This window comes from Dermacentor albipictus, chromosome 1, assembly GCF_038994185.2.
Source record: "Dermacentor albipictus isolate Rhodes 1998 colony chromosome 1, USDA_Dalb.pri_finalv2, whole genome shotgun sequence".
In the NCBI taxonomy this organism is placed as follows: Eukaryota; Metazoa; Arthropoda; class Arachnida; order Ixodida; family Ixodidae; genus Dermacentor; species Dermacentor albipictus.
The window spans coordinates 476,617,151-476,689,239 of record NC_091821.1 but is presented as its reverse complement, the minus strand read 5'-3'; the positions used below and the strand labels follow the sequence as shown (position 1 = coordinate 476,689,239).

At 47.1% G+C, this 72,089-nt stretch overlaps 1 protein-coding gene and 1 non-coding gene across 2 annotated transcripts; one reads left to right on the top strand and one right to left on the bottom strand.

The window, feature by feature from the left end:
• Window positions 1-15,574: 15,574 nt before the first annotated feature.
• Window positions 15,575-37,945, bottom strand: LOC139054849 (uncharacterized). Its single transcript, XM_070532508.1, has 6 exons — window positions 37,659-37,945; window positions 29,276-29,337; window positions 28,201-28,357; window positions 24,749-24,862; window positions 23,263-23,622; window positions 15,575-15,858 (listed from the first exon to the last, which is right to left on the bottom strand). The coding sequence occupies exons 1-6, from the start codon at window positions 37,900-37,902 to the stop codon at window positions 15,662-15,664; spliced, it is 1,134 nt and encodes a 377-aa protein (XP_070388609.1). The 5' UTR covers window positions 37,903-37,945; the 3' UTR covers window positions 15,575-15,661.
• Window positions 28,928-29,000, top strand: TRNAL-CAA (transfer RNA leucine (anticodon CAA)). Its single transcript has one exon. It is a non-coding gene; the product is annotated as a tRNA-Leu (tRNA).
• Window positions 37,946-72,089: the final 34,144 nt, after the last annotated feature.

The window sequence follows — 72,089 nt, the reverse complement described above, 5'->3', positions numbered from 1 at the left end:
TATTCAAGGAAATTGTTGCCGAAAATGAAAGGTTATTTCACCCCAGTCATATAAGAATGACGTAAGAGAAATGCCGTGCTTTAAGAAAACCAAATGCGTTCAGGCAATAGTAACGTAATAGCGCAAATATTTAACTGCAGACGCATGCTCTATTTACCAGCGCAAAAAAATTCACATGAAATGAATACATTTTCTTAATATTGCTGCGGAACAGTATTAGCGATGACGTAGAGGGGAGCAGTGTCATGATGACGACGACGATTAGAGGCTAGCGCGGGCTGTTGACTCTTGGCCTAGTGCGGCGTATTTCCTTGTAAATATACTTGTATATAGCTTTTCGTCTGCGTCTTCATGCGTGACAATATCATGCGTCATCAGCAATGTGTGTGTGTGCTTTCTTTTGTTCGTATGAGCCCACTGCAATTGAAGAGTACCATTTCTCGCTGTTGCAAGATTGCTGTGTAATGACTTGCAGAGGATGCAGCTTCCCATCTTCTCACGTGTGTTCTTGTTCGTGTTATTGAGTCTTCAGTACGGTTGGTGGCTCTTTGTTTGCTTATTACTTATAACACGATGCTTACCTACCATGGCTATAAAGAACGGAACACATGGTGCCATGATGGTTTAATAGCGTAAACCGACCCCAGAGGATAAGCCAATAACGAGGTGGTAATGTAAAAAACAAGGGAGAAAATAAATAATAGCAGATGAGAAGGAAACCGATAATAAATTAAATAAAATAGTGTGTAATAAGACAGTCAGCCTTGCATGAAGAGGTGCAGTAAGATGACCTAGTTTTAAAGGTACCTGAAGTAATGCGTCCACGTGAGGAATAAGTAAGGGAAATGTTGACTAAGTTTATTCTTCTTCTTCTTATTATTATTATTATTATTATTATTATTATTATTATTATTATCATCATCATTGCAGTGAATTTGCCTTCTAGCTGTTCGAATTTCCCAATTTGAGAATTTACCGAAGAAGAAACAAATCAATCATGGTAAATGCAAACTTATGATCAAGTATGCTTCTTGTGACCTAGAAGTAACTGTAAATGGCTCGGAAAACGCACCTGTGGCTTTATGACAATGAATGAATTTATGAATTCTGGGGTTTTACGTGCGAAAACCAAGATTTTGTTATGAGGCACGCTGAAATGGGGGACTCCGTTATGGCGTGTCAAACAAGGCAGATAAATAAATAATTGTAGATGAGAAAGAAACCGATAATACATGAAATAAAATAGTGTCTAATAAGGTAGCCAGCCTTGTGAATAGACTCAGCAGCATGAACGTAATACTAAATGTACCTAAAGTAAAGGACAGTAACGTAGCATTTTGGGCGTGGTTGGTATGACGCAGTGAAATTTATAGCTCATGAAAAGACAATGACACAGCAAGATAGGGTACATGCAGGCGCTAATTTGTAACAGTGTTCATTGCGAGTCAAATAACGGCAAATATAGGCGACATTATTTTGCATAAATCATCAAAAATACGCAGTTTGCGTGGCGCGCCTAACTTTGTGCATACAAGATAGCCCTTTAAAAGGCAGGGCAATAGGAGGTGTTGAAACGGAGTTATCCCCTAATATTCAATCACTTCGACTTCGACATTTTCGCGACTTAACTGACCTCTGCTCCTTCCAACAATGGATCAGTCTTGAAATACTGGAGTGCACGTGGTAAGTTCATCGTCACTCGCACTGACAACGCAATTACTACGATTTCTCCACTGCACACCGAGGACCCCGCCTCGCTTTTCCTTTTCCTTGACGTTATGGTGGTGTTCCTTCAAACGTTCGTTGAGGCACCTTCCACTTTGTCCCACGTAACTCTGACCATGTACACGACTGCCTCAGCAGATTTAACGAGCTTGTTTTGATGCTTGTTTTTGCTTTTCAGGGGCTTTTCAGGTAGGACAGGCCTGTTTGTCTGCACAGACCTCGCAATTTTGTCGCAACGGAAAACGCTACTTTGACATTTGCACGTTGTCGTATCTTTCTTTATTCGGTGCTAGGAGCTGTGGATATACAGTATTCATTTAATTAATTATTATAAATAGTCTCAATTGCCAAAGCTTTAAACAAAGGAGTGAGGTTACAATTGAAAAGGGCAATTGAGAATTTAGAAAAGATTATTCCTAGTAGTAGTATAATGAAAGAGCTTTCATTTATTATTGAGCCTTTTTCGGTGCGAGGTGGCTGTGAGATCTACGCGAGTAAGTATAGGCCACATCGCTGCGACATCTCTGTGAAGAGGGCTATACCTCGCGGCTACATTCGTATATCGCCGGCGCGCAAGAAGGAAGCGCGGAAATATGCACGCTTGCAGTATCGGAGCGACGCGCATGCGTGCTGGCGTCGGTCTCGACACCAGGGGTTCACCGCTAGAAGGGGAGGAGGGTCGCTTTGTCACGTGCTCGCAGATCCCGCAAACGTTTGCTGTTGACTGTACGCGTGTCTTCTCAAGTTCTCACAAATGATACTATCACAAAACGTGAACATATTCAACATAGCTAACGCGAGCTTCTGCATTTTAAGTGCATTTCGTTATTCCTTACTTTAGAGCTTCAGTTATCGTATGGTGGTGCTCTGCACTTATCAGCTACGAAAAGCGTCTTCCTAAAACGGTTAATGTTCTAATTACAACGCGGAGGCTATTTTTACAGGTAGCTCTACACAGAAAATGACTATTTAGCTGATATTTTACTACATCTTTCCTCAGCCAGAGATGTGAGAAAGAGGGAAAGGGCCACAATAGAAGTTGCGTAAAAATATAATATAGAAACAAGCAGCCAAATCTGAAATGGTGTGTTCAGTAAAATTTGCACTGCAATAAAAGTGTTAATTTATTTTTCAACCTAATGCGTCATAACACGAAAGTTAAACGTGTATTGAAAGGTGCAGTGGCCGTTTTGTTTCACATTCACAAATTCAAGTTCGTAAATACAGTCTTTCGTTAATTACCGTTTCGGTCAAAGGGCAAAATAGTTAGAGCGATAACAAGCAAGCGAGGCACGTGATTGCCGCACAGCGTAAACAGAGCGCCGTAGACGAATCCGACGCGATGGTGAGCGTGTATTCGACGAAACTGCAGTGTCAGAGCTTCGGTGGCATCGCGGACGCGCGCCCATGTCAAAGGTGAGCAGACGCCCGTTCTACGAGCGCTCTCATCGAATGGCATCTCCACCCGCCGTGGTTGCTCAGTGGCTATGGTGTTGGGCTGCTGAGCACGAGGTCGCGGGATCGAATCCCGTCACGGCGGCCGCATTTCGATGGGGGCGAAATGCGAAAACACCCGTGTGCTTAGATTTAGGTGCACGTGAAAGAACCCCAGGTGGTCAAAATTTCCGGAGTCCTCCACTACTGCGTGCCTCATAATCAGAAAGTGGTTTTGGCTCGTAAAACCCCAAATATTGTTATTATTAATGGCATATCTGGATTGACGGCAAGAAACGCCAAGAAGGACTCGTTTCACTGGCCAGTGACACCGATGACATTCTTAAGAGAGGGCTATCACGAGAGGCACAAGCTTTTTCAGCCATCGTGAAAGCAGCATGCGCCATGATGACAACATAATTGCCATATGGAAGTGCCGACGGCAACACAATGACCACGATCGGCCTCAATGACCTCCCCAAGTGCAAGAAGGTGACTCCAAGTGTGTACAACCGCATGTGGCATCCGAAGGGTACAAGCCATTCCAGAAGTGCCAGCCGAAAGCGATGACGCCCTTCGAATGCTAGGTCCCACAGCGGGATAACAAAAATCTACTACGAAGCGTTGCATTTAGTGCTTCCATAGTGACACATTCATACGGTTATCTCGCTTCCCTTCCCCGCCGTCAGAAGCATGACTCGAGCCATCATATAAATAAAATAGTCCCCCTGATAAGTATAATATCTAATATAATGTAATATTATATGATATAATCCTGTTTCTGCATGTACAAACTTGATCCTGACTCATCTGCTTTCATAATCGTCACTTGTTCCATTAAAGTGCCATACCGATTCATCGACCACTCTTTCTGAATTTTCCTTCGCGAGTTTCTACAAGATGGCGCTGACACCCAGGCTTGCACTTACAGACCTTCAGAATAGCCAACTGTGGTGGGAAGGACCTAACTGTGTTCTACGTATGGCAAATAGTTGGTCAACGAAATCTGACATTCAATGTTCTGAACCCGCAGACGAACACGTTGCTCCTGAGTTAGGTACAAGCGTTCCACTACTGGTGAGCGTGATAAGAGAACCAGTTTTCAGTTACGAAAGATCTAGTTCTTGGTTACGGATCGCAAGAGTGACAGCATCGGCAAAACGGTGCGTGGACATATCAGTCGCCAATGTCCCATAGAGAAGGAACCCTTACACCTACTTCAAGAAGAGAACGTCTGGTTCAAGCCAATACAGACAGATACATATGCCAAAGAGAGATCCCTACTTGAAGGTGGACAAGACCTCGACAGGACGTCGTGAATAAGGTACCTGCATTCCTTCATCGACGAAAAGGACGTAATGAAGAAGTAGAGTTTACCTTCAGAACCACAATGTCACGTACAGCGGAAAAACGCCCATGCTAGTACTGAGAAAAAATTCTCCTAGTTTTACGGCAAATGTGCTGGTAATCTGCGGCCGAATACTTCTTCATAAAATAAAGAAAGCTCAGTTCCATTGAACAAACAGCGTAAAATAGAGACCGTAATAGAAGATACCAGTGCTTTTGTATCTAGAAAAAGGAAGGCTGTGTACTGAATCTACACTATACGGTCCAACCGTTAAAGTACAGGTGCTTCCCGTATTCAGAAAACGGAGGACGCTGTATCCTGAATCTGTACTATACGGTCTAACCGATAAAATACAGGTAGTTCCCATATTATATCTCCTACAGCGCATTCATTATTTGGAGAATGTACTGTCGGGGACAAAACTGCCCATGGCGCGTGAGCGTCGACGAATTTTATTGGTGAGCCATCTGCCAGGGTCAGCCGCACTAACATGTTCGTTGGGAGTGTGCATACGTGATCCAAGGTACCTGATGGCCTTGAACGCTGATTATAGCGTGTCTGAACCCGGGTGATAGCGCAGAGATGCAATTTCATCGACGCTCACGCGTCCTGGACACGTTTTCCCCTAATTGTACATATCCTTTAATCCAAGTGACATGAAGGCAGCTCATAGCAGAAGCTGCAGGTCGCCATTGAGAAAATTGTCTGACCAATATATAGACATAGCTGAAAAGATGTTTTATTTATTTTCATGTATTGATTTTTTTTTATTTGTAAAGATAAATGACTTTGCATTTTTCCATATGAATAAATTGCGTAACATATACAAACAGGTACAAAAGTTCAGTCGTCAGGTTATTTGGTTCACAGAAACCACTTTCTTTTCTTTAACCACTCGTCTTCCACTCTTTTCTAGCGAAAGTTGTTCTTGACCCCACATGCCCTGCAAGGATGAACGTGTTGCTGTTAGGAGAAATAAATAGTACTGGTGGCTTTCCCTCCTAAAGAAATCAGAAAAATAATAATCGCAGTACACAACAAAGCGCTAAATGATATGTTTGATAAACATGAAGATGGATTAAGGTTTTTGGAACAACGGATGATGCGGTAGCCGACATATCAACAAAGGTACTTGCAATCAGTGCAACAACTGTTGCCTTAGCAGAGTTATTTTGTGTGTGCATAGCTAACTGACCCTTACCCTCATCGGGGGAGAAGCTGGAGCATATAGTAGGTCAAGAGAAACCGAAATGTTGAAATGAAGGCGGGAAAGGTGCGCTTAACGATGATTATGATGGAGCGAGTAGGGGCACTGCTGTAAGTTCTTTTTAAGAGTAGGTGTGACCAACACAAAAAAAGTTGTACACATGTAGGAAAGCATCAACACAGTAGAGCTAGTCTTCCCAGAAATCAAAATAGGAATTAAGATAAACTCCTTGGACATTTGGAAAACAAGCACTGAAGATTCAAGTAAAATAAACTTCATATCAAAATGCGTCTGGTTAACCGCAATGTAAATGGCAAATGAAGGCGCATTATGAATACACCTTGTTGAAAGCCGATGAAGAAGAATATATTGACCAGATAATAAACAAGTAAGGACACTGGAAATTAAAGAAATAACATTGGAAGTAAAGAAATTAAATTGGGTATAACCATAAAAGAGTAACATACTCGAACTGCCTGCGCAAAAATTGGGACGGGTAATATGATAACCTGATGCAACATTGTGAAAAGTTGAGCGCTGTTTATATTCATGCCACTGTTCATTACTTCCAGTTTCTGTCTTCCTGTTGAGTCTGTCTTACTTGAACAAGGTAATGGGTAAATTTTCAAACAAGTCTAACTTCAGGTGCTGTTCAAAGTTTCAATGGTATTTTGAAGGAAGAAAATGTTACGTACAGTTCTACTCGGTGGGCATTAATTTTAGCAGTAATATCCACACGTCTATGCTTAAAACTTATCGGCCTCAGGCTCACTTCCTGGCAAACCATTAGCAGTTCTTTTTTTTCAACACAGATGTCACATTATACAGGTTGGCAGGAGCGCTAGAGAACTACATTACACTTGTTGCCACAATCAAGAGGGAAGTTTGGGTAACAATGAGTGAAAGAAACAAACTAGCCCTCTATAATACTAATTCCGTAATCCGGAAAAGTGGCTAAAATACTTGTACAATCCCACCCCCCCCCCCACCGTACACACAATAATTGCACACCACATTGACGCTCATGGTGTCAATCATGGTATTATAATACTAGGCATCAAGTGAGGAGAATAAGGGGATGAGAGGGCTTGATTATTTTTTTGAGAGCATTAAATGCGCTTTCCAGCAATTATGCATTCGAACTCCTAAAAGAGCAGTCGGTTTGTGAGATGGTTACCGATGTATAAGAAAACTCGTGACATTCTATGCTTCAGAACGTTGCCGATGAGGTGTTATGCAGACAAATGCACTCTTTCATGAAAAATGACATCCTGTAGTCAAACCTTGTGCAGACATGCCAACCTGACAATTCAAGAAACACCTCAGGAGAAAGCAAGAAGTGTTCAATTCATTGAAACACAGTAAAAGTGACTCGATTATTCATTATGTTTACTGTTCATTAAAGATTAACATACAATTCTCTACAGGTGCTGCAAACAGGTACTTTGGTTTTAGTCGTAGCAACAATGATCTGTCGTGCAGAAAAGTGGAAGTGCTTGTTAAATTTACGCAGGAGTCTACCTTGAAAATTACACCCCACCTCACGTTAGAATCTGCTGTAGGATTCATACTCCAGAGTAGACGAAGCTAGCGTACCCTAACGATTGATGTGACCGACGCCTGTGCACTAGCAGTTACATGTAATATGGCAGTTGCAATCATATTTCCACTAGCTGTAGTCACTGCTAGCTGTTTCCAGTTTATCGGTAGACAGCTGTAATACATTTAAAGCAAATTAAAGCTCTATTGAATTTATCTCATATGACAGAATTGGAATGTAATATCCTGCAAATGAGTGAAGCTTTATGTTCCGTCCTACGCAATGAAACACCTTTGAACAACCTGATTCGACAACTGCGCCGTGAGGAAGCCTGAAGAGTGTGTTCTGTGAAATATATTGCGCTGGTATCGCGTGACGCCTTGGAGAGTGTATTTAGTATCAGTTGTGACGCTCTTTATTTTAAGCGACCACCCAACTACAAAGAGCCCGAGCCCAGCATAACGCTCAACGGGACGACCATCCCGAAAGTCGACACCACGCGAATATTGGACTCCACATCCACAAAGACGGATCGGGAGCTGCAAGCCTACCGAGACTAGAACGCACCGTTTCGCAAGTCACGCACCTTGTCAAGAGGATCTCAAGCCAAAAAAGCGGGCTCAAGGAGCAAGACACTCTAAGAATAATACAAGCACTGCTCACCAGCCGCATCACATACGGCACGCCGTACCTAGCTTTAAAGAACGGTGAAATAGAAAAGCTCAACATCATGATAAGGAAGGCAATCAAAGTCGCCCTCGGACTACCCGCCATGGCCCCTACATCACGTCTCCTTAAGATGGGCGTCCACAACACGTGGCAAGAGCTCGCCGAAGCGCACAAGAGCAGCCAGCTGGGAAGACTCAAGCTCACGCCAACAGGGTGATCAGTACTGTGACAGCTAAACTACAGCGGTACGTATGTCACAGACACGGACAAGAAAGAGAGAATACCACCGGACGTTCGAGAGTGTATTTGCATCCCACCTGTCCCGCGCAACATGCATCCCATATATCACAAGAGTAGAAGACAGGCTAGAGCCAACGCCATCAAACGAAGTTTCAAGCATGACCCAAATGCCCGCTACACCGACGCGGCCAAGTATCCTCATCGAAATGCGTACGCTCTCAGCATCGTAGACTCCCAAGGCTCCGAGCTAGCATCGGCAAAGGCACGCAACCCGGAAACGGCTGAAGAAGCGGCAATCGCTCTCGCCACCACTGCATGCACAGACTCAGCGGTTATATTCACCGACTCTCAGGCCGCCTGCAGAAACTTCTTGTGGGGCCGCATCTCGGCCGATGCACTCAAGATACTAAAAAGACGAAGCACTCTGCTCCCGTACACCTGCGTAACGTGGCACCCGGACACTAGGGACCAGAGGGGAACGAAGCGGCCCACGCCGCTGCCCGTGAGCACGTCAGCCGGGCTTCCCTCTCCCCACGTGCTCTCGGACCCGCGACAGAAGAGGCGGAGGCCATACCCACAAACTATTGGGCCATATTGCAACATTACAGGCTCGAGCGTCGAGTGTACCCTCCACCGCACCCTAAACTCGACAAAGAAAGCCTGATCCTCAGACCTGTGCAAAGTAATACGTACACGCGCGGAACGATAATGCATCGCCTCTACCCGACGCTCTGCGGCTACCTCTGCCCACTCTGCAACGTACCCGACATTCTGGCACACTTGCTCTTGGAATGCCCGTGGCAGGAAGGCAGTGAAATGCAACCAGAGACGCACGCAGAACGAGCAATAGAAGCAAACGACCTATTCGAAACGTGGGAGGCCAAGCTAACCCTCGGGGACCTGGAAGACCAACAACAACTCGTCGCCAGGGCGAAGAGGGCAGTCGATGCCAGAGGGTTTCTGGACTAAGGAGCCTTCCCACCTTAGGGTGATACCCGGCGTCGCTCGGGACACTGTTTCGTATAATGAACGTTTCTTTCTCTCTTCTCTCTCTGCACAGAGTAAAAACATATAAGCAGTTTTGAAAAATGCAAAACCGCTTTTATGTTTATTGGTAATGACTCGTATGGCCATAACACGTGCACTTGATCTTCATTGTCAAACAATCAAGGCGAATAGCACCACTCTAGGTGTCATGTGCTTCGATCTCACCCTTGCTGCGAAATATTGTTAGCGTGGGACGCTGTGGTAAGCCTTCATAAGCCATGAACCACATATTCGTTTAAACTCAGAAAGCCGTAGCCGAACTTTTCTATGTTCAGGTGGTGACGCGTTCCGTTGTCTTCAGGTTGCGCATAAAATATGCTGTGGCAAGGTGGCCCGTGACAAACTAAATGATCTTGCTTTTATTGGGCTTGTCGCGGATAGCAAAGAACACGCTGCGCTGGGTCGCTAGATCTCTTTTATAAGCCGGGCGCCGTAGATGCCTGGGGGCTAGAAAAGATCCTTGGACACCATATAACGCACCCAAACGTCCCGCGAGGTCACACATTTGCACGCGCTCTTGATACCACAGAAGTCACTGAGCTCGTCAGCAAGTAGCATGGTACGGCACGGTGGATTGCAGTATAAGTACTAGCTAGGCGCATTGCGTGGCTAGTAGAACATCCCATTATTGCCAGTCACTCTCTCCGAAAGTGCCTCGCTGCATCATGAAGTTACAGGTAAGGTAGGCAAACATCACGACAGCGTCCAAATGCTTCCAGACGCTGGCTCTTCGACATGACCTCGTCCACGATGTGCACATCGTCTGAGAGTACCTCGAAGCCAACTGGGTGGCCCAAAAGCGTCTGGCTGTTGAGGTCACTCAGGAGACGGCCTTATCATTAGGGGATAAGATAGAAGTAGCTATATTTGGAAGGATAGAGAGTTACGCCCAAATCAGTTCACAGGTGCGCTATTCTATCAATACCTCTTTGTTACCAAGCGGGGCACGCCACGATGGGTGTGAGATCATCGGCTAAGCCGATGGTGTTATGACGTCGCTCACCACGTTGAATGTGTCTATTGATGGCGTCTCTGGCTGAGTTAAACCGTGCTTAACTCATTGAACAACCTTCTCGAATCCCGGCCTAGGTCGGAATCGGTATTATGAGATCAACAACAGTGACGATCATGGCCTGATTGCCTGTGCAGAGATTTGTAATCAGCTTTGTGAAGAAATTGCCTGCTTAAGCTTCATGTAATATTGTTACGGGGTTAAAAACAGTCAGACGTATATTCACAATGATTGTAGCAGCTGACAAGTTGGTACACAGCGCGCGTAGTTTTTAATAGTACAACAGGGATGCACATGGGCTGCAAGAAGGTTCGGTGATGTCTCGAGAAAGCATCTTGTCAATTTCATGTTGAATGATGTGTCGCTCAGTAGGCGAGACGCGGTAGGGTCGCCGATGGTTGGGGCTCGCATCACCGGTGTTTGTTCGATGTTTTACGACAGATGTTTGTCCTAGAGGGCGCTTTCCAAGGTAGAATATGTCCGAGTGTGAGGCAAGGAGGCGACGTAGGTTTTGAGCACGCTGAGGCGGAAGATCGTGAGCAATCATTTTTGTTAGGGCATTCACGTCTGAAGGGACAGGGGGCGAAGCAAGAGTTGAACACGAGGAGCTGTGGTATGTTAAATCCAAAATGTGGTAGTCTCTGGCCGGCGTTATTTGCGCCAGGGATATTACGCGCGCGAGTACTTGTGTACTAAGTCCAAAGTTCAAAAGCGGAAGGCAGGACGGGTTGTCCTAAATGTTAATGACGGTGTGAGGAAAAGCAACGTCATGCGAGAGCAGGATATCCGGATTAGAGGACACGATGTGGTCACCATCTGGTATAGGTGGACTGGGGAAGACACCTATGAAGGTAACCGCATGGTGAGGGAGGCGAATATGCTCTGTGGAATATGGCCGTATCGGAGCACTATCGGGAGGGTCAATAGCAGCAATTAGAGCGAGTTGCACAACACCAGCAGAACAGTCTATCAAAGCGGAATGTGTAGACAGAAAGTCAAGGCCCAGGATGAGGTCTTGAGGGCGGTGCTCTAGAACATAAAACAAAACAGAACTATGATGTGTGGTGACACTCATGCGAACCGGACACATGCCAATAGCGGCTGGTGTTCGACCGTCAGCGACTCGGACCACAGGCGACGGGGCAGGAGTGAGGATTTTCTTGAGACGATTCCGAAGCTGAGCATTCATCACAGATATGTGCGCGCCAGTGCCAATCAGAGCCGTAACAGATACACCATCCACGTTCACATTAATGAGGTTCCGATGTGTGGGAAAGGTCAGAAGAGGATTTTTGCGTTGGCTCGGTTTGGCAGCATCACCTTCAGGTGCTGCATCTTGTTAGGTTTCCGGAAGGGTGCACAGGAAGGAGCTAGGGGACGGTGGTCGACGAGATGGGAGTGATCGGGAGAAGCGGCGACGTGGCGCAGGAGAGTGGCGAGAGCGGGTAGGCAGAGAAGGGCCACCAGAATTTATTGGCTGTGTTTGCGGGGGGAATCAACGAGTAGCATGAGGGCCGTGAGATCGGAGGTAGAGCCAGGGGATCGAATGGATCGAATTCAACGCCTTCAGCAATTTGGCCTGGTCGTCAATCTCCAGAAAGGCGTCTGTGGGTCTTCCGAGCTCCAGTCCATGGGTCACAACATCCCGGCGCTGGGAATTCTTCCGTTGCTTTCACACGTCCAGCCCGAGCAAGACCGGCAGTGACGTGAAATATGGCCGATACAGCCACAAGTGAAGCATATAGGCTTGTCGTTAGAGTGCGCCATTTGGCCGGGTTTCGATGCCGCGTTGGGTCATTCAGGCTGCGGGTGCATATGACAGTGCTGAACGGAGTGTAGTCAGGCCGAGTAACTGAGCAGACGTTGGTCAAGCCAACGTTGGCGCACGACGGACTGTATCAGTGAGACGGTCGCCTGGCAATTGCCGGGGCCATGGGTTGAGGTTGTGACAGGAGATGCGGCTTCTATTTCACGTCGGATGGTATGTAGGATGTCATCAGAGTGATTGGGCATGGGTGGACTGCAGAGGTCTTCGCAGGTGGGCGTAGCAGCCGTGTTGGGAAGGCGGGGAAATGGCTGGGCAGTGCGGCGACTCTTGGCATCTTCAAACCGCCGGCATTCGGTAATAATGGCTTGCACACTTGAATAATTCTTGAACACAAGAAGCTGAAAGGCATAATCTGCTATGCCCTCAATCACATGTGCAACTTTATCAGGTTCGGACATCTTCGGATCAACCTTGCGGCACAGAGCGAGCACGTCCTGGATGTACGTGAGGTAGGATTCAGTGCACGTCTGAACATGCGAAGCGAGGTCTTTTTGGGCGGCCTGCTGACGACCAACAGGCTTGCCAAACAAATCCTTGAGCTTCTGTTTACAAATGTCCCAGCTGGTAAGTTCTTCCTCATGGGTCTGAAACCAGACGCGCGCCGTGCCAGCGAAGTAAAATGTCTAATTAGCGAGCATGATGGTCTGATTCCAGTGGTTGCTGGAGCTCACCAACTCATATAGTTGAAGCCAGTCTTCAACATCAGTGTCGTCGGTGCCAGAAAGCTTCCTGGGTCGTGGGGTTGTGCTAGAATGACGGTGGGCTTCGGTGCCGACAGGCCTGCAGCATCCTCGCCTTGTGCTGGCATTGTAGATGCAGCCAAGGAGCTCCCGCTGCGTAAATCCGTCTTGATAGGGATCCTACAACCTCAACCAAAAATGTTACGGAGTTAAAAACAGTCAGGCGTATATTTACCGGATATTTACAATGATTGCAGCAGCTGACAAGATAGTAAACAGCGCGCGAAACCCACAGCGTCGTCGTCTTCCGACTAAGCTGAAAACATCTTCGTCAGCGTGTTAGAATAGGAAGTAGCGTGTGATGAGGGATGGATTTAAATGCCTTAGTGAAATCAGTGAATGCGAGGCATACCTCTTTATCAGCAATGAGAGCCAGATCGATTCTCTTTCAAAGAACACCCTTATTCGGGAGGAAGACTTTGTGAGATTGCTAAGGGGCACCGTCACAACAGAGTGAGCCAGGCCCAAACGGGTGAGGAACGAATTGTAGAGGGAGAGAATGGGGATCGTAACACAGCGCTTGTAGCTCAGTGTCTTCCACCTGTGCCAGAGCTAGACGTTCCCATTCCACAGTTGATGTAAAAGTGCCGAGGGGGTATTGCGGGAGAGAGCATCAGCTGCCTCGTTTTCGGTGCCTTTGATGTGCCGGATATCCGAAGCGAACTCCGATATATATGCCAGTTAACGAAGTTAACGAAGTTAACGGGCGATGTGCTTGGAAGCATTTCTACGAGAGACATGCACCAGCGGCTTACGATTCGTTAGAACATAAAATGGCTGGCCCTCTAAGAAGTGCCGGAAGTGCTCGATGGTGCAGTAGATAGCGAGAAGTTCGCGGACAAAGACGTAGTAGCGAGTCTCCGCAGGTTGGAGTTTCCGAGAGAAGCCCAGTGGACGCCACTTGGAGTCGATTTGGTGCTGGGGAACAGCGCCGACGACCACACTGGAGGTGTCCACCATGGTGAGAGTTGGCTCTTCAGTTCTCGGGTGTATGAGAAGCACCGAATCGGCAACAGCTTGTTCAGCAGCCTTGAACGCACCTTGAGCTTCGGGAGACCCGCAAATCGCAGATGAGGAGCCCGTAGTCGTGCGAAAAAGGTCAGTCAATTGACGCAGAAACTCAGTGCAGTGGGAAATAATGCGCCGAGAGAAATTAACTAAGCCCAGGAACTCACGCAGCTGGCGTATTGTAGTGGGTGCTGGGAAGTCTTGTCCGGGCTGGACGTGGTAAAGCAACGGAAGAATTCCCAGCGCCGAGATGTTGTGAACCATGGACTGGAGCTCGGAAGACGCACAGACGCATTTCTGGAGCTTGACGACCAGGACAAATTGCTGAAGGCGTTGAAATAGTTCCCGGAGGTGACGCTCATGATCTTGTGGATTGAGGCTCGTGACGAAGATGTCGTCGATGTAAGCAAATACAGCCGGGAGTCCGCGCGTTACCTGGGCAATCAATCTTTGGAACGTTTGAGCTGCTTTGCGTAGCCCAAACGGCATGCACACATATTCAAACAGGCTGGACAGTGTCGTAATGCCCGTCTTCGGTATATCGGCATACTGAACAAAAATTTGGTGATCGGCCTTGATAAGGTCCACTTCACTAATGAGTGCGCATCCTTAAACGTGGCCTGTGGTATCTCGAATGTGTGGAAGCGTTCGTGGTGGGCTATCGTGGATCGTGTTAGCATTGAACGTCAGGTAGTCACCGCACGTAGTCCAGTTACCCGGTTCTTTCTTGGGCACCAGATAGAGGGGAGGGGGGGCAACTGCTGAAAGAAGGGCGAATAATACCCAGAATGTGCTCGAATTACCGTTTAGCAATAGCCAGATGCTCACCGAAGAAGTAGCGCGGATGAGCTGCGCCAGGTGGACCACGCGTGACAATGTCGTGTGTTACGCTATGCTTGGGTGGCTGATTTAAATTGTAGGGCCTCGTCACATGAGATGTGAGCAGGTACGGGAGGCGCGCGCTCTCTGACGCCATGGTGCTGTCCAAAATATTCTGCTTTGGTAGCTGGTCATCGCTGCACCCACAGGTGCAGCGATGACATTCGTTACCTCGTGAGCAATCTCAGGAGACAGGTTGGAGAGTAAGTGGCGATACCGACAAGTGTCCTAGGTGATGTGGTATACACCGAAGGAGGCTTGGCCCTGGGTGAAACAAACCTGTGGGTCCTTGCGCCTGAACATGGGCAGGCGAAGCTGTAGAGCTGCGACGTAAAATCGCGTGCAGTATCACTTGCAACACCTTTGTTCCTGGTTGAAGGCGCTCCAGGTCTGCGCGGAGGCTGTGACATGCGAAATAGCGGTTTAAAAAATACCACTAAGTGAAGATGTGTTTTGGTCTGGGACTTACCCTGTGTATGCGCAGCCATACAGTCTTGGAGCCCCTTCGACCACGGGCACCGGTGCAGCAGGTCATATGTAACGTGACTGTAGCTGTGGGCGCGAGGTAGCGTCATGTCGAAGGTTGCCTGAGGGCGGTAGGTTTCTGGGGTCGGTCATCTCGCAGCCCGTAGTCACCAAATGTTGCAAACCGAGAGGTTGCAGCGGAGCGCCAGTATTAGAGGACCAGCGTAGCAGGCTCTTAGATCGGAATAGCGCGTGCAGCCCAACTTTATTTTCATCATCTTTATGGATAGCTGACGGAGAGCGCTGACATTGAACGTCTGCGTGTAGTGGCGTCGGTTGGCGCTCCGAGCACTCTATTTCACAGCAGGAGAAGTATAACATTATGCTTTCGTATAGAAAACTAGCATCCAAACAATTAGTGAAAGTCATCTATACTGTCACAGCATTTCTTTTACATAAAAAAGGTTTAGAGAGTTTTAGAGCCCCTCTTTTACAAAGCTTGGCGTTACAGCCGTCTTCTCACGTGGTGGTTAATGTTTCTAAAATTCCTATGGAAACCCACAGGGGCCAAATACTGTCCATATATTTTGTGGCGGACGACGGCGAGAAGCTGGGAACCACTCCTTCGTATGGGGACGCGTAGTCCTCGTATGCAAACTTGGCGTTTCCTCCGAAGTCCTTCTCCAACGTGCTTTTCACATTATTCGCGATGATTTCTGAAAATAAGAAATGGCTAAATTTCAGAAACAAGGGAACCATATCTAATGCGATAGCATTATAGGCACACCTCGACCATTTGTAGGCATCCCTCTGGTGTAAGATATGGGCCGACCCCGAAGGCAGTGCATTCTAACACAGCGTCTCAAGCACTAGCTGTCACGAGGTAAGAATGAGAGAAACTGGCAAGTCGCGCGCACACGAGACGTTTCAAAGAGCGGTTTTGGCACAAGTGAAGCACGCGTGCGAACGTGGCCTGATGGTTGCAACATTTGTCTGCTGTGTTGGAAGACAGAGGTTCGAGAGCACCACTGCGGTTACGGATTTCATCATGGCTTAATAGAGTGGTGATTTGACGAGTTGGAACAGTGAAGTCATAATGTCACAAATAGTACTGTGTCCTCGTTACATTGTTGGCATTCTTGTCACTTGTTTTCCGCAGAGCGCTGACCCCCATTATGACACCTTTCCAGGGCTCTAGGCGCGAGCCATCCACTTTGTAGATAACAGAAGACTCCAGGTGTGTTGAACGTACTCGAGCGTGTCACAATATACACAAAATGTCGAGTTTGTAAGAGATAAGAGGTAAAAAAATGGCTCTGATAAATGAGTGTGTGGAAGGACGTGCGCAGCCTTCGAGACGTCTACGTCACGTCGAAACGTTCCAAGTATTAAGTATGCCGCCTCATACCTTGACAATTACCAGTAGCCAAATTCAGTTCTTTTTCGTGCAGCAAGAAGCGCCTCGTCATTATCCCTTAATGGTACCGCACCAGCTTTGGGCCGCATTAGCAGTATACAAGCGCGGTGCGAAGGGTCATATGGTAACGATTGCGTCTGCAATCTATTATATTGATTTCCTGGGCAAAAACATCGCTAAGCTCAAGCAAAAGGCCGCGTGCGCTCTTCTCGTGGGAGCTATTTTCTCTTCCTGAAGAAATAGCGTCAGGTTTTCAGCGCACCTGCATGAGTGCGTGATGCTTGCAACAAACCATTAGCCAGCAGGAGGGCGAAGTTGGAAATTCCCGTTAAACGCAAAGCGCGCACATCCGTCTCCAAAATCTCGTGGATCCTAAGCACCAATGTGGAAAGACAGGAGAAGGATGCCGCTTCATGGCGCTGATCGAGATAGCGAATGAATGAAAACTTTATTAATGTTAACAGGTGCCGCTGGGTTGGAGAGCCTGCAGTCCAGGGCTCCGCAATGAGGCAATGAAAACAGTGAGCCTACTGCTGCCTGGCAGACTCTGCTGCGATAGGGGTAGTTCGCTGAACTGTGGTTGCTGGCGGTGACCCTGTCATTGCTAGGAACGGCGCATGTCGCAACGCGCAGTTTGCACAGTTTTTGGTAGCCACACTATGTTGGGATTTGCAACATGATAGGCATTGAAGTTGCCGGACTAACACGACTGCTAATACAGATAAAGGTACTGCGAAGGGTCAGGGCCTACAAAAGAAATAAACGCACGCCATAAAACTAGACCATATTTATATTTATGAAACTGTAAGAGGAGAATGGGCAACAGAGATATCGCCATTATAAACGGAGATATCGCCATTATATTTATTATAGCATATTTCGCAGGCAAAGAAGCAAAAGCCGAGATATTTAGCCGTTCCCAACTGGATCAAGTCGATAATCATGGCATGTACTTAAAGGTCATAACCGTCCCGCTATATTCAACATGGTTGTCATCATCACTAATATCAACTACAAAGTCGCAATTCCCTATGATTGTTGCAGCCGGTTTTCACAGCAAAAAAGTCGTGTCTAATCGGATTGGGCGCAACTAACGAATAGTTCTGTACATTCTTGAATGTATGCCATTGCACGGGGACTATTTGGAATGTACGGCGTCATACACGTTAAAATAGCAGAAGGACTCGCTGCATGATTAAGTTGCAATTTAAACGACCAACAACTGTGCTCACCGCTATCACTATAACAGTCCTTTTGCTTTTGAAAACTTCATTGTGCCAAAAAAAGGCAAGGTAAACCTCACTTCATTTTGCGTTAAAAATTACTCGGCTAAGCGCGTCAGCATACCTTTATTGACGCGAAGGAAAGCAGCCTTTCAAAATTTTGACGAATATTAGATCGACCCATCCTTAACATTGCTCTTTCAGAAGTACTTATATAACCGCGTTTACGTGAATCAGACAGTAGAATGAGACTGTCCCTCGATGCGATATGGCAGTGTTCACATGGTCCGCGTGAGCCGACTTACCTGTCTTAGTCGACACTCTCAGTGCATTAATTAGCATACATCTTCCTAGTGTATTGCCGCCGTATATATGAAGATGCGACAGAAATTCGATGCGATGCGCCATTCATAGAAGCGAGGCTCGCGACTTTCGTTTCCCTCTTTGATTTGTTATTTACTTTCTGTCACACTTTTGTGGGGGTCTTATACATAAGACGTGCGCATGTGCACTGTGAACGATGCCGTGTGCTTTTTTAATTTCCCATTGCGTAAAAAATTATGCTTGGCTCTGCTATCGCAAACACCAGAGACCAACGGAGCTGGGGGAAGGGCAGTAAAGTAATGCAGAACCGCACACAAGGCACACGAGCGCCGGCAACACGTCCCTACGGCGTCCGCCAAAGGCGTCTACTACGGCGTCCATGATTCGCGTCGGAACGCCGCAGTAGATGCCGCGGTTGTCTCCACTCTGTATGGAGCGCCGGGCGAGGAGGACATCGGCGCACCCTAGCCAACGCCACCTCTAGGTGGCTTTGCCCTAGCTGCCACCGGACATGGTCCCTCTACCTTCGCCTGACCCCCGTGCCTCGCGCCGAACAGAAGAGGGCACGTATCTGGGCCGTGTTCCTCGCTCGCGTGGGCCCCGCTCCTTGTCCCCCTCTAGGCTCCACCCACCCTCGCCGTGTCACGATGCTGGGCGATGCTATTTTTGTACTCTGCTTTCACTGTCTCTCAGCTCTCTCTCCGCCAGTTCGGCAAAGCTGCAGACGTCAAAAGACACCCAGGGAGGTCCCAATAGCTCCACTGCAAAATTCCAGCGCGATTTCGTGCCAACTGCAGTCACAATCGAAGCCATTGTTACCACGTCTAGGTAGTCGATTTAAAGCAGCTACTAGCTAATAATTTACTTTAGGTAGGATCATGCACATACTAAACTTCAGCCGAGCAGCAGTGAAGTCACGTCTTTTTAACAGAAATGCTAAGCACCCCTTTCGTAATATCTGTACCCAACTAAACGATGCAATACCTAAACGCTAAAAGATGCATTACCGTTCCCGTTATGACCATGAAACGAAGTGCTAAAGGTAGTCGTTTGTAAAACCGTTAATAAGAATGCCAATGCATTCCGTCAAACGTTCTAACGAGTGATACCTAGAAAGCTTTCCTGGTCCTTCCTAATTATTTTCAATTTCACAATTTAATAAGGTTCTCCAAAATAAATACATAAGAAGTTCTTTCGTGAATCATCAGCAGCAGCAGCCTTCTTTATGTCTACTGCAGGAGGAAGGCCTCTCCCTGCTATCTCCAATTACTTTTGTCCTGCGCCAACTGGTTCTAACTAGCACCCGCGTATTTCCTAAATTCATCGCCTCACCTAGTCTTTTGCCGTCCTCGACTACGCTTCTCGTCACTTGGTACCTGCTACAAAGGTCTCCCTAAAAGAGAGAATACGGCGTAGAGCTGTGCACGGGCCACAATTCTGAGCCCGCGCCCGGCCCGGGCCCTACACTACCACAGGTGGCCCGGTCCGGCCCGACGCTAAATAAGCCTGAGTTCGCCGCGCCCGGCGCGGCCCGACCTGCAATTAGGTGACGCCGACACAAAAAGAAACAATATCAGGAAAATCAGTTTATTTAAATGACCTTATAATGTTGAACTCTTGCATTCCGTATGACAAAAACGTGAATATATACAGATTTACCTTATGCGAAAGCATACTTTCGCCTAAGGTACGCAGTCGGGATCAGAGAGGCCGACCGGTCCGTCCGAGACAGAAAGCCTGGCCCGGGCCCGGACCAAGCCCGAGTAAGAGAATGTCCAAATGGCCTGAGCCCGGCCCGCGGGCCGGGCCGGGTCCGAGCTTTCGGGCCGGCCCGAGCCCGTGAACCGCTCTAATACAGGGTAGGATTTCTCATTCATAAGGACGTAACGGGCAACATTGTTGAATTCTAAAGCATTAATGAGGGGTCGCAGTCGTAGTAGCAAAGGTGAATAGGAGATACAGATTAAAGGTACAGCACCAGCCTACGCTCCAAACTCCAGTCATGACGATCTAGAAAAAGAACACTTTCATGAAGGTGTTGAATTACCAATGAGAAAGGTGCGAAATCAGTATACTGTAGTCATGGGCCACTTCAGAAAGCAGACAGAAAGCAGGCTGGAGAACAAACAATTGGCAACTACAGCATCGATTTTAGCAACACTATAGCAGGGATGCAAATAGAATTCGCGGAGAGGAATAGACTCCGGATAATTTATAACTTCACCAGGAAGGGCAGTAACAGGAAGTGGACTTCGAAAGGCATTAATGAAGGAACACGAAGTGAAATAGATTTCATGCTCACTGCGGATCCCAGCAGAGTGCAGGATGTACAATTATTAGGTAGGGTAAAGGGCAGAGACCATGGGTTAGTGAGGTCTAGGATTTCTTTCAATTTGAACAGAGAAAGAGTAAAACTAGGAATGAAGAAACAGGACAACCTAAACGCAATAAAGACAAAAGCAGAAAATTCAGGCTGGTGCTTGCAAGCAAATGTGCAGCTTCAGAACATGAAAGTGTAGATAACTTGGAGGTAATAAAGCACGTCATAACAACGATAATTTCAGCAGCAGCAGTTGAAGTGGGAGCTAAGGCACCAAGGCCACCACTAGGTAAGCTCTCCCAAATAACAAAGGACCTGATAAAGAAACGAAATGGGATGAAAGTGTCAGGCTCAAGAGATAAGATAGAATTCGCGGAACTGTCAAAACTGATCAACTAAAAGAATGTAAGGGATATTCAAAATTATGGCGTGGGGAAAATTGAGGAAGCAGTCAAAAATGGCTGCAGCATGAAATCAGTGAGAAGAAAGCTTGGCGTAGGACAAGGCAAGATGTATGCAGTGACAAATAAGCAAGGTAATGACGTCAACAATTTCGATGATGTAGTAAAAGCAGCACAAGAATTGTATACTGGCCTATACAGTACCCAGAGTAGCAACGCTACCTTTATGAGAAGTAGTCATAAATAGCATATAGAGGCTCCTTACACAGGGTGCCCCAACTATCACGCACCACCAATTAAAAATATGCAAGTTCCACATAGCTGGACAGAACCAAGGTAATGTTTGCTGTCGCTTCGAGCTATTCAGATTATATTTTTTGCATTCCGCCTAATTAGACTTTATTATTTATTAATTAATCAACTTCGCCAATTTTATGTTTAGATTAAGTGTCAACGATAAAATTCCAGAGCACATAAACAACTCCCGATGCAGCTTTCTGTTGCTATGTTTAAATATGTTCTGTTGTTCTGTTGCATGTGTTTAAATCTTGGTGCATGATAGTTGAAAACCCTGTATAACTAGCGATGAAGTTGGAATGACCTTGCAAGACATGGCCTGGAGAAAAGCGGCAGAAGAATATGTAATAACAGTTGCTGTGATCAAATATAAAGCAGATATTATGCTTCAAAAGCTTGCGGCCCTTTATAAGCAATGCCTCACGACTTCAAGTGCACCAGAGGACTGAAACACTGCCGACATTATACTAATTCATAAGAAGGGAGACGTTAAAAAATGGAAGAATTATAGGCCCACTAGCTTGCTTTTTGTGTTGTAGAAAATATTCACCAAGGCAATTTCTAATAAAATCAGGGCAACAATTGACTTCAATCAATCAAGGGAATAGGCTGGCTTCGGGAAGTGATGTTCTGCTATGTATCACATCCATATCATCAATAAGTAACTGAGAAATCTGCGGAGTACAATCTACCTCTATGTATGACTTTCGTAGATTATAAAGAGACATTTGATTCCATAGAGATATCAGCAGTCATGGAGGCGCTACGTAAGCAAGGAGTACAGGAGGCATATGTGAATATATTGAGAAATATCTACAAACATTTCACAGCTTCCTTGGTCCTCTACAAGAAAAATAGAAAATTACCTATCAAGAAAAGGGTCAGGCAAGGAGACACTATCTCTCCAATGCCACGCACTCAATGCTTAGAAGTAGTATTGAAGCAATTAGACTGGAAAGGCTTATGAGTGCGGATCAACGGCGAATATCTCAGAAACCTTCGGTTTGCAGATGGCATTTTCCTGCTCAGCAACACCGGGGCCGAATTACAACAAATAATTGAGGACCTTAACAGAGAAAGTGCAAAAGTAGGGTTGAACATTAATACGCACAAGACGAAGGCAATGCTGAATAGCCTGGCAAGTGAACGAGAATTCAGTATCGCCAGTCAGCCTCTAGAGTATGTACAGGAGTACACATATCTAGGTAGAGTACTCACAGGCGACCGTGACCACGGGAAGGAATTTAAAGAAGCACAAAATGAGCCGGAGTGCGTACGGCAAACATAACCAAATCGGTACTGGGAGCTTATTGCTGTAGTTTCAATGAAGAGTGTACAAACATTGCATTCTACCGGTGCTAACATACGGGGCAGAAATTTGGAAGTTAAAAAAGAAAGTCGAGAATGAGTTAAGGACTACGCAAAGAGGGATGGAAGGAAAAACGTTAGACGTAACATTAGGAGACAGAGGAAGAGAGCGGTGTGTATTAGAGAGCAAACAGGGTTAGCCGATACTCTAGTTGACATTAAGAGAAAGAAACCGAGCTCGGTCGACCATGTAATGCGCAGAGTAGACAACCGGTGAACCAGCACAGTTACAGAATGGGTGCCGAGAGAAGAAAAGAGAAGTCGAGGACGGCAGGAAATTAGGTGGGGTGGGGTGATGATGTTAGGAAATCGCTAATTAGGAAGCTGGAATCAGCGAGTGCAAAACGGGTAATAGCGGATGGCTGGGAGAGGCCTTCGTCATGCATTGAATATAACAATACGATGATGATTATGATCATCCGGGACGGGCCCAGTTTACTGCTTCACTACCTTCAAGATAGGCCGACTTTACTCGGGGCGAATATGACCGAACAAACGCGCCAAACACCGAGACGGAAGGCAAAGAATATTCTGATTTATAAAGAAATCATAATAATCAAGACCTACATCTGTTGGAGTGAGCATATTTAGGTACCACTTGTGGATTTGCAGGATAATTTATTAGAGAACTAAGCCGGCTGCTTAACCTAATCTAACCTAAATTCCCACCTGAAAGAGGAGCGCAAAGTGCTATACTGTATGACCCGATTTGTTATACGAGTGCTGTCCTGATTGCGAGCTTTAAAAATCCCCTTCTGTGAAATAAATACCTCGCTCATCGCCTGACAGTTGACTGGCAGTTGACTTGGTAGAAACGTTACGCATCAGTATCATCTGGCCGAGGAGCTTGCTTCCGCTGACGATCTTCGGTAGCTCGTACTTAGGAAGCACGCGAAGTGTTTTGTTCAGAAGACCCGAACCAAAGTGAATCCAACTGTTCCCGGCGAAAGACGTTGCCGTAGACGCCGACTCGCTGTAGCCAGTGGCCTTCAATAGCGGCTGCTCTGACTCGCCCTTGCTGTCGGCTAAAGGCGACGACTCTCGAGCAGCGACTTCGGCCTTCGCTGGGGAGGCGGCAGCGGCAACGGCTTGTTGGTATAGAGTCAGGTCGATCTCATCGTCCACACCATCTGTGAGCAACATTACACGAAAAAAACTCACATTTTTGCCCGACAGGCAAAGCATTGATAGTGTTAGCAAAGTATTAGACAATTATGTAAAGATGCGTAGTTTTAGGCCGCATAAATTACAGTAAGCATTCGCTTACTAACTAAATTAACGAACATGGTGCCACGCGCGCACAAACATGAACACACGTTGCTCGATAACCACGTGCGCACACTGTCACAACTCTGGCGTGATGAGCAGTGCCGGCAGCCGGGAAAGAACGCTTTGTGTTACCGCTGGCTTTCCCGTTAGATAATGAGAGCTCCAACATTACGTTCGCATGAAGCCGTCACTCATCTTGTCTCGCTCTCACTCCTTGCATCCTCTACAAATGACATCCAACATACGGCGTCCGGGCCACGTATACGCTCACCCAATCGGACAGCAATGCGCAGCCGCGACAAAGCTAGAAGAATGCCAGCGCGCGCTTCTTTCATAGCGCATGCTCTATCACGTGACCTCCTATATTGCGCGCGAGGGAACGAGGCGCGCGTCAAGCCGCCGTCCTTCTCTGTTAACCCTCTCGCGTTTACCCCTGCATTCTCAGCATACGGCGGGTGGGCTGCTCATTCTTATCGTACTCAGTCTGTTTACTGGACATCACGGAGACAGCACAATTTGCCTGACTTGTCCACACAAGTGCTATCGCAATAAAAAGCATAGTAGGCGAAGTAGAGCCCGAGTAAGACACAGGTGACGGTGACACACTCACTACGGCGTTGTGCTGCTGACCACGCGATCGCGAGTTTGATTTCTGGCCTGCGGTGACCGCATTTCTAACTAGGCTGTACAAAGGACTCTGGTATCGAGCAATGCTTGCACCAGCAGAGAGACAATTATTCTGGAATGATCCGAAACAGCGTGTGTTGTAGCTGCTGTGAAGTTATAAGACAGAATCAATTAATCAGTCAGTCAACCAAGAAGAGGCTTAATTACGTTGGCAGTGAAATATCGCAACATACTTCTTATTATCTTCGCTATCCCGCATTGCCAACAACTGAAAGAAACCCTGCTAATAAAATCACTCGGAGTCGAACAGGAGAACTGGCCTACCTACTACAATGATACAGAGGTACTTTACAAGCTCACCCATTGTGTATGCTTCCAAATCGTTGTCTGCCTGCATCGGGACTACGTCGTGCCAAGATGGTGGTGGTGGCCTGTACGCCCCCTGGAGGCCTTCGTTGTACCAGTACAGGCTGGCTGCGAGGAGGGCACAAATTGGTCGTCGAATATGAGACTGCACCACAGCATTCCGGAGAAGTGTATTAAGCAAGAAATGATTTTAGCTTCCGTTATCGGCGGCCTTCAAATGACCTTGAGCCAAAAGCCAGAGCCGTTATCCAGGCACTCAAATGAAAACATCAGGGAAAGTTCAAACCAGTCAAAACTTAACAAAATACGGTCTCTGGTCCCAACCCTTCGTATAGGACCTGATTACATACGTTAGTTGCTGCCCAAATTACAAAAAATATTGCTTCCGAGTTCTTCCTCATGTTTGTTCACAGTGTCACTCAAGCTGTAACATCTAGCACGCTGAAGTTTCATTTGTCATTTACAACAGCGACGTTCAAAAGGCAGATACAGGGCACTATACACTTAATTGTGAGCTTTTCGCTCTGACACAGGCTTGCTTGTGCTCTTTTGAACGCCAGCCATCCGTGAGTTCCGCGGCGCGACTTCTTGCGTCGCCTCGCGAGATGGCGCAATGCTGCGTGATGCCTCCTTCAGGCGATTTTTTTTATTCTACCTGGGCAGTGCGCTCTGTTTCCCTGGCGCCTTTTGCGGCCTGTCGTGCCGCCTTCAGTCGGTTTTTTTTTTTCTTCTCGCTAGGCATCGTTCATATGTACCATTGCACGGTATGGCGCGGTGTGCTGTGGGGGGGTGTGCCGTTGCGTACACGCGCTGTACTAATTGTAAGATTGTGGCTAGTATCATCACCAACCAATCTGCTTTGCCGGTCGCCATTTCATGCTTACATCTACTATCGATTACAGAATAGCCACCAATTTTTTTATACTGGTAAATGACGTTTTCCGCAAAGTGCAAAGGCTTTGCGACACACTATTCAACTGCTTTCATTGTCGCGTTTCTTGAAAGCCTCATTTCTCGCAATATGCGAGAGAACGCGGTGTTATGTCGTTCAGAAAGTGATTTGCGCGCTCCGGTAACGAAACTCGCGGCGATGATGCGCTTTTCAACGTAGATTGTCATGTAAAATGGAACCAGCGCAAAGAAGTCATTTGAGTTGTTTGCTTTCCGCGCAACTAGCCCAACAGCAAACACTGTTGCAAATTGTCATAATTATTCACCTCAATCGAGAATACGTTTATGCGATATTTCAAGAAACAACGCCGCTGCACAATTAAAAAAAACGTATTTTCTCACTCGCTTTCATAGTTCCTGCGATGACGCGTTAGTAGCTCTGCAATACCGAGAATACAGAGTTTATAATGAAACTAATGGGAAGTTAGACGTGTACATAGAAAACATTTTACAGTTTTATTCAAAAAGAGGTTAGCACATTTTAATTTCTGTTTTAAGAGAGCGAGAATAAGCTTCTATTACAGGTACGGTTCAGTAGCTGAAACAAACTGGGGCGAGAGTGGTCCGAGTCGCTCGAGATTTGAATTTCTAATCTGCCTTGATCGGCAGCCTGCCCCACTCGATAAGACCACCTTGCCGCACGAAACCCCAGCGATACCGCAGCGCCGGTACGTCAATGTGACGTCACAGGTTCAAACGTGTTTGTTCAGCAATGAAAGTTCTGTAAACGTGCTAAGCTCATTCTTTTACTCTTTTAGAATGCCGTGTATCAGAATCTCTATCAATAACAAATAACTAGGCCCTAGCAGACGCCGTCAAAATCATTGATGTCACACGATGAGCTGGTGCGCGAACTTCGAGGTGGCGTCGCCACCAGTCTTTCATTTTTGCATTTTTTTCCGGCCTATCAAGCCTTCTTTCGTTTTGAAGTGATATTTTCTTGTTATCGTACAAGGGTGAATTACTAATATAACCCGATTTGATTTCTCTTTGAAGGCCCTTTAAGAAATGTGTGTATCTCAAATCTCATAGACAGCAACGACGATGAGATGCTCTGAGGAAGTTAACTGCAAAAAAAGAAAGGCCATCAGGCAGGTACGATGAGTTGTGCCATGTCCACTGTAGCTCAGTTGCAATAAACTATTTCTGATGCGAAAACATGAAATGACCCATTGAGCGAAAAGGCCGGCCTCTGGAGCACCTCATTGGCTACGACACCGCGTCACGAGCGCCCTTCAACGGAGCACAGCGGGCCAAACGGAACGCCTGCTGCCGTACTAGCGCACCAGGTGTTGCATCGGGGAAGAGAGCATCGCCGCGACGCCACATCATCAGCGTGCCGTAATTTTCTAACCCCCCCCCCCCTCCTGGGCTAAGCTGGTGCGTGCACCTGCGGGCCGGCCTTGCTAACCGCTGTTACTTTCTCGGTCTCATTCACGCAGGACATAGGTGGCATGCGGCAGTGGCACCTCAGGCTGCTGCCGCTGGTGCTGGTGCTGCTTGCTGGCTCGGACAGCGCGTACCGCTATGGAGTCGGAAGCATCTACATCGCCCGTGGGCGCAACATCGGCAGTAGGGAAATGTGGCTGTCTACGCCAGTACACCGCAGACGAAGTAAGGGAGCGGAAGAACGCAGCAAAATGAGCGAAGAGGCAGGCAGTGGACCAACTGAATGAGAATGAAGACATCGTGGCCACCGAAGAAGAAATCATCAGCGCGACTCTCCCCATAGACATTAGCGAACAAACTGCGTGAAAATAAATCCACTTACTTTTTCAGCAATATCGTCCAAATAATACTAGTCTACAGCCAACATGCTAACGTAGAAACTGTAAAAAAAGTAAACCGCATCAATTTAATCGCAGAACACGAGAGCACACTCCGCCGCAAAACTTCAAAACATTACTCGCAGAGCAGAACTCGAAGGACCGCTCAGAGGCGTTTAACTGGACATAAATGCTTTCGCATTCACAACTCATATGAACTGCGAGGTGCCCTCAGAAGCTTTTTAAGTATGAACTTATCGCCCTTACTATCTCCTCTGTCTATTATCATAAAAAAGCCGCCAAGCCAACAGCACCCTAGTTATCATTTTCTAACGTATGAAAATGACAGTGCATCCAAGGCATTGTCTTCTTTTTATGGCCGGAAACAGTAGGCGCGCGTAACGATCAAGAGTGCTCTAGAATCGGATAAATGTAGTAAACCTTACTAGAGCAAAGAATATTTTTGAAATCGTTCGACCATCAACCGTGAAAAGCACATTAATTTTACACTTGTTTTTCGACCGCGTTTATTGATCCTTACAACAGCCCGTATTGCATAAAAGAACTCTGTATTTTTTTATGTAATAACATGCATATTCCACACAATATGGTATGACTTGGGAGAATTTGATAGCGATCAAGTTTGTCTGTTACACATAAGCATTGTGTTGAAGGTTCCACGTGAGTGATTCTCGGTCGAGCGCACAACAGAACTACACCGTGGCTCACACAGGACTCTGGTGCCGTAGAGGTCCCGGTCACAGACGCAGCGCAGCCTCGCACCGCTGGCGCTGTAGCAGTCGTGCAGGAAGCAGTGCATCAGCCAGCACCGGCCCGGATAAACATCGCATCGGTCACCTGCGAAGCCGAACAGGCACCGGCAGCCCTGCACAAACATTCAACGGGTCATGTAACCCCGCTGTGCCTTTCCTCACCCGTGTCTGCCCGGGATTATCCATGCTTTTCAATTCAGTTGGCATTCTTAGCCTACTTCAAAATTTTTTTATTATCTATCTATCTATCTATCTATCTATCTATCTATCTATCTATCTATCTATCTATCTATCTATCTATCTATCTATCTATCTATCTATCTATCTATCTATCTATCTATCTGTCTGTCTGTCTGTCTGTCTGTCTGTCTGTCTGTCTGTCTGTCTGTCTGTCTGTCTGTCTGTCTGTCTGTCTGTCTGTCTGTCTGTCTGTCTGTCTGTCTGTCTGTCTGTCTGTCTGTCTATCTATCTATCTATCTATCTATCTATCTATCTATCTATCTATCTATATGTGGGGTTATTGACCAGTTGCCTTCCCCCAAAAAGATCAAGTTCTCGTGACGCCTGCGGCAAGAAGGACGTTCCACGTCCGCCGCCAAGGTCTGTAAGTGGCGGCGCTGGCTAACACTCCCAGTGTTCTACTAGGACACATAAATACCGAAGAAAGTGGATGGGAAAACAGCGCCGTGATAGCTCAATTGGTAGAGCATCGCACGCAAAATGCGAAGGTTGTGGGTTCGGTTCCCACCTGCGGCAAGTTGTTTTTTCATCCACTTCAATTTCCATTAATTTATTGTTTCATTCTTTCATTTATTAAGCATAAGTAATTTCCCTTATGTTGTCCTTGATGTCAGTGTTTGTTGGCTTCTTGTGATATGACTAATAAAAATCTGGCCCCTCGGTTAACACCCTTTCTTCTAGCCTACAACAGTATTCTTATCCCAGCCAAGCTTGCTCTTTTTTTCTTAATGACGTGAAACTAATCTTCGCTCTTCTAATCATGCGCTGCTTCATTTTCGATATTTTCTTACGTCGGAGTAGCAGTTGCCAACGCCGCAGAACCGTGTGTGCCTCCCCTTCTTGCAGATTGGATCTGGGAAAAAAGGAAAGCAGATTTAGTTTGTTAGTCATACGACCTAAGGAGGTACAGCGAAATGGGCCTGCATAACTGTGGCGCAGGGAGGACTCATCATGCCATAGAGTGCTCGTCTGGAGTTGTAACGCTGACTAGCTGAACCCCTACTAGACCGTGCTGAGGATTTCACGGGGATCACCTCAAAGCGCGTCTTCTTCTCTTAACAATTGCCGATATTACGCATAATTATTCACTGTACCCACCGATACCATCTGTACCAATGTACCCACTGGTACAAAGCGGTACCAATGCTAGCTTGGCAGCATTGCTAGCATTCGTGCCAGTGCTAGTACTCACCGTTACCAATGCTACCTACTTGGCGTTTCATTTTTAAGTTTCTACTTGTGCGCGAAGCAAACCGAGAGAGTAGTTCCTAAATTGTGGACCAGAAAGTTTAAACGAAGAATTCGCCTTCACACACGTAAAGAAAAGATTAAATTCTCGAATGCGATAACTGAAGCTTTATACACTACGTGAGCCTTGGAGATAACATTTAAATCTTTCTATATTCTATTTCGGCCGCCATGTACCCACAAACTATATTACCCCTTTATATAAACTACTAGATCATATATTGTGGTCACACATAATCGGTTTAATTCTCCCCATTGATTAAATTCCACAAAGAAGCCGCTCGCACATAGAATTCATTCCATAGTCGCCACCTTTCTTTGTCGTTTTTGGTGGTCTTACTATATGTATTTCTCTATCATTTACTTTAAAATACATGTACTGACACCTTCTTATTCCTCATGTGTAACCGTGTTTTCATTTTACACATTTTGCCCACATGTCCTCCTTAATTCTAAGTATACGGGCTTTGCAACTCATTGTAACTTCCGCTTGCACGTATCCGCCCCAATTATGGTAGATCCACTTTGGTGTTTTTCCTCAGTAATATTCTGGAATAGGTAAAACACGTATATGAAGTCTAGGACTTTTGAAAAAAACATTTAAAGAATGCATTTCCGAACTACAATTAATTCCATCTACATATGAACATCAGCTTGGATTGCGTTATTTACCTGTTGTGTTTTGATGCAGTTATTATGTATTTTTTGTCATGTAAGCTCTCTTTCGTTTCATTTGTTGACGGTGAATAATTTGTCCCACGTTCAATAAATCTTTGTACCTCCTTCTATATATGCACAACTATTTGGTATTTCTAGTACAACGGAACGACCTTATAGCGAAGTTCTAAAACATAATTATATGTGTCGTTCATTATACAGGTCACTCCGTTGTAAAGGTCGCGCCCCACACCACTCAGAAAAGAACACGGACAGAATTACTCCTCGCTGTGCAGGTCAATTCGTTACAGAGGCATTCGTTGTAGATTCGATCGACTGTATATGCAATAGATTTGAATTCTGTCCGAGTTTCAGCGACAAACAGAGACTTCGGGTAAAGGAGGCAAAGGGGATGTTTCAGCAACTTAAGCAACATAATGCTCGCTAGTAGCGTCTCAGCGTCTAATTTTGAGCAGAATACGCCGATGCCATTCTTTTCTCAGTCAGGTTCACTACCAAACTCTCAACATTGCCAAAATTTAATTGCTATGTCTGGCATAGACGCTAATTGACATTTTATCTTGCAGTAATTGGTGACGGCCTTTGAGTCCAGCAAGTTTTAGAGTGCACCAGACAAGGATGTGCTGTTAAGCAGCAGACGCTGTAGAACCTCGGTGAACCTGGCAAAGCACAGCTGATTGAATAATAGACAAGTTAGTTGAAATGTCAGGCCAAATTCACACCGCGCGTAAGAGCTTGGTGTGATATACCGCACTATGGAGGACGAAAAATATGAGCCTGCTTTGATGGCTGAGATTTCATTGCGGCAAGGTATTTGCCTTCAGGTCAATACTTTCGCCGTTGCGGCCTGGCGTTACCAGAAAGGCAGTATATCCCCGTCATGCAACACCATCACGCACGACAGACCGATATCGCGCATTGGATAAGCGCACTCTGGAACACCCATTCTACAGTTTCGGTTTGTTCAGTGTGATCCCACCATAGAGGTGCTTCGTAATCGTTGTTAAGGAACGCTGTGCTTGTGTGTGTGTGTGTGTGTGTGTGTGTGAGAGAGAGAGAGCTAACCAGTTCTTGCAATGGGGACCAGCTCCAGCTAGTAGAGCGGGTGACACCACAAGCACTAACGAGCAGGGTCCTGGACTGGGAACACCCACCAGCCTCTATTTCTGGTACCAGCCTTTATTTCTGGCATTCTGGTGAATTACTGGGTTTCAATAAAAGTTTATTCCTGTTTTCCTGAGAGATTAAAGATCCGTTGGGGAAACCGAAGCTCGACGACATTGGCGAATAGTGAAGGCACTCCCCAGAACACTGTTAAAGGGCCCCTCGCCATGTTTGGCCATGTTAAATGGACAAGCACAGCGTGTACTTCACGCGCTGACGATCGTGGATGTATGGATGGATGTTATGAGCGTACCCTTTGGAACGGGGCAGTGGGTTGCGCCACCAAGCTCTTGCTATTATACTGTCCAATGTCCTACCTAGGTTAAACAAGCAAAAGGAAAAAACACTGTAACTCCCACAAACCAATTTTCTTATCCCCTATTCCAAACTTTGATTTTGTACGTTTCCCTTTTTTGTCATTTCTCTACTTTACTTCCACCAATCCTCCAATCGCCTCTTACTAATCCCTACTGCGGACATGTTTACTTTTCCACTGCTCTCGCTGAACCCAAGGGCGTGTCTGCAAGGCTGCGCGCCCCCTGCGGCAACAGCCTGAAATTTCAAACCAAAAACTGCGCAACCTTTTTCTCGAGAAAGCTGCGCTATAGCCAGAGAGTCAAGTCACACGCACAAATACAATGACATAAAACGCACCCCAAGCTACGTCACTCGCTATGAAATGGGACATCAGTAAATCCTCCTATGCGGAAGGGGGCAACGGCGCCACTGGAAATACGCTGCACAGCAAAAAAGGAAGAAGGAAAAAAATTCGCAGTTCCGCCCGAAAGGCGAAGCGCCGATTGCGATTGCAAATTAGTACATAGTTGTATGAAGTGAGGATAGTAGCCTATCAGCCACGTAAACTTGTAAGCATTCACTTACTTGCTGAATTAAAAAATGATAGAATATGTAAGCGTCGGTCAACGAGGACCTAGAAAGGAACAGACACACAGAGACAGCGCTGTCTCTGTGTGTCCGCTTCTTTCTACGTCCTTGTTCAGTCGTGTTTACACAATTTATCATGGATTCAAACCAACTAGCCCGTCAACGTTTTTTAACTAGATTAACCAGCACGGTGTCACGCGCGCACAGGTAGGCATGAAGACATCTCGCTTGATGAGTGCGGAAACTCGCTTTGAAAGTTAGTGAGAAATTGTGAGGAATCGTGAGCAATCACGGCAGCAGCAAGCGAATTGCCGTTCATGAATGTCTTGCTTCAGCGCGAACGAAACATCGAAAGCACAGCGCATACGAAGCTACCGGTACTACGCGCACTCTGCAAACATCGCAGATGGCTTTGAAGATTAGGCCCGCGCGGGCGTGCACTTTAACTACGTCGCACATCGCTTTGAAGAACAGGAGTGCCGGCAACACGTCCCTACGGCGTCTGCCAAAGCGTCTACTACGGCATCCACGAGTCGCCGGCACTATAAGGGCAGTCTTCCGACCAAGAGGAGGCCTCGCTTTGAACGGAGCCATGGCGCAGCCACTCATGAAAGCTCTGCGAGTCACCGCCGCTGACCGTGACCTAGGAGAGTTTCGCCTCCGGATTCACCCGAGGAATAACACCTTCACGGTCGCTACACCTTACGAGTCAACGGCCCTTCATTTCGTCCAAATCAAGGAGGTGGTCCTTCAAGAAACCAGTTACCCCATCGCCGCCTACATCGCACCGCCGCCCGCTGCTGCGCTCGGAGTCATCTCGCAAGCCTACTGGGCGGAAACACCGGAAGAGATGCTACAAGACGTCCAGACTCGCAACGCGGAAGCTGATATCATCGCAGCCCGCAGAATGGGTAGGACCCTTTCCATATTGATCACATTTGCGCGTGGCCCAGTCCCTCACACCATATGCTACAGGAGTGTAGTGCATATATGCACGACGTACAAGGGAAGTCCAGACGCGTGCACAAACTGACGTCGACCGGGCCACAGATACGACGTGTGCCCCCACCCCAAGAGTGGTCTCTGCCCGCGGTGCGGGGACAAGCATGAGCCGCAAGATGTTCCCTCTTGCATCCCGATCTGCATTCTCTGTAGGGGGCAGCACCTCACGGGCACCGGCTCGTGCAAGGCAAGAAATGCCGCCACCAAACGACTTAGCCCACCGCCCCAGAAGACAAAGTTCCCTACCAAGAAGGACTTTCCCCCGCTTAGCACGACCCTCCCGTCTACCTCTACATGGGCTTCCAAGGTTGCCAAGACGAACATCATGACCTCCCAGGACTCGGACGTGAAGGCTCTGCGGGATGAGGTGCGGCAGCTCAAGGCAGCCATCTCTACCTCCACCCCTGCTCTACCCCCCACTCCACCATCCACATCTTCTTCATCCACCCCATCCGACCAACCTCCTCAGAAAAAGAGGAGGCCTGATGAGAGCCCAGTCCAACCTATAGACCTGGAAGCCAAATTTCAGTACCTCGCCCAAAACCTAGAATCCAAGATCACAGAGCGCATTACTTCGCAGGTCACTGCACAGTGTGAGACTATGATTGAAGCTACCATTACCGGTATAATAGATAGGGTCATATCTAGCATCATGGCCAAGGTTGTGGAGCGTTTAGCTCACCTTATGCATGGACTCTCAGCGGCCGCTCCTCCCGCAGTCCCACCTTCTGCACTCCTCCTTCGCCCCGCCACCCTTCAACATGGCTCCTCCGAGGCACCATAATTCCTTACAAATTATTCAATGGAATTGCAGGGGCTTTCGGCGAAAGCGTGACCCTCTGCAGCAGATTATCACCAATTCTTTGTCCCCACCAGACATTATCGCTATCCAGTATGCGAATGTTTGCAGGCAACTGCCAGGATACGCTGTTATCCCCTCTGACTCCACTGATCTTCCTCTGTGGTTACATACGTCTGTAACACCTTGCATTACGCGGAGCACAACGTTACCTCCCGTATTGCTCACACCTTCATGGAAATTTTACCCCACACACCTGCACAATCTCCCCTGTTCATGCTTAACTGCTATCTTCTCCCAGGACAGCCGATTCACCTACTTGCTCCACTCCTCAAATCCGTAACCCAAATGGCCGGATCAAAACCCCTACTGGTTGCCGGTGACTTTAACTGCGCTCACGTGGACTGGGGCTATACTACAGAGGCACAGTTTTATAGAAGTATACGCTATTACCTCACCTGACCATCGTTAATGATTTTAGCCTACCTACGCGGGTTGGTAACAGTGTTACTGCCGATACTAGCCCAGACCTCACGCTTGGTAGAAACTTGGCTCACCTACAGTGGGAAAGAACGCAAGCCACACTAGGCAGCGACCACCACCTTATTCGCATAGCGGCGAACTATCGCCGACCTCAGCGCAAATTTACCGCTAGGCACACTCATTGGGATCAGCTCCGTAAATTTAGGTAAGCGCAGCCAGCACAGGGCCCCTTCGACCTAGACACCTGGACTACTCAGTTGCAGAAAGACATTCGCCAACATACCCAAACGCTCGATACTACCCCAGACACCCACGTTATCGACAGTAAGCTCGCGCACCTTCTTGAAGCTCAAGAGAACATAACGAGAAGGTGGAGAACTCAAAAGCACAACAGGAAACTCAAACTCAAACTCACCCAGCTTCAATCCCAAATAGAACACCATAGTGCCACTCTTTGCAAAGCTAACTGGGATCAGGTGTGTGACGGCCTCCGAGGCAACCTCTCCACAACCCGCGTTTGGCACCTGTTACGCTATATGCTCGATCCCATGCAATCTAAAACTCAGACGCGTCTTAGCATTCGCCACCTAACTCATAACCATCGGCAGGACACCGACGCCTTCCTCGCGCAGGTGAAATGCATCTATACCACCCCAGGTCCTCCTTGCAAACATGCCGAGTACACGGGCTCACTCCAACCACAGCTTGACGCTCCTATTACAGAATCTGAATGTCGCGCAGCCCTATAGAAATTGCGCAATACCACACCCGGGCAAAAATCAAATTACGAATTCTGCCATCCGAAATCTTGATCATGTCTCCATATCTCACCTCGTTACCTACTTTAACGAGTGCTGGGAGGCAGGCACCCTCCCTGCCTCCTGGAAGCATGGAAAAATTATATTTATCGCAAAAACCCACAAGCCCATCACACTCGAGAACATCCACCCCATTTCTCTTACATCTTGTCTCGGCAAGACCTTTCAGCACGTAATCCTTGCCCGACTGACAACGTACATGGAAGAAAATCACCTTTTCCCCCACAGTATGGTGGGCTTTCGTGCGCATCTATCTGCGCAGGATGCCCTACTTCAAATTACGCACGATGTGCTTGATGATACCATCCCGCGTCCACCCGCCATGGTTGCTCAGTGGCTATGGTGTTGGGCTGCTGAGCACGATCGGTCGCGGGATCGAATCCTGGCCACGGCGGCCGCATTTCGATGGGGGCGAAATGTGAAAACACCCGTGTATTTAGATTTAGGTGCACGTTAAAGAAACCCAGCTGGTCGAAATTTCCGGAGTCCTCCACTACGGCGTGCCTCATAATCAGAAAGTGGTTTTGGCACGTAAAACCCCATAACTAACTAACCATCCCGCATCTTACTGAAGCCATCCTGGTGGTCGACCTCATTAAGGCATTTGACAGAATTCGACGCGCAGCCATCTTACGGGAACTGCAGGAACTACAGGTAAGACCTACAACTACGTTCGTGCCTTCCTCTCTGCCCGCACTGCCTCCTTGCACATTGATCAGCTCAGCACACCCTCTTATACGCTCGGTGAATTTGGAGCCCCGCAAGGCGCGGTCCTCTCCCCCCTTCTATTTAACATTGCTCCCACCCCCTTAGCCCAGAAGCTCAATCTCATCCCCCACCTAAAACATACTCTGTACGCTCCTGATATTACCGCATGGATTACTCATGGCTCAGACAGGGAAATTGAGGAAACTCTACAATTAGCAGTCGACACGATCTCCGCTCACGTATCATCTATCGGACCCGAATATTCCCCCTCTAAGTCAGCGCTCCTCCTAATTAGACCAAAATTTGCCGCTAACTCACCCATTTAAATCACATTACAAGGATCCCCCATCCCCATCACTCCAACCCTGCGCATCCTTGGCCTTCAGCAGCACATTCCAAGTGGCACATACCTACTTACCCAAGATGGCGTCACATACGTTCATTGAAATGCGGCACGCGCCTATTCGCACATAAACAGTGACCCAAATTAGCATCAAACAAGTTAACTGAAGACAAGCACAGACCCAACCTACCCTGTCCCGCATCTACATTGACTCAGGTCGGCGTGCAGGAGTTTCGTTGACGTATGTGTACGTGTATACACACGCTCAGTGCCCAAATTGATCTGATGGTTTGGTTAGAATCCGTTACCGCAGCACAGCAGCCCGATGCGCTAACCACTCGACCCCGGACGACCTAGTGACCAAGGCCACCAGGAAAACGGTGTGATACAGAGATACTACCGTAGACAGGCTGATAGCCAATGGGAAATACATGAAATACCGTAAGAATACGAACGCAATAAAAGACGCCAAGCCTACTGCTGGGTCTACTACTGTAGTGTATGTGCTGGCATCTGTAGGTTAACTTCGCTGCTGATAGCACAGGACGTAAATTTGTAAGGACATCCTGACTTACCGTAGCAACAGTGGCAACGGGGCACTTCTCTGTTGCGTCAACCAGATATTGACAACTGTGTTATAGGTTCGATAAGCTTCGAGTCCTTCTACGCATGTGTCACGATTTCACATCAGAAAGCGTATTTTTGTCGAAAGCTTTTACTACACCTTGAATAGAAAAAAACGTTGTTTTTATGAGCGAGTCGAGCACACGAACTAACAGCACAAGAGTGAGCTTTCGGCAACCTGACAATGTCGCGCTGGTAATGAGAGCAAAAACATTATAGCAAACGAAAACTGCAGATGCTTATTGAGCAATTGATTATTAAATTGATCGATTAAGCAATTGAATTAATGAGTTATATAGGAACAAAAGTTACGTCATCGACCTGCTGACCAGCAAGAAAAGCGCATGCTCCTTTCATAAGCCTCCTTTCCTTTCGCTCGCATTACGGTGTTACTGAGGGCGCACGGCGGCCCATCTACTCACCATGGCGAACGCGCCGGAGCCGTCTATGAAACTGCAGGAGCCGTTCGGGAGTTAGGGCCACAAGGGGACGCGTGGAGCCGCGGCTCTCCAGGCACGTCAGGGCGCGGCGCACAGAGTTCAGAGCCAGTGCGTCGGGTGTAGGCTCGCTACCCATGGCCTGGGGGTAGGCCGCGAACAAGGATGCTGAAGCGAGCAGCATCAGTGATTCAAGAATCATATGCGCTCTAGAAACACGTCCCACCATTGACTCTTCCTTCTTCTTTCTCGTCTTCTCCCCTCGTAGAATATGGGGAAAGAAACCCCGATCGGGCGTCATCACTACTGGACTGCTCAAGCCGCGCACTCCGAGACAGCGTTGCCAACTGTGAGGCAATAAAAACACGAGCAGTGTTTTTTAATGCCTGAGCATTAGGAGTGTCGAAATGGAAAAAGAGCATGTATGCGAAGTGTAGGACGCCGTTCACACGAAAGAGAGGATATTAGAGAGCTTGGAAGAGCCTGGATATATACATATGTATACTAGGTGCTTCAGCGAAGACTTTCAAAAATATTTAAGGTTGCCAGCGGCAGATATCACAATTCTAGTTCATGAGCTGGTCTACTCGAAGCGGCGAACAATACTTGCGCAAAAAGCAGCTGCCAAATAGACTAATTAATAAAAATTCGCTATTAAGTTATTCATTATTTACATTATAGCCCATATTGCGATTTATAAACTAACGCCATGGAGTTCGCAAGGCGGACCCACTTGGAACGAATTTTCAAGATGACACCAGTTTTGAGATCTAAATTCCCGAACTTTGCGGAGAAAGGCATTGGTTTTCCAGTTAATTTATTAACAAAACGTTGTTTCACGCACTGACGCACACAAGTAACTGGAACACCAGTGCATTTCTCCGCAAGGTTTAGGAATTTATATATCGGAACTCGTCTCCTAAGAATTCGTTCCAAGTGCATCCGCCTTGCGAAGTCCACTGCTAGAATTTGTAAATTTGCAATATGGGTCATAAGATAGTTAGCTAGAAAGTTAATCAGTGAATTCTTCTCAATTAGCCAATTTCTCATTACCATTCTTTTTGCCCGTAGTGTCGTCCGCTCCGCTTCGAGTAGACCGGTGCATAAACCAGATTTGAGCTATCTGCCCGAGGCAACCTGATTTTGAAAGTGTTCGCTCAAACACCTTGTATACATGAAATCCAGGGTTTCTCACACGGCAGGAAATATCAAGCGCCGACCAATCGTTACAAAAGGGGGAAAATATGTTTCAGCCCCACTACGGGAGCGTTGCAGCTGAACAACGCTCCCGTAGTGGGGCCGAAACGTGTTTTCCCCCTTTTGTAACGATTGCTCAGCGCTTGATATTTCCTGGCCATATATAAATTATATATATAGTCATATCATAAGAAGCCAAGAAACACTGACACCAAGGACAACATAGGGGAAATTATTTGTGCTTAATAAATGAAATGAAGAAACGATAAAAAATTGGAAATTAAAGTGGATAGAAAGACAACTTGCCGCAGGTGGGAACCGAACCCACAACCTTCGCATTTCGCGTGCGGTGCTCTACCAATTGAGCTACCGCGGCGCCGTTTCCCCATCCACTTTCTTGGGTATTTATGTGTCCTAGTAGAACCCTGGGAGCCTTCACCAGTCGCCTTCACCCAAGAAGATGACGTTCTCGTGCCGCCTGCACAAAAAAGGACGTTCCACGTCCGCCGCCAAGGTCTGTGAGTGGTGGCGTTGGCTAACACTCCCAGTGTTCTACTAGGACACATAAATACCCAAGAAAGTGGATGGGGAAACGGCGCCGCGGTGGTTCAATTGGTAGAGCATCGCACGCGAAATGCGAAGGTTGTGGGTTCGGTTCCCACCTATGGCAACTTGTTCTTCCATCCACTTTATTTTCAATTAATTTATCGTTACTTGATTTCATTTATTAAGCACAAGTAATTTCGCCTATGTTCTCCTTGTTGTCAGCGTTTCTTGGCTTTTTATGATATGACTAATCAAAATCGGGCCCCTGGGTTAACCCCCCTTCTTCTCGCTTATATATATATATATATATATATATATATATATATATATATATATATATATATATATATATATATATATATATATATATATATATATGCAGTGATGTAGACGCGCGTGTGAAGCGCTTTATTGCCGTTTCGGCCGGGGTCGGGCCTTCAACAGAAATGATTTCGGATGAAGGCAGGACCCCGGCCAACACGTCATTAAACCGCTTCATACGCGCGTCTACTTCACTATGAATATTTACGCGGACCCAGAATTGCTTTTTTCTGGTATAGTGAATAAACATTTATTGGGCCCAGCAAAACGCGATAACACGCGCAGCCGGCTAATCCCACGACAGGAGTGACAGATCTAGCTTGCCTGCCTGACCACTGGCGTGCTGGACGCCTAGGATTTGGTTCTGAAAAAACAACACCAAGAGTCCCAGCATGAGCCGCGAACCCCGTGCCTAGCACTGCTGACGACGATTGGCCAGCATTAATCGTCGTCACTACAATTACCCCCGAGAACGAGTGTGTGAGTGAAAAAACATTATTGCAGGTCGGGTGAGGACGCGAACTTGTCGCGCACCCGAACAGGTATTCAGAACAGAACAAGTATTCGGCTTTAACTCAAGAAGAGGACCTTAGTGTTTAAGCAATGAATGACAATCATGTGGGCATCATTAAGGAGTGTGCAATAGAAGTCAGTGGTAACTCCGTTAAACAGGATACCAGTAAGCTCTCGCAGGAGACGAAAGATCTGATCAAGAAACGTGAATGTGTGAAAGCATCTAACTATACAGCTAGAATAAAACTGGCAGAACTTTCGACGTTAATCAGCAAGCGTAAGGCAGCTGACATAAAGAAGTATAATATGGAGAGAATTGAACATGCTCTCAGGAACGGAGGAAGCCCAAGAGCAGTGAAGAAGAAACTAGGAATTGGCAAGAATTAGATGTATGCATTAAGAGACAAAGCTGGCAATATCATTACTAATATGGATGAGATAGTTCAAGTGGCTGAGCAGTTCTATAAAGATTTATACAGCACCAGTGGCACTCACGACGAGAATGGAAGAGAGAATAGTCTAGAGGAATTCGAAATCCCACAGGTAACGCCGGAAGAAGTAAAGAAAGCCTTGGGAGCTTTGCAAAGAGGGAAGGCAGCTGGGGACGATCAGGTAACAGCTGATTTGTTCAACGATGGTGGGCAGATTGTTCGAGAGAAACAGCCACACTGTATACGCAATGCCTCATGACCTCAAACGTACCGGAATCATGGAAGAACGCTAACATAATCCTAATCCATAAGAAAGGGGGCGCCAAGGACTTGAAAAATTATAGACCGATCAGCTTACTGTCAGTTGCCTGCAAACTATTTACAAAGGCAATCGCAAATAGAATCAGGAACACCTTAGACACCTTAGGCCGGATTCCGCAAAGGGTACTCAACAATCGACCATATTCACACTATCAATCAGGTGATAGAGAAATGTGCGGAATATAACCAACCCTTATATATAGCTTTTATTGATTACGAGAATGCGTTTGGTTCTCGAAGCCTCAGCAGCCATGGAGGCATTACGGAATCAGGGTGTAGACGAGACGTATGTAAAAATACTGAAAGATATCTATAGCAACTCCACAGGCACCGTATTCCTCCATAAAGAAAGCAACAAAATCCCAATAAAGAAAGGCGTCAGGCAGGGAGATACAATCTCTCCAATGCTATTCACAGCGAGTTTCCAGGAGGCATTCAGAGACCTGGATTGGGAACAATTGGGGATAAAAGTTAATGGAGAATACCTTAGTAACTTGCGATTCGCTGATGATATTGCCTTGCTTAGTAACTCAGGGGACCAATTGCAATGCATGCTCACTGACCTTTGGAGGCAAAGCAGAAGAGTGGGTCTAAAAATTAATCTCCAGAAAACTAAAGTAATGTTTCACAGCCGCGGAAGAGAACAGCAATTTACAAATGGTAGCGGGGCACTGGAAGTGGTAAGGGAATACGTCTACCTAGGGCAGGTAGTGACGGCGGATCCGGATCATGAGACGGAAATAATCAGAAGAATAAGAATGGGCTGGGGTGCGTTTGGGAGGCATTCTCAGATCATGAACAGCAGGTGGCTATTATCCCTCAAGAGAAAAGTGTATAATAGCTGTGTATTACCAGTACTAACCTAAGGGGCAGAAAGCTGGAGGCTTGCGAAAAGGGTTTTACTTCAATAGAGGACGACGCAACGAGCTATCGAAAGAAGAAAGATGGGTGTAAAGTTAAGGGATAAGAAAAGAGCAGATTGGGTGAGGGAATAAACGCGAGTTAATGACATCTTAGCTGTAATCAAGAAAAAGAAATGGGTATGGGCAGGACATTTAACGAGGAGGGAAGATAAACGATGGTCATTAAAGGTTACGGACTGGATTCCAAGGGAAGGGAAGCGTAGCACGGGGCGGCAGAAAGTTAGGTGGGTGGATGAGATTAAGAAGTTTGCAGGGACGACATGGCCACAGTTAGTGCACGACCGGGGTTGTTGGAGAAGTATGGGAGAGGCCTTTGCCCTGCAGTGGGCGTAACCAGGCTGATGATGATGTTGATTCGTTTCTGTGTGGAGTATCGTCGCTTCAAGAAGATTACACGAAAAGATGTCGATCCTCTACCACGCATAGATGACGCCCTGGATTGTCTACATGGTACCGAACTTTTTTCTTCTTTGGACTAGCGATCCGGCTATTGGCAAGTGCCAGTGCATGAATCCGACTGCCCGATGACAGCTTTGATTACGCCTGATGGCCTGTATGAGCTTACAGTAATGCCATTCGGCCTCTTCAATGCGCCCGCGACATTCGAAAGGATGATGGACAATATTCTGCGAGGCCTCAAAGTGAAGACTTGTCTGTGTTATTTAGACGACATGGTAATGTTCTTCCCTGATTTCACCACTCATCTCTCTCGTCTAGGCGAAGTCCTTACTTGCCTTGCCACCGCCAGCCTTCAACTTAACTTGAAAAGTGCCACTTCGGTGCCCGCCAGCTGACCATATTTGGCCATGTCGTTTCCAAAGACGGCGTCCCTCCCGACCCTGACAAACTTCGTGCTGTCCCAGAATTTCCGCAGCCGACTACAGTGAAAGAGCTCCGCAATTTTGCGGGTATTTGCTCTTATTTTCGACGCTTTGTAGCACAATTTTGCCTGCATCATCGCTCCCCTGACGAAGCTCCTGGCTGGCCCTGGTGACATTCGCGATTGGACTGCGGCATGTGACCAAGCCTTCACCACTTTGTGTCGTCTGCTTACCTCACCGCCAGTTCTACGCCTCCACGGCCCGAGTGCACCGACCGAAGCTCATGCGGGCGCTAACGGCGTTGGTCTTGGAGCCGTCCCTGCGCAACGCAAGACTGGCTATCCGGAATATGTGGTTGCATATGCGAGTCGTGCCCTCAGGAAGGCAGAATCCAATTGTTCTGTCACGGAAAAAGAATGTTTGGCTATCATTTGGGCCTTACACAATTTTCGCCCTTACTTGTATGGCCGTTCGTTCGACGTTGTGGCAGACCACCACGCGCTGTGGTGGCTTGCGTCAGTGAAAGACCCTGATAGACGACACTGAAAGACGTTGGGCTCTTCGGCTCCAAGAATTTGACATTCGAGTCATCTATCGATCCGGCTGTCGACATTCTGATGCAGATGCGCTCTCCCGATCGTCCATGCGATCCGACGAAACGCCACCCTCATCTATAGAGTGCCCGGTTGCTACGCTTGGTGTTACTGACACGCCATCTGAACAGAGAAGAGATCCGTGGATTGTCTCTCTCATTAACATTCTTAACAGTTCTTCAACGTCTACATGCCCTCGAGCCCTTCATCACCAAGCCACTCATTTCGGCATGCCAGGTCGCAAATGGCTGCTAGTCATCCCTCGCCATTTGCGTTCCGACATATGCATGTATTTCCACGCCGACCCGCAACAAGCTCATGCTAGTTTCCTGAAAACCTACGAGCGGCTCCACCAGCGGTACTAATGGCGCGGCATGTATTCTTATGTCCGCAAATACATTCGGTCATGTGCAGCCTGTCAGCGACGCAAGACATCTCCTCATACGACAGGCCCTCTGCAACCTTTACCGTGTCCTGCACGTCCTTTCGATCGGGTTGGCATTGACCTTTACGGGCCTCTTCCATGCACTGCTAGCGGAAATCTTTGAATAATTGTCGCCGTAGACCACCTCACAAGATATGCCGAAACAGCTGCACTTGCTTCGGCTGCTGCTCGCGACGTCGCCGCATTCATCTTACGGCACGGCGCACCGCGAGAACTGCTCAGTGACCGAGGCCGTGTCTTCTTGCCCGAGGTTATTAATGATCTCCTCGCGCGCTGCACTATGCACCGCACCTCTGCGGCCTATCACCCCCATACCAACGGTCCAACGGGACGATTCAACCGCACTCTTGGTGACATGCTCACCCTGTGTGTTGCATCTGATCATTACAATTGGGACGATGTTTTTCCTTTCGTGACTTACGCATATAATACCACCGTTCAGGCTACCACAGGCTTCTCACCATTTTTCCTTCTTTATGGACGTGACCCATCCACTACACTCGACACCATACTGCCATATCATCCGGATGCCTGTGAATTCACGCCTCTCTCCGAAGTTGCTCGCCATGCTGAAGAGAGCCGCCAACCGGCTCGCCCATTCACGTCGGATACCCAAGGAATTCACAAAGGTTGCCATGACAACGATCAGCCCACACAGTCCTTCGCCGTGGACCCTCACGTCTGGCTCCGGCTCCCCTTCCAAACTCCAGGCATTAGCCCAAAGCTTGCACCGAAATATCAGGGTCCGTACCGGATCGTCGCGTGTACATCGCCTGTAAAATATGTGGTCGAACCGGTGACGCCATCTTCGGACAAACGCCGCCAAGGCCGCGAGACGGTTCACATCAGCCGCCTGAAGCCGTAGCACGACCCCCTTATCATGTCTGGTTTGGTTTGGTTTGGATTGGTTTGGAGCCTGTAGATATAGCACAACCCACTACGGGGGATTGGCCATTAATCGGGCGGCAGTGGGTTGAAAAAGAATAAATACCTAAATAGGATTTTTTTTACTGAAAATGTGATATTAAATTAATTCTAATCGTTAATAATAATTTTCATGATATAGTTTCTTAAACTTAGAAGTTAATTTTTTTTTTGGTTGCTTGTTTTGGAAAATAAAACAGTAAATTTAGCATGGAAGTCTCCTTGTTTCCATTATAAAATTATATATGGCATCACATACGTTCCTATTACAGTGTCCTAGTGCCGACGCCCCCAGGGACAGAATGATAGGTAGCGTGATGGCTAATCCAAGTTGGCGGAAGGGAGCTTCTAGAAGTCGTTTTCTATGCACGTTGAATCTACGACACTCAATAAAAAAATGATCCATAGTTTCGGGTTCATTGCAGTAAAAACATTTAGGAGAAGGTGCCAAACCAGACCTGTGAGAATAGAAATTAAGCCGTGGTATTCGGCAACGCAGACGCGTAAATGAAACTTCAAATTTTCTTGTTGCACACCACCCGCTGTGCCAAGGGAATCTAAGGTGCTGAAAATCGACGTTATCTAATACACATGATTTGGCATGTTCTTGTTGAATGGAAAATTTTTTAAATCTTGTAGAAGTGACGTATGCCGAGGGTTTTAAGATCCTCAGTACCGGGCCTTTAAGAGATGCCGCTGCTAGTGCGTCTGCTGACTCGTTTAAAGTGAGCCCCACGTGCCCTGGCACCCATACCAGGTGGATGAGGCGTAAATGTTGGGGAATGAATGAATTAAATTCTCGGAGAATGATACTTGAATTGGGCACAGATAAAGCGGAGCAAACAGACAAGGAGTCGGTTAAGATTACGGCTGAAGAAATAGATGTCGGGAGTTTGCGTAGAGCGAGCACGATTGCCAATAACTCTGCTTGAAATATTGGCGTAAAGTCGGGTAGTCGAAGAGAGAAAGACCAATTTAATGATGTCGAAAAAATGCCCACTCCGGCCTTCTCTTCACTGACAGAAGCATCTGTGGCTATTACTGCATTTATTTGGAGGTTTTCAAGGTGGTCATCTAATAAACCTTTTAGGTATCGAATAGGTAGAAGCTTAGCGTTATTGGGAAATATATCGCCAAATTCAACACTTACTGTCGAAGTAGGTAAATTTTGAAAAGCCACATCACGGATTGATATTTGTAATGGCTGTAATAGTTTCTGCACAAAAACAACCTGGGGACAATGCAGTCTGGGCCATTGATTCTCAATGTCATCATTCTCATGTCATCACCTTAGGTCGCCAGGATAGCTCCTCTTCGCCACGGCGGCAATTGTAGTGGGTAAGATGCATGTGGCGCTATGCGGACTGCCAGCGCTGGAGCGCGAGGCCCGAGCTCGGGCTGCTGATTCGAAGGGCTAGGACTCGTGATCAAAAGCTACTTGCGATCCCTCGAACGAGCTGCAATAAACCCCATTTCAATATATATATATATATATATATATATATATATATATATATATATATATATATATATATATATATATATATATATATATATATATATATATATATGAACGAGAAGAAAACGAATGCGTAGGGCCGATTTTAAGTAGGGATATCATAAGTCAACAAACAAAGACACTAAGGACAGCATACGGGATATTTCCTGCAGTTCTGATTTAATTAAATGGACGAAGAAATTAAAATGAACGTGGATAAAGAAAACAGCCAGCCGCAGGTGGGTTACAAACCTCCGCCTTCGCATCACGCGTGCGATGCTCTTACCAAATGAGCTACCGTGGCGCCGTTTTGCATCAACTTTCTGCGGTATTTAGTGTATGTTTATCCCCTTGAACTAGCCCTGGGAGTGTTGTCAGCGTGGCCACTCACAGCCTTGGCGGCGGATGTGGAACATCCTTTCTGCCGCAGGTGTGACGTCTATGCGAACTTTTTGGGTGAGAGTAACTTGTCAATATATATTGTGCGGGATTTTTCCCTTGTCCAAATGTATTTAGAAGGATGAGAAGCACAACTTGGCAATTATCTCCGGTTTATTTGTCCAACAGTTTCAAGACCTATATAGATACATGACGCCAACGAATTTTTCTCACATTTATGAGAATTATATAATATTTTACTGGCGCAGTTTATTACGGGTAGCGTATTGGTGCCTGTGTGGCGTCAATACAGGCCCTACAAAGCATGTTAACGCTTTTAAGGGTGCCAGAGATATTGGCGCATCCGCGTATGTCATGTCTGCATTAGCCGGACCCGCGTATAGTTATAACGCTATAGTCCGAAAAGTTCAAAGGCAACGCTAAACATTGCTGCCGCAGTCAGTGCTTCAGCCATCAGGAGAAACTACTAATTTTTTTCTCCCAGCTCAACATTTTTTTTTACTTCCTTAGACGTGAGCTCTAGAAAACTGCCCAATATCCCAAAATGCCCAATATCTGGCCAGCCATTCTGGCTGAAACTTCCGATACGATATCTTTGTTTCAATCTTTTTCTTGGTTCAGTTTATTAAACATTCACTTACCACTATAGTGAGAGCTAGATGACCCTCGTCCATAACTGTGTAACCGAGAGTCACAAACTAAGTACATTGATACTATGGAAGTACAATTTTCGCGGCCACTGGATGAATATTAGAAGCTTTCAAACGCTTCCCTCACTTGCCACCTCATACGGGAAGGCATGAACTAAACTGACGAACAGTACCTTCTTTTCCCGCGAGGGGCAATGCACTTAAAGAATAGAATAAAAACCTCCTCGTTTTCGGCGAAAACGGGACGCACAAAGCGTAGACACGCAAAGCGCAAAGCACCGAAGGATTAAGAATTTCTTGTACGTCAAACCAACTCAAAGAATCTTAATCGCCCTCTGGCGTTGCGACTGAAAGAATCTTTCCCGGCACGATTGTTGTCAAGACGAAAAATTGCAGCAGACCCAACGAGTTGGAATCCATATACAACGAAGCTTTGTGTGAGTGCATGTAGAGTCGACGCACGAGAGCACACACGCACACAGACACACAAGCGTGGGTGCACACGAATTATACCGAGCCTTTTGTTAAGCCGAGTTCCTGACAATTAGCGAGCACGAAGGACGCCTTGAACGCATCACAGTTTCAGATGAAGCATGCGCACATGTAATTCGAGTTCCTTCGGTCCGCAAGAAGCGGCTACTTCCTCATTACCGTGCAGATACACGAAGGCGAGCTTTCTGGTACTTTTTTTTATCGTGATACCGATTAAATAACCACTCCAGGCGTATTTATGCCGTTGCCGTGATGTTCCGTATAAAGTCCAATTGCGATGACCGTCGTCGCGCGCCGAATGCTGTGTGTGCGAGGGTGAGCCAACAATAGCGGCTCAATCTCGCACCCGCAAGGGAGGAAAGCGGGGAAGAAGCGCGCCGTCTTCCCTCGCGCGCAAGGCACCGGGAAAAGGGGAGGGAGGCGTTATATAAACGCCACCTAGACAAGAGAAGGCCTGAGCGTTAGGCGAGTGACGTCACGGAGAAGTGGCCGGCGGCGTGCTCGGGGATAAGGGTTGAATGAGGGAATCGCGCCCTTATGGGCAACGTTGACCATAGCGCTGTTGGTGTTTCTTTATGCATAGCTGAGCAGATGACCCGCAGAGAACAGAGGGGGTTCCAAGATAATTTTACTTATGCAAAACTATTTGCGCGCTTCATTATTAAAAAGCCCGTCCATAAAAAATGAAATCGTCAAACCTTAGGATTCAGAACAAATTTCGGGTAAATGATGACAGGGAGCATGGTTTATATTGAAAAGTCACAGTGCTGCCCTCTTCTTCAGTGTAGCTTCTTTGCCTTGATTAATCGTCGGCGTCAAAGAGTTTGCCCTTCGTGCGACCACAAAAGTTTTTCAACAAAATGTTAGCGCTGCACCATAACACAAATCTCATGATAACTTGACTGGTGTGCCTTTCTTCAAATTCGGGACACATGTGTTTATTCCAGTCTAGATTAGGCTGTAAGCAAATAATTTTCCTTTCGAGGCATTATTACAAACAGCACCGCAGTTCACATATCTACAACACAACTGAGCTTAGCAATGGAGATAAAAAACATTCGCGCAAGTCTTTACAAGAAAACAGCTGCCTTATTTCACAGAATTCCAGCTTTTCTCTTCTTTGCTTTAGCACTGGCACCCAATACTGTCATTTATCATGCGGAAACATAAACGCATGATTTTTCGGCCGCGATTTGTAATTGGTCTAGCAATTGGGCACGTAGCACTTATTAGGCATATCCTGGCATGAATGTAATCCACATTCCGCGGCAATGAAGGCTTGCCGGATACACAACCGCAGTCGCAGCACAAGCGCAGAGATTACATGCACGGTTCACGTCCAGAAAAAAAAAATTGGCTGTTGTTTAGCTCGGAATAAACCTGGTCGAGTTGCGATAGCTACAGACCCCCGGCTGCGCTGAGGCTTCGCTTTTTGTCCATCCATACCGCGGCCTCAACTATGGCTGCGGCGAAAGCGAGCTCTCCCCTTCTCTACTCCCGCTTATCACAGCTGCGGAGTGCAAGGTGTGACGTCATACAAAGGGCGCAGTGAGCGCCCAATGGCTAAAGTGCATCAATAATTTCAAAGTAGAGAAGGGCTTTGATCCAGACGACGCCAGCGGCACAAGTGATCGGTGACATGTGACCTTGCTCCACCCCTTTGCCGCCATGGAAGTTCCTGCGCGCCGGGCGCAGTGCGCGCGTTTCGCCTGTTGTCCTACGCACATTGCTGCGACAATTTTGTTCAGGGAGGGCCGAAATGCCTTGTTGCTGTGTGGTTGGGTGTCGAAACCGGACGAAGGATGGCAACAAGTTATTTTGCATCCCTTGTGGCAACCAGAACCTAACCAGAAGAAAAGTGTCGTTGCACAGAATTTGACGGAAAGACTGAACCATCGGTAACTGGACGACTATTAGAGGAAAGTAACGAAGAGGGATACGAAGGTGCGAGAGAAAGTACACACATGTGGGTGCAGAGCTGCGATAGTATTTCATTCGCGCGCATGAATGTTGACGGCGGAAGTTTGTGGAGCTTATTAATTTTAGTGCATTAGGATCCCGTTGACATAGCAAGTGCAGTATGACCTGGTATGCAAGTAAATAGTAGGGCGGAAGCGCATTAACCCGCTGACAAATATCCGCGTTGCGTTACGTGCGATAAAAAATCACAAATTCCATCAGCGAATTCTTACACCTTCCTGTGTTTGTGCGCGCATTTTACAATTTAAAATTTAGAGTTTAAACTGCGCTTTACAACATGTCCAACAAGTCATTTCCAACTCTGCTTATCATTATTGTATCTTGTGCATCGGATATGTAAGTAACTATATTCCTAAGTTTCTGCATTACTCTGCTTTTAAAACAAATACTGCATATCCACTGCTACTGGCCATTCAATAATAAATTATAATACAATATATCAAAGTACATTACACACTTGCGAGCTCGGACATCTTGCACCACACGCAGGCTGGCTTCCTGGTACTGTGGCAGAAGAACGCCCAGTGCATAAATCCAATGTCGGCCCAGCATAGTCGGCGACGACCCCTTCGTTAAGTAAAGGGGAAGGGTTGCCTCCCTGTCGCCAAAGCGAACGCTGACCTGTGCCTGACCCTGAACCCGGGAGAGTTGCCCGGAGGAGTTGCGCAGCATCACGCCCGAAGCCTCGACGGACACGCCGGGGAAAGTACGCTTGAAGAGTTTCCCGGCCATTACTGACACGCTGGCCCCTGTGTCCAGCTCCATGGAAATGGGGTGCCCGCAGATTTCGACGGTCAGCATGTACGGTGGCACAGGCGACGGTACAGAGCCCGTGTGCCACATGTCGAAAATCGGCGGGTTCTCGGTCACGACGTGGAGCCTCGCCGCGGAAGAACTTGAGCCTGCTGTCACACGCCTCCGCCGCATACGCTTGCGACGGCTACCCTGGCCACGGGCTTGTCTGGTACCTGGGCTTGAATCAGGCTGCTGCTACTGTTTGCTGTTCGGCATACACGTGCCAGGTGCCCAGCTTTCCCGCACGTAAAGCATTGTGCTCGAGAAACTGGCACTGTGAAGAGGAGTGGGCGCCACCACAGCGACCGCAGGTACTGCCCTTTGTCGCCAACTTCTTGACCGCGGCTTCCGCCGACGGTGAGCCAGTCGCACGGGAAAGCTCGCCGGCGTCCTTGGCGGCAGCTTCCATTGCCAGCGCTGCCTTCACGGCGTCGTCCAACGAAGGGTCGGGAAGCTCCAGGAGTCGCGTCTGCATGGCGGGGTTGTTGATTCCGCAGACGAAACGGTGCCAGAGCAGCGAGTCCAGTTGGTCCCCGAAGACGCAGGCAATCGCTAACCCTCGTAGCGCAGCAACGAAATGTCTGAGGGTCTCTCCTTCCCGGCCGCTCTGGTTGTTGAAGCGAAAACGCTCCGTTAGTGTGGACGGTTCTGGGTTAAAATGCGAGCGCAGTATGGCGACCAGCTTACCCAACGTCTTAACGTGCGGTGTGGCTGGCTTAAGAAGGTCGAGCAGGAGGCTGCAGACGGGGTCCCGCAGCTGGCCAGGAAAATATCCCGCTGTTTGGCCTCGGGTGTGTTGTTTGCCCGGAAGAACACGTGGACTTGCTCCTCGTAAATTTGCCAGGCGGACCCATCTCCCTCGAACGGCTCGAGCCTTCCGTAAAGCGGCATGGCGACAGCAACGGGGGGTGGCGTTTCGCCGCTCGCGGCGGCGTGCACCGCTCCGTGGGTAATCGTCGCCATCCTCGTCGCCAGTGTCACGAGGATCCCATCTTCGTCGCCAGTGTCACGATCCACCCGGGCTCGTGAGCAAGGGAGGGCTCGAGGCACCCTCCGATAGACGGACGCTCCGCAGCGTGGTGGTGCTGAACGACGACTTACCGGCGAGCAGCCGTGCTCGTCGGTGTTCATTGCGGTGCGGTGACCAATGTTGCCTGCCGAGCTTTAGCAGGCCACCGAGCCATGCAGCGAACGAACATTATGCCTGGGGGGCGCCACATGCTTGCTACACTCTTCCTCCATTTCGTGTCCACGCTTTTCAGGTACAGATATTTGTGCACTTTAATCGCCCATTTATTTTGATCCATGTTCCTTGATCTTCCTTCAAAACAAATTTTGCTCTGAGCTCCGCTGACTTCAAAAGAATCCCAGCCCATTTCACGCTGCACTGCCTGATGTGGGGTTTTACCGTGGTATCCAAAATCCAAGTGGCCTACCAATCCTTGGTAGGCCGCTTGGCTTTTCCGTTTCCATTCTACGTTCAGTAATTTCCATTCCACGTTCACGGGTTCACGGGTTGACGGTTCCACGGGTTGGTGCCTGTTGCTGCATGTAGTGCAAGAATATGGCTAGGAGCAGGCACAGCTTATGCGCAATCGCGAGCAACATAAACACATCATTTCTCCAGAAGCTGTGGTTTAGCAAGGCACGAGAATCTCGTTGCACTGACACGACGACTTCGCTGCAGCCGACGTCCGAGTACTGTATATGCGATGAGGGGAGCTATATGGTTGTTGATAGGTCATCTTTTAATTCGCTGTTCATGGGTTCACGGGTTGACGGTTCCACGGGTTGGTGCCTGTTGCTGCGTGTAGTGCAAGAATATGGCTAGGAGCAGGCACAGCTTATGCGCAATCGCGAGCAATATAAACACATCATTTCTCCAGAAGCTGCGGTTTAGCATGGCACGAGAATCTCGTTGCACTGACACGACGACTTCGCTGCAGCCGACGTCCGAGTACTGCATATGCGATGAGGGGAGCTATATGGTTGTTGATAGGTCATCTTTCAATTCGTTGTAGCGTAGGCCGAACGACTCCGACAACACACAGCGCCGAAAAAACCTGCTGCGAACAGCTGTTGTTTACGTACGCCGTGTCTCATCGCACCAAACTTCAGAAACAGTCGTTGCCCACTAGAAAACAAATATAAACTTCAATACATTTCTAACTTTAAAAAAGACGCGAGTTTTTGCTCCCAATAAAGACAGGTCAATAATATTAAAATGTGCACGTATCATTCATCCCATTAAAATAATTGTGTAGCATGTGACCCAAAACCTTCCAGCAAGCAACCATGGGCGTCACACCAATCGCAATATTGAAATCGCAATCATGTGAAATGAGCCCTCTGAAGATCGCATTGCGACGCGTTCTACTGGGCCAGTCTTCGTCGCTCCAGTCGCAGCATGTGAAACAGCCTTGAGGCGTTTTCGTCAAGTGTCTTGGCGGTTGATACATCACAATATGCAGCGCACAGATTTAGCAATTCATCGGCATGCTCGTCAAGCGATTCACCTATGCTGCGATTGGCACTTGTGCAGAGCACACCTCAGTGACGTCTGCAAGGGCAGTGGTGGCTGCCCTATGTGGCTTTCATTGTAAACAAGGAAGTCAGCCGACGGGGACGCCTAAATTCATTCCTTGTAGTGGTCCACAATCATATGACAGATAGGATTTGGCCAGGGCATAACATTTTGTGCTGCAAGCCGTCGTGCAGTACAGAGTTTCATTGTAGAGGAGTTCAGCAGCACACACGAGACTTCAACAGTGCAAAAGGATGACTAAGAATGTCTTACTCGTGACTACACTGCACAGTTTCAAATTGTTGAAAGCCCTCTTCCCCTTCCTGCCATGAAGGCTATAAAGGATTTGCACTGGGTGTGCCATTAGATCCTCGATGGCATTCGTTGCCACATCGGGCAGCGACTTCCCTCCTATTTGCAGGAGCTGCTTGCGCTGGAAAATATACAAAAATTGGCTGAGATGTGAAAATGAACACTGTATATGGCAATGTTTTCATGCTGAGGAATTTCCCCAACACTACCAGAGTATAATTTCTTTTCCGAGCGAAACGAATTTTTAGCCGTGTGCAAAGCAAAACATTCTTTCTGCAAGAGGTTTGTGAGGCAATGCTCTTCAATTGTAACTGGGATCTGCAAAGCCTAAATGTTACTGGAAGAAACACAACGAAATGTATCAGATCTGTCTGTTTTTTGCATTTCATGTTTGTGTTTCATCATCCTTAGAGCTATAGCCATATTTCATAGTAAATAAGTCGCCGGGATTCTACCATTATTAAAGTTACTGTAAGCGCACCAATTCTATTCACATGCAAATTGGCAATGCATAATTACGGGGATGTGATATCACAGCCTGCAGGAAAGTCAAATATACCCACATGTGCGGCACAAAACAGCCTAAAAGCATATCGACATATTTTCACATCATCACATTTTGCGTTGAAGGGACTAATAACTGATTTTTTTAAGGATCTACCTTTTCTTTCTCTTTTATTGTGGTGCAAAGAAAAGCTCACCTTTGACAATGTTTACACCTTCAGCGGTTAATTCGAAAAGGCCGTGGATATTTCGCAAACAGAATTGCTCTATCTGAGCAGCCTCTAAAGAAGGAAGAGTCCCTCCGCTCGCAACGCAGAGAAGTCAGAGAAATGCCAATAGCTCGCCTTATAAATTGTGACAGCCGCCTGTAGCGGCGCGACTATCACCTGCAGAGCTGGTGAAGAGAGCGCGCGAATTGAACACACTGAGACGCTCGACATGAGCGGCCGCGGTGTCAGTTGCTCCTGAGAGACCGCAGAACAAAGGATGGCCGGCCTAAATAAACCGTGGTTACGGTGTCTACCTCTTCGCACCGCCTCCCCAAAAAATGGTGACCCGTACTACTGAGCCCTCCCACACATTGGTGCCACTGGTCTATCGATCCTAGTCATGCCAGCGTCAACGCATCGACTCTATTAAGGCGAGAGTGACGTGGCATCATGTGGTCCGGCGGACGTCCCGCGGTTGTAGGTTGTCCAGGAATTCTGCATCGACATGCCGTACGTCTGGCTCATCAAGCTGGAGAGTCACTTCCATCTCAACAAGGTTCTAGGCTGCGGCTCACACTCCCCAGACTCCGACTTCTACGATGACTTGCGGGCAGCCGTCGTTGCCCACAGCGCCACCTCGAGGGCTTAGTCACAACAGCTCTCGCAGCTTGAACCGCCGCTTCATCTCGCATCTTGACATTCCACATCGCCTCCGTCAATCCATGCCAACTGTTAGTACGCGCCTGCCCCAGCATCAAACCTTTGCTCAGTCCGTGAGCCTCCTCCCCATTCCTTAGGAAGCTGCGCGACAACTCTTTCCAAGGAATTCGCTCAGCCAAACACAAGCGCTTCGGCTACGCTACGGCCCGCCTCTACGGCTTGTACGCTTTATCTTCTTGTGCTATGGTTTTCACTTTATGAACCAAGTTGGCCAAGCAGGTGTTTTTGAACCCATACTTACTGGATGGCCCTTACTCTCGACAGATCTCGATCTGCGGTGAAGTTCTGCAGTAATTTCTCTGTCCAGTTCTCACGTGTAGCAGCAACACCAAAACTGGAAGGAGTTAAGCGTTTTTTTTTTGCGAGAAGCTGTCCATGTCGCGCTTTGTCTCTGCTGGCGAGAGGTCTGTTCAACCTGGCAAGTTTCTTCAACAGACAGCAGGGATCCTGCATATAAGGGTGCAGAACATGCTACAGTTAATGCACAGAAAGTGGATATAATCACAGCCAACGTAGTTTGGTAAACTAATATTACTGTTAGGTTGCTAAGCAGAACGAAATATGTTATGAAAATATAAAGTAGGTTAGCTAGCACAACTAATGTATATAGTGTGGAGCAAGAGCACAGACTGTAACCGCACAGGCGCAACTTGGAAGTCGTGCACAATGTTCTCGCGTTTTCTGGCTTCACTCGATCCTACATACCATCATGCGCATGTATACATTGCATAGGCTCTGCTGGCAAGAGGTCTGCTCATGCCAGTGAGCTTCATCAACAGACAGCACACAAAAACATGCCGCCAACGACTACCCCGGATTACCTCCTAACCGTTCGCATCCCCAACACGCTCCCAAGCCCCCATATTTCTTAAAGATTTCATTTTTCTCTTTCTTTTTCTTTCACTCCCCCCCCCCCTTTGTTGTGTCTTGGTACGGCCCTGGCACCCCCCTGCTTTTTTCCCCCTTTTTTCTGCTTCTATTTCTTTTCTTTCCTCCCCGCGTGCCCACTCTCACGCTCTTGTCCCTTCGTCTTGAGAATGAGGCTCACAGACGTCGGACGACAGCGCCTGTTCCCTCTTGTAATCTCTCTCTTTAAAACCAGCCGCCAGCAACAACACCCGCACGTGACGTCACTGCACTAACCCTTTAAAACTAACACGCCGAGGATGACGAGGCCGCCTTTGACGAAGATAGGTCCACCTATCGAAACGTTGGCCAGCCTGTCTGAGGCACTTCAACCCTGTTTTAAAAAAGTTTATACCACAAAAGCCTGCATGTAAGGGTGCAGCACATCTTAGAGTTACGGCCTAGAAAGTAGACATAACCACAGTTGACATACTTTGCAAATATTACTGTTCTTTTGCGAAACAGAGCAAAATGCGTTACAGGCGTGTGGAAGTGGATTAACTAATACAAGTTATGCAGCACGTACCAGAAAAATTCTACGAGCTACGTAGGTGGATGACATACAAAAGCGAAATTTGGGCACAAAGTTCTCGTGTTTCCCGCGCTTTATTCCATCCTAAAGCCGTGCATGTGCTGCCTCGATTACAGCTTGCTGCTTTGGTGGCACGCTCACGCATGAAACAACAGTGTTTACGCGCTCTGAAAAAAAAAAACGCTGGCTGCATGCGTGTGAACTGTGTAGTCGGACTAACCTGGATTTCTTGGCCTAAATAGGTGGCAGTCATATGACACAAGTGTATTCCGACTCCACAAGAGGCTGCCTTCGCATGTCTCACCGAACAAACTGCTTACTTTCTTTAGTGTTGCAGACTGCCAGCGTTCCAGAAGTGGACTCGCAGTGTGTGCAGTCATCTCTATACATGGCTTGCACGTGACGTCACGTCCGTCTGCGCCGCTGCAGCTGTGCCTTGGTGGAGCACCGTGCGCGCCGCCTTTGGGTTGGCTGATCGCGTGCGCTGTAGTGTTGCTGTCTCACTGCCTTTTCTGAGCGGATGTCAGGCGCTCCACGCGAGAAATTCCGCCTGTCTAGAGTAGGCCTGCGTTTAAGGAGGCACATTATGCAGGACCGATCGGGTCTGCGCCTGCGCGATGTCAAGAAAGAGTGAAACTGTGCGACGATGTGGACCCGTACACGTTGCGAGCGGGTGCGGATACGACTATGGACGTCAGCGCTTTCTCCGAGGTCTTGCACGGAGACGTTGTCAGCTACCTGGTTTTCTCTTGAAGCGTGGCGACACTGGAGGAAACGAGGGCTTATCAATCGCTTGAATCCCACAATTACTTCACAAGCGGTTGGGTGAAAACACTCTCGACGAAGCGGCTGCAAGAAGAAAAACCGGTCCCACTAGGAGAGGTAAGCTGGAGCACCCGTTTTCAGTCTCGCATTTTGTGCAAAACATTCTGTTAACCCTTCTGTCAACCCTTCTGTCAACATTCTGTCAACCCTTGTTAATCAGTGGTGCGTGCAGGAGACATGCAAGATTGTAGCTCGGTGCAGAGAGGAAAGCAACTGACAGTGTTCATTGAACAATCGCGCAAAGGCGGAATTGACGTGATGAAGTCAGAAAATCTTGAAACAAGACGTTGCAGCTGGCGCGAGCGTTTTGCGGCTGGAAGAATGCAGTGCCTACTTGCTATGCTTTATTTAGATACCTCTACGCATGCGTTGATCTCAACATTTAAAGTTTTCCTTGACTGGCTTTACAGAGAATTCCCAGTGTGTGTGCTTGCCTTGCTTTTTAGATATTTTTTATTGCGTATATGACGTGTGTTTTGAGCTCAACAGTTTAATTTTCCCTTGAGTGGTTTTGTAAGTGAAGCATGCACGACTGGGCGAACGTCCACTGAAAGTGTGGATTCTTTGTGGAGACAGTGACACCGTGTTGACTGCACACTGTATCTGCATGGCTGGTGTGGAAGGAGCCTGCTAACATATCTGTACCTATTTGCTGTTGACACAGGCGTGAGGATGAGGAACTCGGTTGGCTGCACTAAAAAAAAAACATTTGCCTCCCTACCAATGTGGAAACAGTTCAATTCAAAAGATTGAAAGATGATGATTTTGCATCTGCAAAAGAGAAAAAAACGGCAGCTTGGTGATAGGATTCATGTGCTCAGAGGTTCATGTGCCACAGGCCTCACCAGCAGAAATCGAACACGTGTGCAGTCTCTTCAAGAGAATTGGTGTAGTTCCTATGATTTTTTCCACGCTTTCTGGCCATTCCACTACCTTCAAGGAACTATGCCCAAACAGCAAGCACATCTTCAAAATTTGTATGCGGATGATGCTTTGGCAGATGGACTCGACACCCTGGTTGACAAGCGCAACCAGTTTTTAAGCGCACTTCGTGCCAGAGACGAAACAGTTAAGTTGATTGAATCAGAAACATAAAACCAGAACAATTCAACTGAGTGGTACTTTTACCGAGCCTGTAGAGTGGTAACAGCATCTGTAATAAAAAAACGCCTGCCGAACAGCCTTAGATAATCGTAGCCTGCGGTTACTGAGGATAATGTTACCCAGAAAAATCGCTAAAGGCTCTTGCCACTGCATGGGGTTTGGAGCATGAACGGGGTGTACTGAAGACCTATGAAGATCCAAATCAGGTGTTCACCTCAGTGCTTCATATTCATTTGCTGGAACAGCACCAGATGCACTGATTTTATGTGCTTATGCTGTGCCAGAGGCGCAGCCGAAGTGAAATGCCCCTATTTGCTGCGTAATGCCACCTCGTTTACTGGAACTAGGACATGTTTCGCAGACATTAATGGAGCTCTGCAGCTTCATAAACAACACGAGTATTATTAACAAGTTCAAGCCCAGATGGCTATATACAAAGTTGACTATTGCGACACTTCATTGTATGGGGTCCGAACGTCCTCCGCGTACAATGAAATAAAAGAGACGAGCATTTCTGCAATCGTATGTTAGGATTCCCTTGCAACTGCAAGGGAATTTTTCGTAAGGGCAATTCTTCCGAAGCTCTTCAGCGAGTTTATCACACGACAGCAGAGAGCCCCGAAAAGGCATCGCCCCCAACAAACGTTTACTGTTTTTCTCAAAGACCAGAAACGGGAGATGATTGAGTGTGGCAACCCATCGGGCGCATTTAAGTGGCTTCTCTCTTCATGCGTGCGAATCACACGGGCACCAAAGGTAAAGAAGTGGCACTGTCCACAATGCAGGCAAGGCGAAGAGAACTGGTTCACTTGGGATTCATGCGATATTCTGTAGAAGTGATCTCTTGAATAACCAGTAATCAATTGAATTAGTAAATAAACAAATGCACAAGATCCAAAACAAGCGTGCTTTTATTTAATGAGGCATTCTGCTGTCACTTTAACAAACAGCACGGCAGTTGTGAGATTTTAGCAGTACATTATAATGTAGCCATATTTCTCTGTTCAGAACAAATGGGGCGCGTGTTGGCAGCGGCGGCGCGGCTGCTCAAACGCACGCCAACCTACCACCACCACTTGATCCGGCGCCCGGGCCACGGGGGACTAGAGGGCAACGAGAGGGCCGACGCGCTAGCTCGCGAACTTTGTAACCGAGCAGCGGGGGACGGTCCCTACCCGCAATGTCCTATTTCGCGCTACAGGAATGCTGCAAAGCCAGTGCTTCCAGCGTCAAAAATACTGGACTCCTCAGAAATCGCATTTGGGGGAAGAGGCTGTCGATCTTAGAAAGATGCAGGCGAACGTTTATCCGCATTTGCTAAAGCTACAGGCGCTACATCCGACGCTGTACCCAAACTCGTTCCTGGTGCTGAGGTATGTCAACACTCTACCAGATTTCGTGGGGTTGCGTGAGGAAAGCCAGAAGCCTAGATAATTACATATATAAACCTATATCCCTCAGTGTAGAACAATTGATGGTCACAGATTAGGCAAATCACTGCCTACAGTGACAATTCTATCGAGTGTTGGTGTATCATCACATTCTCAACGGGAAACATAATGGGGAAAGTACCTTTCAAGATTATTAACTTATTCCTTCTCCGCCCAGTCACTCTCTACACATGAATACGCACGATGGCAAGTTTTCTGGTGCTCAAGGCTTTTTCTGCCGACAATTGTTGTTTTTTTTTGCCTTTTCTGTGTGCTGGAACATGCAACCGCGCGCAATAGAAGCCAACACTCAGAGATACTGAAGTCTCTACCGATAGGCAGAACATCACCGGGACGCAGGTTATCGAAAATGCCACAATGTTCTGTGGTATGCTTATTAATGCAGCGCCCTCCCAAACCCTCCGAAATGAGGGTGACAACGCCTTGAGGTGCAATTCCAATGCGAAACTTAACAGTGGTTGCTCTGCTTGTACTGCGACCACATTTTCTTGCGTCATACGATGATGGACGTTCTCTTTTTATTTCAAAACAGTCAATGATTGTGGCCACATTCACGCCAAAGGAATAAAAAATAAAAGCCTGGGGCATTGTCTGTTGCAGTGAGACTCGGTGTGGCCACGAACTGTATGGCATCAATCGACCATCTGCAATGTACGCCACTTATAAAAAATGCGCGACACTGTAGCCTCTGAAACTCCAAATCTGAAGCCAAAGTCATCATCATCATCAGCAGCAGCAGCAGCCTGTTTTATGTACACTGCAGGACGAAGGCCTCGCCCTGAGATCTCTAATTACCCCTGTCCTGCGCCAACCACTTCGAACTAGCGCCCGCGCAATTCCTAATTTCATCCCTCCACCTGTCTTCTGTCGTCCTCGATAGCGTTTTCTTTCTCTTGGTACCCATTGGTAACCCTAATGGTCCAGCGGTTAGTGTTGTGCAAATTCAGCTTCAGTTTTGTTAGAAACAGATTATACTAATGAAACTTTAATATACTGTTGTTCAAACTGTGTGGGACACACAGCACTCCACAACGTTAAATGTGCCATACAAAATATCAAAGTTTGCCACCCCTGTGTAGCAGACAACCTTGGCTTTACTCTCCCTGAACGCTGCCTCAGTCCAATATAGTTGGTCCATCTGAGCACGCAGGGCACACAGGTTATCATTTAGTCCAGTGCACTGTTGCTCCAATGCTGCAATGTCATGGTCATCTGTCATGGTCATCTCTGCCTATACAGAAACTCCTGAAATAACAGCCCGAACCTAGGGATCAAAGCAGAATGGTTCGCCAGTATGCAGACGTTTAATAACAGCGATGTAAACACACCAAACAAAAACCCAGAGTGAACGAGATCTGTCTTTCAGACTTAAACAAAGAAGCAATGGAGATACTGGCCTGGTTCATTTTCGGCAGCCTGGATTTCACACTCGGGTCGCAGGCAGTGGCGGGCCGTCTTCTGCGTATGTGCCATCGTCGCCGGCGTCACAGCGGTTTTGTGGTGGCGTTGCGGTGACTCCAGAAGCTCTTGCCGGTGCAGTGGTTTCCGCGTCGACCTCGGGAGTCATTCGTCTGGACCACCGCTTTCCAGCACACTCGTAGCGCGTAGTGCCCTCATTTTTTGCTTTGTATCCTCGCAAAAGTGTTGGCGTACAGCCCGGGTTCTTTTGTTCACAGAGCTTGTACCTACAAATGCAAACAGACGTGATTCTAGGGTAGCGTTAAGCGCGCCTTATGTAATACTAACGCAGTGGGCGCCGCACACTCGAATGTTTGGGAGATCGCCCTTGAGATCGGCACGATTGATACGCGCAAGCCACAGGCTGCGCCACTTCAAGCTAAGTGCCTTCCGCCTTGTCATTCCACAACCTTCGGAAGCCGAAAGAGGTTCGCGTTTGGCGACTCCTTCCTCGAGCTGCTTTTACTGCGATTACAACATCCCACAAGTGCGCAAATAGCCATTACGAAACAGTGCCGTTCGCATACGGCTGACAGCGTGGTTGCAGTGTTCGCGTGGTGCTCCGCTATGCCGGAAAACTAACCCGCATTTGCGGGAAGTTACGTCATTGCAAGCCGTGTATCGCTAACTGTCTCGCAGCTTTCTGAACATCTACGCTCCTCGGCCTTTTTCCTGGCTTCATAAAGTCGCGATTAGGGCGGGTAAGGTAGACCGTCTAGTTGCGCGGCTCCCCCGTTAATATCGTCGACGCTAGAGCCGGTGTTTCCTGCCCACGGGGCCTCCTCCAGATTTGTGTCAGTTCCGTACATGACACTTCCGGCGGAGCCCCAACATACGCGTTATCAACTAGCAGCACAAGGAAATTCAACAGCGCCATGACATGGTGACTTAAGCCATTATCTCTAGCTGAGCGTTAGCATGCACACTCTTTCCAAAAAAAAAGACATCGTCGGACAGGATATACGGTGTTGCCGTCTTTTTTTTTCTTTTTGCTCCTGAAACACTTCGGGCGTACGCGCACGCGTGTGCAATCACTGCATCGAAGTAGGAACGGCGAGTTGAGTTCTGCTATTGCCATCATAAACGCAAACAGGAATCACAGCTGCCATATGGAGCTACACGTTATCCTTCCGCGCGGCAAAACACTTTGCACACGCCTGTGAATCAGTTTGTGTGTCTTATGAATGGTCGTTGTATCGTGTAACAAAAACGCCACTAAGCAAGCGAGAAGAATAGGATAGCTAGGATACTTACGGCGTTGTGAAGGGACGGATTACAAACGTCGAGCACTGGACAAAGCTTTCTGCGACGAGCTTATGGCTGCGTTGTGCATTGTCGTTTCCGGCGCTTCTCGACGTTCGATACGCCTCTATGTCGCCTATTTCAAGGCTTTTCGGTATGATAAAGCGCGGCTCTTGGACCGAGACATCCTGCCGCTGCGCTCCGGCGAAGAGACCACCAAGCACAGCCTCCCGCACGCGAACATGTAATGGCGGACAGCCCATACTGTAATATAATAACCGCCCCTGAGAGCCTCCTGGGTCGGTTTTGCCAGACTGAATTACGAGAAGGATATATTCCAGCTTATAAAGGTACGCATTACTCCTGCCTATACTCTTTTTTTTCTTTATCCGTGGTGCTACACTCTTAAAACGGCTGCACCCTTTGGGGTGTATATTTGTCCCACAACAATAATCGTCCTCTGCCTAGCTTGCGTTTCCATTCTTAAAAACTGGGCGCTCGCTACTTTCCTGTCGAGAATGCTGCGTCACACTGATAACACGCGTGCCGTTCGTGATTGGGAACTACCGGGCTCGCAGGTTAAAGAAAGGAAACGCGGGCAAGACAGATGACGATTATTGTTGTAGGACAAGATAAGCCCCAAAGGGTTTAAATTTTTCTGAGTGTACGCACTTAAACAAGCGTACACCCTTGGGGGTGTATATTTGCCACCCAAGAATAATCACTATCTGTCTTGCTTTCGTTTCCTTTTTTGAAAACGTTGCGCTCACTTTCCTGTGGAAAATGCTCTGCCATGATGATAACGCACCTGCCGTTCGTGACATGGAAGTACCGGGCTTGCGGCCTTAAAGGAAGCAAATGCGGACAACGCAAATGGCGATTATTGTTGTTCGGCAAGCAAAGAGCCGGTGGGTGTAATGTTGTTTAAGAATACTATCGGCGTCAAATGAAAGTTGAACAGTGGAGTGCGTGGCCCAAGCACAAGTTAAGATATAGTGCGCGCCGGCCAGTCATCACCATAGAGAGGCGCGCACATCCGATTTGGCCGCACTGCGCGATCCCCCTCTGGTGAGATAATTTCGCTTCTGTCCTGGTTCTTACATTTGAAAGGGAGGATATAAAAAATAAAAACGAAGCTAAAATACTGCAGTCACAAGTGGTGTCTGCGCGAATAGCGGTGCGCGTGGTGCAGTTTGCACCGTCATCGCCCGCACCACGCGGGCGAATCTTCCTTGCGATGACGGTGCACGATGCGGGCGATGACGGTGCAAACTGCACCACGCGCGCAGTGCGGCCAAATCGGATGTGCGCGCCTGTCAGTGGCGATGACTGGACGGCGCGCACTATATCTTAACTTGTGCTTGGGCCAAGAGCTCCGCTGTGAAACTTTCATTTGACGCCGATAGTACTTGCTTTGCAAACAAGTACACCGTGTTACTGCGCTTCCTAGTTTATTTGATCATAGTGAGACATGTAACCAAGCCAAGAAATTAACGCCACGCTAGGGCCTTTCACTTTAAAAGCAAGGCAGGAACTGAAGTTCATGATTTCAACATGCGTATCGACTACATTTAATGAGTGCGTAAACAGGGTTCATGCAAAGCAGGCTTTTCATAAATGCTACTAGAAGCATTCCCGAACAGCCCGTCCATAGCGCGCCTTCCGCATGCAACACTAGATACACCCGTTTGGTTCGAAGATTAGCTTTCTTTTTAAGGAAGCATTAATTGCGATGTTTGAACCTAAATTTGGATAGAGCAGCTTTCCCTCTTGTAATTTTTTTCACTTGAGGTAAGGCTATATTCGGCATGCATGTTAAATATTATTACCTGAGAGAGAGGACACACAAGAAAAAGACTTCCGACTGGATTTTTCTCTCGTTGATTTTACCGCCCTCTTCAGCTGTCTGGTCCGCACGCATGCCTGACTCGCAAGAGAAGAACGCTACAAATCAAACAAGGACAAACAAAACATTGTTCCATTCGCAAAAGCTTAAGGGACGCCAGGGCTCCGGAAAAGTGCATCTTAGAAGCAAATAAGACCGCTCTCTCACAGCAACAGCGGAGTGTGCTTCCTGTGAAAGCGAAATATTGTCGTCTATCATCATCATCAGCTTGATTAGGCCCACTGCAGGGCAAAGGCCTCTCCCATACTTCTCCAACTACCCCGGTCATGTACTAATTGTGACCATCTCATCCCTGCAAACTTCGTCATCTCATCCGCCCACCTAACTTTCTGCCGCCCCCTGCTACGCTTCCCATCCCTTGGAAACCAGTCCGTAACTCATAAAAACCATCGGTTATCTTCCCTCCTCATGACATGTCCACACCCATTCCCATTTTTTTTCTTGGTTTCAACTAAGATGTCATTAACTCGTGTTGGTTCCCTCACGCACTCTGCTCTTTTCTTATCCCTTAACGTTACACCCATCATTCTTCTTCCCATAGATCTTTGCGTCGTCCTCAATTTAAATAGAACCCTTTTCGTAAGCCTCCCGATTTCTGCTCCGTGCGTGAGTACTGGGAAGACACAGCTATTATACACTTTTCTCTTGAAGGATAATGGCAGCCTGCTGTTCATGATCTGAGAACACCGGCCAAACGCACCCCAGCCCATTCTAATTCTTCTGATTATTTCAGTCTCATGATCCGGATCTGCGGTCACTACCTGTCCTAAGTAGATGTACTCCCTTACCACTTTCAGTGCCTCGCTACCTATCATAAACTGCTGTTTTCTTCCGAGACTGTTAAACATTGCTTTAGTTTTCTCCAGATTAATTTTTAGACCCACTCTTCTGTTTTGCCTCTTCCCAATCCAGGTCTCTGAATACCTGCTGTAAACATGCTGTGAATAGCATTGGAGAGGTCGTACCCCCTGTCTGACGCTTTTCTTTATTGGACTTTTGTTGCTTTCTTTATGGCGGACTACAGTGGCTATGGAGCCGCTATAGATATCTCTCAGTATTTTTACATATGGCTCGTCTACACCCTGATTCCGCAATGCCTCCGTGACTGCTGAGGTATCGAGAGAATCAAACGCTTTCTCGTAATCAATTAAAGCTATATATAAGGGTTGGTTATATTCCGCACATTTCTCTATCACCTGATTGATAGTATGAATATGGTCTATTGTTGAGTAGCCTTTACGAAATCCTGTCTGGTCCTTTGCTTGACAGGAGTCTAAAGTGTTCCTGGTTCCATTTGCGATTACCTTAGTAAATAGTTTGTAAGCAAGTGACAGTAAGCTGATCGGTCAATAATTTTTCAAGTCTTTGGCGTCCCCTTTCTTATGGATTAGGATTATGTTAGCGTTCTTCCAAGATTCCGGTACGCTCGAGGTCATGATGCATTGCGTATACAGGGTGGCCAGTGTCTCTAGAACAATCTGCCCACCATCCTTCAAGAAATCTGCTGTTACCTGATCCTTTCTAGCTGCCTTCCCCCTTTGCATAGCTCCCAAGGCTTTCTTTACCTCTTCCGGCGTTACTTGTGGGATTTCGAATTCCTCTAGACTATTCTCTCTTCCATTATCGTCGTGGGTGCCACTGGTACTGTATAAATCTCTATAGAAATCCTCAGCCACTTGAACTATCTCATCCATATTAGTAATGATATTGCCGGCTTGTCTCTTAACGCATACATCTGATTCTTGCCAATTCCTAGTTTCTTCTTCACTGCTTTTAGGCTTCCTCCATTCCTGAAAGCATGTTCAATTCTATCCATATTATACTTCCTTATGACAGCTGTCTTACGCTTGTTGATTAACTTCTAAAGTTCTGCCAGTTCTATTCTAGCTGTAGGGTTAGAGGCTTTCATATAATCGCGTTTCTTGGTCAGATCTTTCGTCTTCTACGATAGCTTACTGGTATCCTGTCTAACGGAGTTACCACCGACTTCTATTGCACACTCCTTAATGATGCCCACAAGATTGTCGTTCATTGCTTTAACACTAAGGTCCTCTTCCTGTGTTAAAGCCGAATACCTGTTCTGTAGCTTGATCTGGAATTCCTCTATTTTCCCTCTTACCGCTAACTCATTTATTGGCTTCTTATCTACCAGTTTCTTCCGTTCCCTCCTTCTTATATCTACCAGCCTCCTTCTTCCATACCTTGGCATTGAGGTCGCCCATCAGTATAGCGCATTTTGGTTTCACTCTACCCATCACCGATTCTACGTCTTCATAGAAGCTTTTGACTTCCTGGTCATCATGACTGGATGTAGGGGCGATGACCTGTACGACCTTCATTTTGTACCTCTTATTAAGTTTCACAAGACCTGCCACCCTCTCGTTAATGCTATAGAATTCCTGTATGTTACCAGCTATATTCTCAGGAATCCGACTCCTTATTAATCAGGAATCCGACTCCTCGTTTCGTCTCTCCGCTAAGCCACGGTAGCAGAGGACGCACCCGCCTTTTAGCCCTGTATATGCTTCATTTGTACTCCTAACTTCACTGAGTCCTATTATATCCCATTTACTGCCCTCTAATTCCTCCAATAGCACTGCTAGACTAGCCTCACTAGATAATGTTCTAGCGCTAAACGTTGCCAGGTTCAGATTCCAATGGCGGCCTGTCCGGATCCAGGGATTCTTAGCACCCTCTGCTGCGTCACAGGTCTGCCCCGCCGCCGTGGTCAGTTGCTTCGCAGCTGCTGGGGACTGAGGGCCGGGGTTTGATTGTTGTATTCATATAGGAGGTTGCGGCCAAGTACTGCACCAGGGTGGCCAATCCTGCTCTGGTGAGGGAGTGCGTTACCGGTTCTGGTCACCGGGATCAGGCCGCACTCCAGGCCTTGTTTATGCAATTTTATCAACACGCGGATTTTTTTTAATCCGGTGGAAAATTGCGCGGCACCGGGATTCGAACACGGTCATCTTGCACGCGAGGTGGATGCTCTACCTCTACGCCATCGCTGCACCTCTGAGAGTATTTCGAAGCCGTAAAGAAAATCCAGTGCTTTGTTTCTGCCTTCGTTCAGATTTTTATTTCTGAGAGACCTTACGAGTTTTGATTGCAGCTTCGGGGTACTTTTGGATGGATGAAAAATTTTCACTTCCACGAAACTACCTCCAGCACATTCCCGCTTTTTGCCAGATTGTTTTGCCAGTGTACATTGTCACGCCTGGAAGCGTCAGTGGCTTGTCTGCTATGCTAGCAGAAAGCAGCCCCGTCTGTGCATTGATCGCACACTGTCCTTAGCTGCGAGTCAGCCTGGTTGTATGCGATATTGGAATGAATCCAGAGAATTCCGCACGCGTGTAGGCACATGAGCAAATACGCGCGAGAGTCAATGTCACACAATGTTCCTGCCGCCATATCAGCACGCAGCCTCGAAGGAGTGCGAAACGGTCTACTGCGCTCATCCGAGATGTAAACATCTTACCGCCACGACAAAAACACGCATGCCCGTTTCCGGTGGTTGCCTGAGGTTCAAAGCTTATGTCGCAACTTTCTGTCGCCATGTTTCGCTTGAGCATTGATTCGTGACTGAGCCACTGAAGATTGAGTTCCCGCCGCAGTTATAGCGTTCTTTCGGCACCGGCTCAGTCATCGCATGTTGGCGTGAAAACAATATACTAGGCATGGGCGGCGATCACCATTAATACTAAATGCTCGCAGCAATGGGCTTCCTTGCACTTCGGGCAGCGAAACTGGCTGTAGAGATAAAACCTGGCGGCGCGATAATTTGCGGCACCCTGTGCTCCAGCTTGAAGTTGACAAGAACACAAAGCTTGGCGATATTGTGGGAGTGCATCGTTGACCCAACAGCACCAGTAGGGCGATAACACGGACAATGCAATAGATAGTTTTAGATTAGGTGGCCCCCAACGCTTGCATCTCCTTAATCTAAAACTATCTAATGTCCTCATGCACAAACTCCGTGATGTGTTCACCTAAGGCCAGAATAAAGATGGTTCTCGCCTATTTTCAGTTTATCAGCGAAATTTTTATGTCACGTGAGGATATGCTTCTGTAGAAAGGAATGAACCTTCGTTTTGCTAAACTTAGCACGAATTTCTCCAAAAAAGAAAACTTTGTATGCCGCTAAAGGTGGAAAAGAGCGTTTTAACGACTTGGAGACTTTACAGATTTGAAGTCATATCGCTCTAAAGTTGACCCATTGTACAACGCCAAGAATATTTCGGTAAATATACACCACAACTGCAATTGGCCCGCGCGTAGTTTAACATATGTCACCCACGGCATGTGCTGATAAATTGCTGAATTTAGAGTTTTCTGCGGTTGCGTTTGAGTGAGCCGGAAATGATAGTTTTCTTTGATGGGGAGGGGCGGGGGGGGGGGGGGCATTTTAGCTGGGGTGATATAGCTGAAATTATTTCCGACAAATTGTCAGAAGGTTTTCTAGCAAGCTGAAAAAAGTATGCAGCAACACCACTTATTTATCGCGTTGTAAAATCCCAACAGTTTCGAAATTGCATATACCGAAAATTCGAACATTATAGAGACGTTTTTAAAAAACTATCGCCGTCGATTTTTATGACAATTGCATCATCATACCTTGCTGATGAAGCAGCGCACTGACACGGCGAAGACACACGAGAACACACGACAGTCGCTGCACTCGCAACTATATTATTTCAGAACACATACTTCCTATTTTATATATCTGCGCACCCTCAGGTACCAAAGAAATTGACGACAAAGACATTACTGGACAATTTAATTTCGTACAACCAGGACTAGCAAATATAGTACTGCAAATATATATTGCGCTATTTGTTTTAGATTAGCAAATTGAGCCTATTTGAAGACCCATAGATATGGTCATCCCAACGACGCATCCCGTTCTAATGACAAAATAAAGATCACGCCCATATTGAATTCTGAACTCCTTCTCCTAAAGAAGAGTGACTTAGACTGTGTCTCATTTGCCTCTTATTAATCTTGAAATTATTTGAGCCTCAGTTTCCAGGGCTTCCGTATTCTTACCACGATCATTAAGGTAGCAAGCACGCGATAGCGGGTAGAGAAAGTTTTTAAAGACTAGTCGGGGAAGCCTAGTTCTGGCACTCATCTTTCATTATATCTCCTCTCTGAAACGCTCCCCGTGTGCGTGAACGATGCACCAGCCTGGTGGGAAAGCACGGTGCCGCCATTGCACCAAATGAGCCAGCTGGGCGCAGACCCGAAACTTGTCCCGAATTTTTTTTTATTCTCACTTAAATGTTCACGATTTCACAGCGCAGAACTGCGACTACTTTACGAAAACACTTTTTTTTTCACAAGCAAGCAATTTTCACTGATACACGGTGCAATGATCTTGTTATGAAGTCGCAAAACCTTTTCTTTTTTTTTTAGTTATGCGAGTACCTGAAAAGCCCCAAGGGCATTATTGTTGGGGGTACATTTGTCGCGAAAAGAGAAACGTAAGCAAACAAAATTCAGAGCCATTTCTCTCTGTGAAGGTGGATGACCAGCGGAGCCCTATATATGTTGATCGATCGATCAATAAATCAATCAATCAATCAATCAATCAATCAATCAAAGGTGTTCATTAAAGTGCCCAGAAACAACCTTAAGGATCTTGGCGCTGGCGCGCTCGGTGTAACACAGTGCACAGTTAAAACAGTGCACAACCACACACACGCGCCCGCACACAAAAAACATAATAATTTCGCAATTATACATTTTAACAGTGCATAAAATGTGTACACGAAGAGAATACAAAGCAAAAGTGGAAAACAGAATACGATTACAGAATGACCGAGCACACAACAGATATAAGAGTTTTTCTTCAGTTATGGAAATTCCTCGACAACTGTTTGCAGACAGTAATAAAATTAGGTATGAAGATATCCAGCAAGTCTGAATGGGCGTTGTATGTGGCTTGTACTCTAGATAGAGGGTCACAAATATGTGAAGGCTGAAAGGTGCGCTGTTTTCCTGTGCTTTCCTGCAGAACGAAAAAGCGCACATTAGAAAGCAAATCCGAGCATCACATTTTCTCCATGTATTACTTTGTGGAGAAAAAAAAACATCAAATTTGTCGCATCTACAGGTGAGGGTAAGTAACACGAGGGTCTTTGTTAGCTCTTTGGAGATGGAACGCGTTTGAAAGAATTGATGTTGAAATATAGACGTGAACATTCTTGCGCACTATCGAGAAGTACACAATTTAACCTACAAGTGCCGCCCCAAACGACGGAGGCACACTCAAGAACTAGAAGGCATACGCCCTTGATATAAAGTTACAAATGGCCCAGGTTGTTCGAAATCTCTCGTCACCTGACATACTGTCCCGAGCGTTCGAAGGGCACTCTGCCTCGTCTCTCGAGTGAGGGGCGAGAAACTTAGAGCTATCGAAGTACGCTCCAATATCCTTTGCTCCATGAGTTCTTGGCAAGAGAACGTCTTTAATGCTATAGGGAAATAAGGTCCTTTTGGTAAATATGTTGATTGTAAATGAAAGACGCATACCACAATGAATTTCGTTTTTTCACGGTTTTTCGTTGTTTTATTGTGAGACGAGCGTAAATTCAGTAAAAAGACCCTCAGTTCCTTACTAAGCAGCCTTATGCTAGTGTTTACTGGCCAAGGTTTTCTTTAATTAGTGTAATACCGCTGTACGAAACCCGCCGTGGTTGGTCGGTGGCTATGGTGTTGGGCTGCTGAGCACGAGGTCGCGGGATCGAATCCCGGCCACGGCGGCCTCATTTCGATGGGGGCGAAATGCGAAAACACCCGTGTACTTTGATTTAGGTGCACGCTAAAGAACCACAGGTGATCGAAATTTCCGGAGTCCTCCACTACGGCGTGCTTCATAATCAGAAAGTGGTTTTGGCACGTTAAACCCCCATATTTATAATATTTAATACTACCGCTGTACAATTTGTAATTTCCATAAACAAACCTGGCAGCGCGGTTTCTAATGTGTTCAAGTTTGTCTATAAGGTAAAAGAGGTCTTAGGGTGCCTAGACGGGCAAGCGTACTATAGAGTTCTACTCGAATATTTGTTTTGTAAAGCCGCTCTTTTACACTTTTGGAGGCTTTATGAAAATTACGTCTAATGAGGTTAAGCATTCTTGATAACAATAGGGTCAAACCATTAGTATGTCTATTTCAGGTCACATCTTCAATGTAGACCCCAAGATATTTGTAGTGTTGAATCCATGCAAGATGCACTCCATGCAAATTATAAACGAATCTTACAGGGAGTCGTTTACGGCTGAAAGACACGAGTTTACATTCTGCACTGTTTAAAGACATGCGAATATTCGAGCACCAACCTTTAATTGTGTAAATAACTCTGTAGGCAGCTAACATCATGATCATTTTGTGTATCTCTATAAATGGCGCAGTCGTCTGCGTATCATGGCACGTTGCACTAAGTTCTTGAAGAATATCAATTATATAAACAAAAGGTAACAACTGTCCCAAAACAGATTTTTGTGTCAGGCCAGAAGTTATAGTGACACCAGTTGATTTAGCCCCTTTGATCAAGACATGCTGCCTTCGGCCGTCAAATAATTTCTGATCCAATCGACTAAATCAGGATGAGCGCCAAGACACACTAATTTATGTAACAGGAAGGCATGATGAACGGATGTCAAAGGCGTTTAGAAAGTCTAAAGATACACAGCCTGCATAGTAACAAATTATGGGGCTTTACGTGCCAAAACCATGATCTGATTATGAGGCGCGGCGTAGTGGAAGTCTCCGGAAATTTGGGCCACCTGGGATTCCTTAAACCGAAGTACACGGGTGTTTTCGCATTTCGCCCCCATGGAAATGCGGCCGTCATGACCGGGATGCAGTC

What these genes read in the sequence shown, in the direction of transcription:
- LOC139054849 (XM_070532508.1), bottom strand. Translation starts at nt 37,902, where the DNA reads ATGGTGGGACGTGTTTCTAGAGCGCATATGATTCTTGAATCACTGATG. An exon ending in GCTCCGGCGCGTTCGCCATG is followed by an intron (nt 29,338 to 37,658) that starts GTGAGTAGATGG and finishes CTTTTTTCCCAG; the next exon opens with ATCCAATCTGCAAGAAGGGG. An exon ending in TTTGGAAGCATACACAATGG is followed by an intron (nt 23,623 to 24,748) that starts GTGAGCTTGTAA and finishes TGTTGCTCACAG; the next exon opens with ATGGTGTGGACGATGAGATC.